The 72089-nt window shown below is 39.7% G+C and overlaps 2 protein-coding genes across 2 annotated transcripts; both read left to right on the top strand.

Annotated features, from left to right (window-relative positions):
- Nucleotides 1–1926: 1926 nt before the first annotated feature.
- On the top strand, nucleotides 1927–2859 carry LOC110544859 (olfactory receptor 10J1-like). Its single transcript, XM_021630663.2, has one exon. It carries the CDS (start codon nucleotides 1927–1929, stop codon nucleotides 2857–2859), a length of 933 nt encoding a protein of 310 aa, XP_021486338.2.
- Nucleotides 2860–23681: 20822 nt separating this feature from the next.
- LOC110539343 (olfactory receptor 10J1-like) lies at nucleotides 23682–24611 on the top strand. Its single transcript, XM_021626189.1, has one exon. The coding sequence runs from the start codon at nucleotides 23682–23684 to the stop codon at nucleotides 24609–24611; it is 930 nt and encodes a 309-aa protein (XP_021481864.1).
- Nucleotides 24612–72089: the final 47478 nt, after the last annotated feature.

The raw sequence follows: 72089 nt of genomic DNA, 5'->3' as shown, positions 1-72089 counted from the left end.
AGAGAGTATATACCATGCATGTCTTTCTGGTTCTGGGTTACCTCACTCAAGATGACCTTTACTAGTTCCATCCATTTGCCTGCAAATTTCATGATTTCCTTGTTTTTAATAGCTGAGTAGTATTCCATTGTGTCAATGTACCACAATTTCGGTATCCACTCTTGGGTTGAGGGACATCTAGTTTGTTTTCAGATTCTGGCTATTACAAATAAAGCTGCTACAAACATGGTTAAGCAAATGTCCTTATTGTGTACTTGAGCCTCTTTTGGATATATGCCTAGAAGTGGTATAGCTGGATCTTGAGGAAGCACTCTTCCTAATTGTCTGAGAAAGCACCGGATTTTATTTTTTTCTTTTCCATAATCAGATCTTGAACTCTTTTGTTGATTTCCTTCACCTGTTTGTATTATTCTGCCTTTCATTCAATTCCTTCACCTGTTTGTTTAAACATTTCTCTGTTTTTTTTTGTTTTTGTTTTTGTTTTTTTTTTTTTTTTGGTTTTTTTTTTTTTTTGGTAATTTAATTATTTCCTCTCTAAAGGCCACAATCTCTTTGACTGTATTTTTCTCTATTTCTTTATGGATTTTATTCATTTCCTCTGTTATCATCTTCATAAGCATAGATTTAAAGTAATTTTCTTGAATTTCGTTTGTGTTAGGGTATCCAGGGCTGCTTGCCTTTGGATCACTGCGTTCTGGAGATGCCATATTACTTTGACTTTTGTTGGTTGTGTTTTCACACTGGCTTTTACCCATTTGGCTGTCTCAGGTGTTGCCTGGTAGTTTCCGGTGTCTGTTGGCAGTGGTGGTACAGGAAATCCTCTGGGCAGAAAGCTGGTTGTTCCCACAGGAGCCCTCTTCAGATTATTAGGTATGATCTCTGCATGGTGGGTAGTTCTCAGGAAATTATTCTAGTTTTCTTCAGTTGTATGATTTTGTCAGCTAGCTGGGCTACTTGGGAGTCCAAGGACTCTCCTCTCACCAGGTAATCCTGGGTATAGCTACCCTGCCACTGGCTTTCTTATTCTGAGTTTAATGAGCTGCAACTGCTCAGATACTGTGTTTTCTGGGTGCAGCCCTCTAGAAGAACCAGAGAGCCCAGAGGTTTGGTCAGTCTCACTAGGGAAACAGGTTGAGCTTTGGGACTGGGGCTGATCCCAGGTATCTGTAGGTCTGAGGTTGGAGCTCTGTGCCTCAGTACCATTCAGGGGAGGTTAGCTAGATGACCTGAGGTCTGACCTGATTGTATCCCTCAGCAGGGGGTTTCATCTCATCTGAGGCATGCAGGAGCTGGTGTTTGGGGGCCCACAGTTCTGACTGTTGCTTGCTGTGCAATCATAGCTGCCTTACTGATCAGACACAGTGTGCTATCAGCACTGACATCTTGGGTCCTCTCTGTGCGTCTTCAAGTTTCTCCCTGAGTCACACACAACTCACACACTAGAGTTATTTTGGTTTTGCAAGACAGGGTTTCTCTGTGTAGCCTTGGCTATTCTAGACTCACTTTGTAGATCAGATTGGCCTTGAACTCACAGGGATCTGCCCGTCTCTGCCTCCTTGAGTGCTGATATTAGAGGCATTCATCACCATGCCCGGCTAATTCAGATTCTTTCATTGGCCTAGAATCATTCACATTAGGCTGACTGGCCAGTCAAAACCAAGAAACTGAGATTACAAGAAAAAGTTCACCAGGCATAGCTCTTGTTTATATATATTTAAATGTACATTTTAGTGATTAAATTTAGAGGCAATACTTGGAAGTCAAGAACTTTAGGAAAGAAATTCTTTATAGCTCCATCAATGGAGTTTTGAACTGAGTCTCTGATGTTTAAAATATTTTATCTGCAGTGTGCTCACGGTCAGGGTTATCATTGGCACTAAGGCATATTATTGACCTTGTTTTTATATTTCAGACCTGAGCTCCACAATGAAGAGAGCCAACTGCACAGAGGTAAGAGAGTTTGTTTTCCAAGGTTTCTCCAACTTCCAAGAGCACCAGCTTACACTCTTCATTGTCTTCTTTGCCCTGTACATCCTGACTCTGGCTGGCAATATCATCATAGTGACCATTATCCGTATTGACCACCGCCTTCACACCCCCATGTATTTCTTCTTAAGTGTTCTCTCCACTTCAGAGACTTTCTATTCTCTGGTCATCATCCCACGCATGCTTGGCAGCCTTGTGGGCCTGAGCCAATCCATCTCCTTGGAGTGCTGTGGGACACAGTTATTTTTTTTTCTTGGTTTTGGAATCACCAACTGTCTCCTGCTAGCAGGCATGGGCTATGATCGCTATGTGGCCATCTGCAACCCACTCCGCTATAGCATCATCATGAATTGGAGGGTGTGTGTCATCCTGGCATCTTCAGTCTGTGCCACAGGGTTCTTATTCTCACTAATTCAAGCCATGGCCATATTCAGGCTGCCCTTTTGCAAGTTACTGATTAAACATTTCTTTTGTGATGTTCGACCCATTTTGGATCTGGCCTGTGCAGTGCCAGTCATCAATGACATCCTGACATTAGTTCTTACCCTCTTGGTCATCACAGCCCCTGCCACTTTCCTATTTGTCTCCTACGTCCTCATTATTTCCACGATTTTCAAGATTGCCTCAGCTGATGGCTGGAAAAAAACCTTTGCCACCTGCAATTCCCACCTCACTGTGGTTGTGATTCATTATGGGTGCGCCTCCGTTGTCTACTTTAAGCCCAAGTCAGAGAACGCCAGAGACCAGGATCAGCTGATCTCAGTGACTTACACTGTCATAACACCTCTGCTAAACCCTGTTGTGTATAGTCTGAGAAACAAAGAAGTCCAGGATGCTCTGCGGAAAGTGCTGGGTAGGAAATCCCTATCATAGCTGCTAATTTCTCTCCAAATAATTTCATCTTTCTAATATAGAACCTGATACATAAAGGTATAAAGCCAGTTTTCATGCGATTAGAAGTCTTAGACATCACAGCCAGGCCCAGGGCCAGGGCAAAAGTGAAGCTGGAAGACAGCCTCTAATAATTGAATTTCATTTCCTCAACCTCTTTGTTAACATAATAAAAACACAGGTCACTTGTAAGACCTGTACACGGACAGCCATTGGCCCCACTCCAGAAGATAATTACAAGGTCAAAGTATGATCTTATGTTCATTTCAAGCTTAAATTTAAAGGGACCAATCTATTTCTTGCTGAATTATAAACCACACATTAAACATTACTCAGTGGAATATTCTCTTAATATAAATTAGATGCTTGAACAAGTGGTTAGTAGGAAGGGTATTACAGAAATCTGCCTTGTGTTTTAATAAGATAAGCAATGCAAAACTCAGGAGTTTTATTAAGGAATGAATTTGGAAAGAGCTAAAACTTTCCAGAAAAATTATCCATGCAGACACACATGGAGCTCCAAAGAAACCTCACACTCTATCTGTATAGATTTCATTATGTTTATCATATCTTAACCATTCTGTTAGCCTGTGTCTTTTTATTGGTGAGTTGAGTCCATTGATATTGATAGATAATAGTGACCAATGCATGTTAGTTCCTTTTGTAATGGAGTCGATGATCTAACCCTGTTTCATTGCTTGTTTTCTTTTCATTTTTGTTGGGACATTATCTGTATGCCCTGTTTTCTTGGGTGAATTTGTTTTCATTGGATTGGAGTTTTCCTTCTAGTATCTTCTGTAGGGATGGTTTGCTGTGTAGATATTGTATAAATTTAGTTTTGTCATGGAATATTTTGTTTTCTCCATCTATGTTGATTGAAAGCTTTGCAGGGTATAGTAGTCTGGGTTGACATTTGTGATCTCTTAGAGTCTCCATGATACTTGCCCAGGCCCTTCTGGCTTTCATAGTTTCTGATGAGAAGTCCGGCGTGATTCTGATAGTTCTACCTTCATATGTTACTTGGCCTTTTTCCCTTGCTGCTTTTAATATCTTTTCTTTGTTCTGTAGATTTAGTGTTTTGACTATGATGTGACGTGATGTGTTTCTTTTCTGGTCTAGTCTATTTGGAGTTCTGTAGGCCTCTTGTATATTTATGGACATCTCTTTCTTTAAGTTAGGAAAATTTTCTTCTATGATTTTCTTGAAAATATTTTCTGGACCTTGGAGTCTGGAGTCTTCTTTTTCGTGAATTCCTATTATTCTTAGATTTTGTCTTTTCATAGCATCCTTGATTTCTTGGATATTTTGTGATTGGAACTTTTCTGATTTTACTTTTTCTTTGAGAGAAGTATCCATTTCTGTAAGTGTGTCTTCAGCTCCAGAGATTCTCTCTTCCATCTCTTGTATTCTGTTGGTGATGCTTACTTTTGTGGTTCCTGATCTATCTGTAGACCTCAAAGTGAAAGGGATCTAAGTAAAGGGGATTGAAGAGTGAAGGTGTCATGGGCAATTTAAAAGTATGGTCTAATAATGTTTATTATTAGCCCTATAATTATTATGGCAGTATTATCTAACCTGTTACCATAATCAGTAAAGATACAGACACCTTATAGTTTTAGATAGCCTCATTTCACTTGGGACAGGCAGATACTAGCTCCTAAGATATCGTTACCTCCCAAATCCCCATCTCATGCCATCTGCTCCAAGAATTTCTATCCGGGCTACCGCCCATCCATAATTCTACAAATACTTGCTTATTCTCTCATCTGGGCTGCTTTCCTACATCAACCATGGATCAGGCCATGTGTTCCTCTCCTTGCTAACCCATCATAGCTCCCTGATTCCTTCCTCTTCTGGTACCTGTCTCCTTCTCTTCCTTATGTTTCTCCTCTCTTCAAAGCCCTCCAGCTTTGGCCACACCTACCCTATTCTGTCCTGTCTAGGTGTAGGTCTTTTAATTAGCCAATCAGGGATAACGGGGGGGGGGCATTCATTATGATTGCATAGGTCCAGGAGGTAGTTCAACATTCATAACAATGCCCACAGCAGGGTAGTAACCAGATCTCAAGGCACTGAAACCAGCATTTGAATACACAATTGGACCTTCCTCCAACATGAAGAGTACTTTGAATGGAAAAACTCCTTAATCAACATAGGCTAGCAATGAAAGATATCACCTAAATGCAATGGACATTGGTTGAAGTCTTTGCTTATGACTGATGATGAGGCAGATAGAAGAAGGCTAATAATAAAAGCATTCTTCATAAAAAGGTAATTTTTTTAAGTCTCAGAAAGAAAAATGGGTTGTTGAGGAAGAAGATTGGTGAGAATTCTGAGAAATCAATGAAGAAGGAAAGGTTAGAAAAAAAATCTTCATGAGAACTTTCTTATTGTTGATTTGAAGTGGAAGGTGGCATAGTGAAGCCGAAGATGAGAAAAGTATATTTAGAAAAAGTCCTCTGACTGAGCCTCCTTCACTTTGTAAACCAAGTTGCCAAGTCAAGGAAGGAGAATTTAGTGGAAGTGTAAACTGACACAATTCATTTTCTGAAATAAATTAGATGATTTCATTACCACTGAAAAACTGATCAATGTAAATAGCAAAGAATCCTGACATGAAAACTTTCATAAAGTTCAATTAATTGACTTAGCAATGAAATAATAACAGACTATTTACTCTTCCTTACCTCAGAAAATGAAAAAAGTGAAAAACAAGGGGTGGGGTAAATTTTAGATTTATTATGTGAGAAAAAGGTGACGAGTTAAACTTAGTAATTAGCGGATATAATCATTGAGCAAATTAGTTTTTTATTATACTTAGAAATTTACTTTAACAACCACAAAGAATGCATGAGTGCATATTTCTCTCTTTGTTAATGTTGTGAAAATACAGAAATATCATATAAAATATGCAAAGCAATTTTGCACTTAATATGCTATGTGTGCATGTAAATATATCTAAGAATGTTCTAACCTTTGTCATTCAAAGCTCCTAATACTCCTCATGGAGAAAAAATTACCTAGATACTTTCATGAAAACTCAGTCCATTAATGATGAATAATGAATAAAACCAATAAAATTTGAGGGTCTACTCTTTCCCTTCCTTCTGTCTTTCCCTGCAATGCCCTTTAATAAATCAACTTCTGGTCAAAGTGTCTTACTCTGGGATGGAACAGAATATGGCCCACACCCATTTCTACCTCCACTTGTTAGATTCCAGGCAGATACAGGAACCACAGTCAACTGAGTGTCATGCAGTGAAAGGATGCTGGTGCTGGTACTTTCACTGGTATTTTCCTGTTCTTTCATTCCTGTGATTCCTGCATCTTACATCTTGCTTGTGACCAACTAGATTCCTTTCTAGGTCAATTGTCCTTCCCTCAGCCTCCTATTGGTGGCCCTAGACTTTTAAGCTGTTTTTGTGGTCCTGTGATATAGTGAACCAGAGTCAATTTGGCATCAGCAAACCATCCATCCAATACCTCACTTACTTAACTCCTGCCCTGCCAAGACTCAAGTCTTTCTGAAAGGCTTCTCTGGAGAGGAAGGAACATTTGTACTTCCTCATTTCACCTACTTCTTTCTCTCCTCAACTTCATCAAGGTTTAGCAGGGCAGGGGCAAGAGTCTGCTTTCCCCAGTATCCCACTGACTGCACTGTTTTCTTCTCCACAGGCTGTGTATCTTTATTTTATTTAACCATAAAAACCCAAGTTCTTCTCAGCTTAATATTTTACATTACATCTTCCACACAGAATTTTTTAGTACTCAGACTTTTGAAACTCAAAATCATTTTGTCCAAACTACAAGAGGCTTTCCTACCTAGAAAAGTTTGCTAAACTTAAAAACTCAGTTTTCAACAAGCATGTTTCAATTATGAGTTCTTAAGTATATTTTGAAATGCAGTTGACTTTCCCCACCTCAACCTGGATTTTTGGATCTTTCCCTTTTTCCTGTTTCTGCACAGAGTTAGCTCTTCACGATGGCCAAAACATCCATGGGATTTAAACAGATTCATTCTCTTGCTCAAAGGGAAAAAGCAGTAAGCAAAAGACTGTTAAACTACAGGGCCTCTGTGGTTCACGAACCAACACAACGAAAGATACAATGTGAGGAAGGAAACTATAGGGATCAAGAAGATGATGGAGATGGAGGGAAAATGGAGAAAGTGAGGACTGTAGTGTAGAAAATGTACTTTTTACATATTTGAGATTGTTGAATAACACATTCAATAAAAGCTATGAGAAAAAGCATTCTCTGGCAAACAGGATAGACACCAGAAGTGGTGGAAGAGAGGAAACAGAATGGGAGCCTACTATACAGGGTCCTCTGAAAGGACTCACAAAACAGGAGATCAAAGCAGATGCTGAGACTCACAGCCAAACTTTGGGCAGAGCTCAGGGAGTCTTATGGAAGAAGAGAGGGGTGAGAATAGAGGAACATGGAGGGAAAAGGAGCCCCACAAGGAGACCAACAAAATTAAAAGATCTGAACCCAGTGAGTCCTGCAGAGATTGATGCACCAATGGAGGACCATGCATAGAGAGGACATAGACCCCCTGCTCAAATGTGGCTGATAGGCAGCTCAGTCTCCATGTGGATATCTGAGTGAGGGGTGCAGGGGCTGCCTCTATCATGAACTCAGTTGATTGCTCTTTGATCACTCTCCCCTGACAATATGACCTGGCAAGAGGAAGAGGATCCAGACAGTCCTGATGAGACTTAATAAGCTATGGGCAGATGGCAAAGGAGGAGAACTCCCCCTTACAGTGGACTAGGGGAAAGGGACAGGGGAAAAAAGAAGGTAGGGTGGGACTGGGGGAAGTTGAGGAAGGGGATTTCCATCTGAAAGACCCCCGAAGGTTGTCTTCCGTCAGGGAGACCCCGTACCCAAAGATCAACGAGTCCAGTTGTTCGGATGCAACCAGCAAGAGGCTTTATTGAGTACACGGGTACCCGGGGCGACAAACTCTCTTGGAAGACTTGCGCGCCTCTCGGTTGGGGTGATGGGTTTTTATAGGGCTCGGGAGCAGGAAGCGCGGTTACAGAAGCGAGAAGCATAGTTACAGGGGTCTGATTGGGTGGTTTGAACAAAGCCGTAGTTAAGTCACGTACCCAGAACAGGGAAGGCAGGAAGGCAGATTGTGAGCCGAGTCACATACCTGGAACCGGGAAGGCGGGAAAGAATGCAGCGAGGTAGCTCTCCCCTCAGGGTACTTACTGCTATACCGCGCCTACTCTACATAGTGTTAACAAATCACTGCTTATCTTTTGGTCTCTCAAATCAAGATATATAATGAATAAATTGTGAATAAAAAAATTGAAATTAAAAAAGCATTCTCTGACCATAGTCTCATTCCAGAAACAGTGTCATTACACTGATTTTTCCCAACCATTATACAAGTATGTGTTGAAACAAATGAGTTTTTTTGACATTTGAAAAGACAACTGTTGTTGAATATTAATGTTTAATATGGATTTATCTTTTAGTTAAGCAGCCCTTATTCCTAAACCAGCCATATACCCAAATCACCACACAGAGACTAGGATTTATTTAATTAACCTAGAGTAAAATGCTGGGCAATAATTACTCCATCCTAAACCTCTAAGCCTGCATACCTTCCTCCCATTCAGATTTCCCACATTATACTTGCTTTTAGTCATCTCTTAGGTCCAGGTCCGGTTCATCTCTCCTCATGGTTCCAAATCCTCTCCTGCAGATCTCTGCTCTCTGACTCCCCCCACTCACTTCTTTCTCCTCCCCTCTGGACCAGGAGGTCCCACCCTGTTCTTTCCATTGTTCAGCATCGTTCGGTTGTTTTATTGACAATACAAAGAACAAATGGTGGCATATTTACACAGACTTGAGACAGGTGATGCTTAGAATAAGCATCACAATGCAATGGGATTGAAACCAGATAGTGGGGTAGAGAAATCATCTTTTGAATGAATAAGGGTAAATTGTATACATTCTACAAGATCATTATACCATCAGATGACTGACTTTTCAGAATTGTTGGTTGGTCATGCACATTAGGAAAGTCTTCATTTTCTTGAAGAAGAGACTTGATCTTGAAATAGCTAATAGATAAACATAATGGTCACCTGCCCCTTGCATCATTGCTTTTCTCTGAATTGGCAAGATAAGCCCACAGTAGGCAGTTGCATTCCTACCTCCTACTATCCTCTTTTTATCCAGAAAAAATGTGAATAATTATCTAGCACTTCTTTATTTTTTTAAGTATGCCCTAATTATAGGTTCTCCTCCCTCTCCTGCTCCCATTTCCTCCCCATCTTCCCCATCTTTGAATCTTTCTGTTTCTCATTAGAAAAGCATAGGCTTCTAAGATATAGCAATCAAGCATAACAAAATAAAATATGATAAGATAAAACAGAAAAACTCACATCAAATTTGGAAAAAGAAAACCAACAGAAGAAAAAAGGCCAAGAGAGAAGTCACAAGAACCAGAGATCCACTCATTCACATGCTCAAGGTCACATAAAAACAGTAAATTGAAAGCTATACTGCAGATGCAGAGAACCTGGAACAGATGCACAGATTCCTGGTGCTTTCTGATTAATCCTCTATGAGTTCATATGAGCTTTGCTCAGTTGATTCAGAGCCCCTCTGTGAAGCTGTAGTTATTCTTGAATTAACTATGTATCCCAGGCTAGCCTTGCACTCATGATCTTTCTGCCTTGGTATCCCAAATGAAGAAATTACAGTTTTATTCCTCCAACATCTGGCTGATACTGTATTTAAAATTATATTTCATCATGCCTATTACTGATCTACAAAAATTTAATTGATTTGGGAGGTTTGATAGTATATGCTATAAATTTGTTTTATTTAGTTATTCCATGAATGTATTATATGTTATTTCTATAAATATGCTGAGGGTTTTAAAAATATACAAATAAACATATCTGAAAATAGAGGTGGTGTTTTTCTACTTTTCTCATCTATACTCTTTTTATGTCATTTCATTGCCTTATTCCAATGGCTAGAATTGTGACAATGATGTTAAATGGGTATGATGCTAGCTATGTTTATTTTAAATATGATCTTTATCAAGGTGAGGTAATTACCATATATTCTTAGCTTGCATAGAATTTTGCTTATAAACGGATGGTGGATTTTGTTAAATCATTTTTTATATCTGCTTATATAATCATAAAGTTTCCTGTTTAAAATGCTAATGTGATAAACACCAATGCTTGGTTTTTGAAAACTGATCTAGCTTTGCATTCCTGGAATAAATCCAGGATGTTCTATAATTCTTTTTATGCACTGTTAGATTTGTAATAATTTTTCCATTATTTTGCATTATTGTGTTGGAGATACTTTTTCTCTAAGCCACAAGGGATAATTTTCTGATGAATTAGTTTGTGTCTTTCAAGCTGCTTAAATTATGAGCATAAAGGTGCTCAAACTATTACTGTGTTATATTTTAATAGCTGAGTAATTGGTAGAGATATTTTTTTCTTATTTATGGTACTTTTGATGTGTATCTTTTCCCATTTAATTCTTGTCTGTTTATTATATAATTATCAGTTTAATTGATTATTTTCAAGAACTTTCTTAAATGCTTTTTCTATTAATTTATTTCTCTATTTTCCAAGGTTTGGGCTTTTTTGTTGTTGTTTGTTTGTTTGTTTGTTTCTATTTAATATAATTGTTACTTCCTATTTGAACCTGTCTTCTTCATTTCTAGCTTCTCAGTGTAGCAACTCATTTTATTTATTTGTTTCCTGCTAAAACACTAATAACAATATTATAAGTTTCTTTTTCTAGCATTTTCTTAGGTGTGTTTACATATTAGAATATATTAGGATTTAATTTTTTTCTTTTTGTATTTAAATTTTTCCCATGGAGCTTGTTTAAGAAGTGTTTTTCTTGACTTCCATGTTGTATAGAGGCTTCCCCTGTTTGCTTTCTGTTATTGATGGATAATTTGATTCTTGGATATTTTGTCTATCCTGTTAGGAAAAATTGATTACTATGTAAATGTTTTACTTTAGCAGACATTCTGCTGATTTTCTCTTCCTGCTTTTGAGAGCTGTGGGTCTTCTGATTCTTTAAGAACTGAGGCATTTCCTGTTATTTTGATGTGTTTGTCACCTCTGGCACTGTTGAAACTCCTAATGTACTCTCCCTGTTTACTCTCACTGTTTTTCAATGAACATTTTTGCATAACAGTTACCTCTTTTTAAATCTTCCTATTAATTTTTTATTCTCTTATATAGTATGTCCCAACTGCAGTTTTATCTCCCTCCCTTCCGCAATTTCTCCCCCCTATTCCCCAGATCTATCTGTTCTCCTTTACCCTTCGGGAAAGAACAGGCATCTCAGGGACCTCAACCAAACAGGCCATCACAAACTGTAATAAGACCAGGCACATGCCATCACAGCAAGACTGGACAATACAACCTAGCAGAAAGAAAAGGGTCCAACAAGTAGGAAAAGAATCAAGGATAGCCTCCACTCCCACTGTTAGGATTTCCATAAGAACACCAAGCTATTCAGCCATAACATACATACAGAGGACCTAGGTCAGACTCTAACAGGCTCCGGGATCTTTCTGAGTCAGTCAGTTGACTCTGTGGGCTATGTTCTCCTGGTGTGTCCCTGACTCCTCTGTCTCCTCCTAGTCTTCCTCTCCCTTCTCCACAGAACTCCCAGAGCGTTGCCTGATGTTGGGCTGTGCTACTCTGCATCTGCTCCGATCAGTTACTGAATGAAGTCTCTCTGATCTCATTGCTGACTATTCTGCGAGGCTCCAATCCCAGCCCACTCTTCATGCAGGACAAACTGTTGGGCGAAGGTTTTGTGGCTGGGTTGCTGTTCCATTCCCTCCGCTTGAGACCGTGACTGGTAACAGACGATGGCCCGTTCAGGCTCTGTGTCCACCTTAGTAAAAGTTTGCTAGGGTTACTCTTGTAGATTCCATGGAGTTTCTATTGTACTAGATTTCTGCCTCACCCCAGAAATACTCTCCAATTACAATTTTATTTCTTCCAGTATTTTCTCCCCGCCTCCTATCCCTAACTCCATCTACACTCAGTCCACCTGCAAAATCTATTCTATTTCTCTCCCAGGTATCTCGTGAAAAATGAAAATCATACCATACATCTGCCTCAGTCAAATGTGTCTAATGTAGTCCCATTTTGCATAAAATAAAGTCTGCCTTCCTTCTTATGGCGTTTGTGATAGATGGTCTCTTTGACTGATATTTTTAATTTATTACTTGGCAATATCATAAATGCATATACATTATCTTGATCATATTAATTCCTGTTACCCTGTGCCCCACTCCAAGCCCCTATTGAATACCTTCTTCCCAACAGGTTCCCTTTCTACTTTCATCTCTTTATCTTCAAGAGTTGTGCTGAGTTGAATTAGAGTTTCTTGACTAAACATTTACTAACTAAGGTTACTTACTGAAACTTGGGCAACTTCTCAGTAGCTACACCACTGTAGAAAATGACTTCCCTTCTCTCAGCAACCATTAAATGGCAATAGCTCTTCAGGGAAGTGTAGTACCTCCTGAGCCCTTCTTCCATCCCTGTGGGGCATTAACTGGCTCAGTTTTGTATAAATATTGTATAAGGTAGCCATGGCTGCTAGGAGTTCATGGTACAACAGCCTTGTCATGTTTAAAAGGCAACTTTTTGTAGCACTCCTCTTCATCCTCCAGCTTTTATACTATTTCTGCCCTCCTCTTCCACAATGTTTCCTGAGCTTTGGAAGACTGATACAGAGCTATTCAGTTTGAGGAGAAGCACTTATCATTTATTCCCAGCACACCGACAGGTTGTAAGTCAACATTGCCCACTGCAAAAAAGAAGTTTCTCTCAACAAGGCTTGGGAAGGAAATTATCTATTTCCCTTGGAGACTTGGCATAGGTTTGATTCTCAACAGTATCTATACTGAGCGCAGTGGTACATGACTGACATATCAGCAGTCAGGAGATGGAGGCAAAAGGGCCAAAAGTTTAAGATAACCATAAGGCACATAATGAGTTCAAAGAGAGCCTGGAATACAGGAAGTCATTTTAGGAGAAAAAAAAAATAAGTACTCTGTGGCTGAATGTGGGGAATTGCGATAAAAGAGATGGAGAAAAAGAAGAAAGAGAAACAAACACCAGGAGAAGCAAAGAGTAACAGGAAAACATCTGTCCTGAGCATGAGCAAAGCTTTCAAGAAGGAAAACTTGATCACCTGAGTCAAATGGCAAGATGGTGAATTAGAATTGACCACTGAGTTTGGAAATATAAGAGTAAGTTCAGTCACTTGGAAAAATATGGATTGACACAGTAAAAGCTATTCAAGAGTGAATAGGGGATTGAGATGTTTGCCCAAGATGGTTCAGGGAATAAGAGCTTTTCAGTGTAAACAGGAGGATATGAGCTGGATCTAAGCACTTACTCAAAATGTCAACCATGAGTACAGGCTCCTGTAATCTTGGTGTTTGTGGGGAGAACTAGAGACAGGAGGGTCAGTGGGACTTGCTAACTACCAATCCAACAGGAAGTTCAATAAGAGACCCTGTCTCAAAAAGTAGTAAGGAGGAAAGACAGAGCAGCACAACATCCCAAACACATTTGTTAATGTTTCACACGCACACACATCACGTATCATACATCATACATTACACACACATCACATTCATATAACATACATATCACACATATACACATCAAACACACATTACACACGCACATATGACACTCATATCACCCCACACATCTCATATCACACACACACACACACACACACACACGCACACACAGGCACTCATTCTCATCATACACACAGTACTTTTAAAAAAGAATGAATAAAAGGGGATAAGTTGAAAACACTACATTCCTTCAGACAGTTTTTCTGAAAGAAAGAACAAATCAATTGTCCTAAAACTCAAGAAAAAAAGTATATCAAAGAAGATCCATTTTGGTAACTTTTACTATAGAAATTAGAGCCAATGTATGGACACCTTTTATGTTGCTCTAGTTTGACTCCATTTTGCTGTGCCAAAACACTTGTTAAAAGTAAGTGGAGGGGGGTGTACTTCATCTTGCAGTCTGTGGTCTGTCATCAAGCAAAGCCACGGCAGAAACGTACAGCAGAAACCATGGAGAAATGTTGTTACTGGCTTGCGTCCCTTGGTTTGCTCAGCTATCTTTTGTGTGCTAACCCATCTCACCTACCCAGGGATGGTACCCTCTACACTGGGGAATTTTCTTTACTGCTAATTAACGTCACTGCAAATGAAGATGCATTTTTTTTTCCAACTTTCAGGCCTCTTCTAAGATTCCAATTATGCCATGTGGAGTCAAGCCTCAACATCTCTCCAGGACTCCAACAATCCTGGGGTTTCCACTACAGTGGAGGCTGCACCTTCACTAGTGGTCCCTTCTGTACTCTTTTCAAAGAAACTCTGACCCTGTCACAGAGAGGAAGCAAGCCAGTGAGCAGCATTCTTCCACAATTTCTGTTTTAAGTTCCTGCCTTGGTTTTGCTTGATTACAGATTACAGCCTGTGAGAGAAAGCCACATCTTTCCCTTCCCTAAGTTGCTTTTGGTCAGTGTTTTATCATAGCAGCAGGGAATCCAACTAGAGCAGAAATATGTACCCATGTGCCCACATGCTAACCTGATGGAAGGAATTCCTCCACTGAGATTCTCTCGTCCTAGGTACGTCAAATTGACCACCAAAACAAAACCTGGACATAGGGAATATGATCTAACACAAATGTGTTGATTCAAAAGTCACAGGGAAGAGGTGAATGAGGGGGTGTACTTAACAAACATGAGGGGTTGTGAGGGGTAACAAGGTAGTAGATGGCTTTACTATAAAAATACGGAGGGCTCGCAGAGGGTTAAGTACAGAAGGTTTAATATTGGAAACAAAAATTCATATATACGTGAGGAAGGTATGGTGATGAGAATATATAGATATCTTTTAATTGCTTTGAATTCTTAACAAAATATTTTTTTTTTCTACTGAAGAAGGCGAGACAATGAAAGGCAAGAAACACAGCAGTGTTGCCCAGCAACATCGATAACCCACTTAATGTCAAATGTCATAAAATTTAATTAGGAGCACTTACTACCTAAGTTCTTCAGTTACGTTTAGCTGCATGGGTGCATATGAGGATCAAAAAAAGTTATATGAAGAAAATTGGGTTTAAAGAAGGTTAGTAAACAGAAACCAAAGGTATATGCAAGACAACAATTATACAGTCTATTGGATTTTAACACGGTAGAAGAAAAAAAAGTCAGGGAATAAGAGATTCTGAAAGTGACATAAAGCAGACACAGATACAGAATGGAGGACATTGCAAGGTGAACTATTTCTTAGTTTAGGCTGCCATAGGGAATGAACTGGAAAGAAAAGACATGATATGATAGACGATTGTGTGGGATTAGCCAGGCATGGGGGACTGGTTCTCAAAAGTCTCAGTGCTCAAAAGGCAGAAGCACAAAGATTGCTACAAGTTCAAGGCCAGCATGGAATACAGAGCACATGAGACCTCATCTCATAAAAGCCAAACAAACCAAAATCAAACACCCATGAGAGCCAGAAATATGCATTTTCTACATAAAAATATTTTCAAAGTCTACTCAGACTCATAATAGAAGACAAGTACTATTAAATCTTGCTTTGCAAAAATGTTGAGATGATGGGTCTCCTTAAATTCCTGTGAATACAATGGAAAACTAATGAATAGAAATTCTAAAGAATGATGTGAGAAACAGCTGACATCCAGCAACATAAGGCAGTGAAAGTGTAAGAAATATTTACTCTTCCATATACAAGTTGAGAATATATATATGTATGTATGTATGTATATATATATATATATATAAAACCAATTTGGTTTTAAGAAGTTCATTTATTTAACTTTGTTGCTTGCTACCAATTACATTTTAGATGAATCAAATATTAAAGAATAAAAAGTAGAGAAGATGGCATGCATAGTCTAAAAACTAATCTCAGAGTTAGGGGGCCTCTGCTAAGCACTAATCAAAATGCAAAAGCAATAGAGTCTGATGTCAAGAGATAAATACATGAATACAATACTGACAAATTTTCAAATCTATAAACACAGTAAAGAAGACAAATGGAAGAAAAATATTTGCAACATGTATAATAAGGGACATATTTTCTTATCATAGAACTCTTATAAGAAAAGGACAAATAACACAGTATGAAAAATGAGCAGGATATGCAAATGGACATATGCAACAGAGATCAGCAGTGAATAAGCACATAAAATGATACTGAGTACATCCACAAAGAAAGGAAAATTCAAATAGGAAACATACTATCTTTGCTATCAGTTTTCCAGAAATTTAAGGCTGTACTGCTATATGAGATTAATGGAATAGTGTATAAGAAGCTTCCTCAGTTTTGCCAAATGTGTGAGGAGACACATCCTATTCTGGTTGGTCTGGCAGTATGATATTATTTTTAAAATATGAATCACTGACCATGCAATTTTAAGTTCAGGAATGTATAGTGCAAATGCATAATCCAAGATGTGGGCTGTTATATATAAGCAGCGATTCCTCACAATCTTTGTAATAGATACTAAAAATTACCAGCAACCTGCAAATTCCTCAATAGTTAGAGTAAGATATGTCAACTATGATATAGTCAGAACCTATGATGTCAAATTGCTCAAATTAATACAACAAATATTTATGTAGTGATTTTTAAAGACATCAAAAGCGTATTGCTTTATGAAAAGTGCAAGAAGCATAGCAGTCGATAAAATACAGTGCATTTGAATGATAAAGACGGGTCATACAGAGACAAATGTTCACACATGTTAATATAAACATAGAACATTTCCAAAGTTTGATTTTCATGTGACAGAGACTAGCAACTTAGAAATGAGTTGACAGTATGGAAAGGGAGAGTATTAGGATACACTCTGAGGCATTGGAAAAGCTAAATGAAAGATCACTATTCTAGAAGCTTCCTAAAATACATACATATAGGTTTAAATGAAGTCACTCTTACCCTATATAGGAAAATTACGCCTCTCTTAGATGCCATAGGCTATCAAACAAAAAGCCCATTATCACATGTAGTTTACCTCTTTTTCAAGTTGTTGACCAATAGGCAATAGGGTCTCATAGGCCAAACTATACATGACATCACATTTGCTCTTGGTTATTCTCCAGGACTTGATAGAAAGTCTCTTTGCTAAAGATAACACAAGCTTGAGTCATAGGACATGGAGAAATCAAGCTGGTAATTACTTAGAAGCTTCAGTCCTATTGGCTAGCTTTCATATTGCTGGAATGCACTAGGCACAATACTGCTGGGAAGAAGAGTAATCAACAGTCTTACCTAGATACAACCCTGCAAAGTACAGTGAGAACCAGCTCGGCAGGAGGTGTAGACTGCCATAATAGTGGTGTGATTATTATGAGAATAACCGATTGCTTTCTGATTGGATTTAAGGCTACTCCACAACTTCAAACTCATTCATGTCCCTGCTCACCAGGCCAAGAACTGGTAGCAAGGTAAGTCATAGACCATAAAAGATAATTACTCCCCCTCATTGACCCTCCCTTGTTTACCACTTTTAACTGGCAACATGAACCTGAGAGAATGGGGCCTAAAAACGAGGCAGACTAAAGTCTCTTCAATAGCCTACTTTATTCAGAGCATCAGAAAATGTATACTTAAAGGGTTTAGAAGAACCATATGCGTAAAGTGTCCAGTCAAAAAAAGAAAAAAAGCTCCATGTGACAAAAACATGTTTTTTTCATAGGGGCATATGAATAACAACAGCTGAAGCAAACTCATTCTTATCTGCTAGACCTTGGAGGGATATGAAAGCACATTTTAAGAACAAGCCATGTTATGGAAGAATAGAGATTACCAGACTCTTGTTTACTTGGAGTTGTTGTTGTTGTTGTTGTTCAAGAGGTCTCAAAAATCTCGTTACACAGCTGCTTTCATGGGCTGTGTTCCATCACCCCTTACTTTACACTACCCTCTCAACCTCTTCCCCACTTAACTCTTCCTAGCCTTTTTAGTTAGCCAGTTTGTAACATCTATGCTCAACTATTCCACCTCTTTTGGAGTCTCAACTTCAGGGCTCCTGGGTTAGCAGCATTTTGCAGGTGTTGTCATGCATGGCTTGGAGGAGTGAGCATGCCATGTAAAACCAAGTCACCTGGAAGCTCATCTTAACTTTCTCCTAGAGCCCCTGTACAGATGTAGTCCACGATCCCTGTGCCCAGGGATCTACTGCTCCCCTTGTGGAGCTCCTGTCCCCTCCAGGAGCTCCACAAGGGAGCTCTATCTCTCCCTTCTTTCATATAAAGAGGTGAAATTAACTAGTGTAACAATATAAAGTACTTAAACTTGCCAATGCTTACACAGATATTTGGAGATGTATTAGAGAAGTGGGGATGCAGAGCAATGGGAAGGGAAACATGCTTCAAGAAAAGGGAGTGGGCTAATTAATTGCCCATTTAAAATTAATTTGAACAACCATATTGTACCATATATAATATTATATATGGATACACATTTGTGAAAATATATATTACCATGCTTTGTAACAAAAATATTCTGATATTGACGTAGGTTATTTTTCTCATAGACAATGAAGAAAGTGTAAACTATAGCAACAGGAATATTTTTGAATACACTAAATTAGCATTTGCTCAATAAAACACACCATAAAAAGTGAAAAGACACAAAATGGGAGCAAATACTTGAGATGAATAATAAGAACAAGAATCAAAATACTCAAAATATTGTAATTTCTGGAAACAATCCTAGTGTTGGCTTTTTAAAAAAGGCATTTAAATTTATGCACTACAGTCCCATTCTGAAAATTAAAATATGACATTGAATTTTAAAAATGCTCGAGTCTCAGTGAACCATATGCAATGTATTTTGACTAGTTCGCCAAAACTATATATGCTGAACAATGTCCTATTATTGAAGCACATATACATGTGTAACAATGGCATAAAATGAATACAATAAAAATAAACATAATGCAGACAGTGGTGACCACTGGAGCAGTGAGATCTTCGGAAACAAGAAGATAGGGAGACAGGAAAAGACAGCGTGTAAGAGCAGCTTTCAAGTTGAGCTGAGTGACAGGTCCCCAAATGGGTATTTTCTGCAATGCTCTGCATTTTACATATCTGAAATGCAGTGCTCTGTAAGCATCATTGTTACATTAATATTATAAACAGTGTTTCTAAATTGAGCAAACAAACAAAAGAGAAATACCAAGGACAGATGCCAAATCTACCACCAGTGTGCCTACAGGCAAATCACTACTGGTAGCTTCTTGCCCACTGAACCAAAGCTTTGCTCATTTTGAAAATTATTTAGGAACTTTTGTAAGCCTTTTAACTGTATACTAGCTTCATTTTGTTCTCTGTATCTGTCCGTCTCTCTGTGTGTCTCCATTTCTCTCTCTGTCTCCATCTCTCTCTCTTTCTCTTGTGTGCATGTGTGTGTGTGTGTGTGTGTGTGTGTGTGTGTGTATACACGTGTGCACATGCTACATGAGTGCATACTCTCTCAGTAAAGTGTGCACAGGACACAGAAACCAGCAACATTGGATCACCCTGCAGCTAGAGTTACAAATAGTGGTGATCCTCCTGGCGTGGGTGATGGGAACTGAACTCAGGTCCTCTGGAAGAGAGGGAGTGCACACTTAATAACAGAGCCATCTGTCCAGCTCCCAGTATTTCATTTTCAGTTATCTCTGAGTGTATTGCAATAAGAGCAAATGCCAGTGGAAGTTTTTGTATTTGTTATGCACTTTCAATTTTATAATTCCTTACTTTTAAAGGTTACCATACATTCAGTGGATAAAGAAGACCATGAGAGACAAAAGGGAAAAATTGAGTGCAGGGGCATTTTCAAGTTTATTATTAATGAAGACATTTATTTATTTGTTTTGTAAAATATAGAAAGGTTAACTCAGAGAAGAGGCAAAATAATTCCATAGGGAGACATATGCTAGAGAAATCTCAGGGTAAAATTTTCTCTAGGGAATAAAGGATTTGGACTTGGGGCAGGGAAGTCAGGGTGATGGGGACCCCAAACTGTGCTCATGAAGCCCATTGTCTTTAGAAAGGTGTCTGATAATCTTCAGGGTCATGTTCTGCTCAGGTTGTTTAGATACTCTGCTCATCTAGCCTTCCATAAAAAATTGTGTTATCATTTTATCTCCACTTTTGACTCCCACAGGAAGATGATAGATAGATAGATAGATAGATAGATAGATAGATAGATAGATAGATAGATAGATAGATAGATAGATGGATAGATGGAACTTAGCCAGGATTAACTATTTTCATTTAGATAAACAAAAATATAAAGAAAACATGTTCCAGCATGGAGCAGCGTTCTTGTCTATGTGAGAATTGCAGTTTCACGGACTCTAAGATTCTCATCTAGAGCTCACTGGGGTTTTGTAACCATGGTTTTCCAGGGCTCCACTGTGTAAAAATAGAACACTTACTTGAATAAAATAAAATAAAACCTGACAAATAAACCACATTGTTGTCTACTTGCAGTGAAACATACCTCAAAGTTTGCAAAGCACAATACTATGGGGTCTGGTGAACATGCCTTTCACATAACGAGGTCCCTTGGCACAGGGTGTTTGACACTTCTCTGTCCCAAGGTGACTCTCCGGGTGCTGAGGGAATAGCACCCAGAATCACCGAAAGTTGCTCCTTGGAGAATCTTTGTTGGGCATCAAAATTTCCTCTTCCAGATAGAAGGAGCATTTCCTACCCGGAGCTCCACCCCACCCTCACGCCTTTCATCAGCCTTCATCATGGGGCTAACCCTGAGGCATGTGGCCCAAGCACCCTTAGATGACTTCTTTCATGACTCAGATTTGTGAATGTCTGTGAACCATGGACTACATCTCCAACCTCTGCCTTTATTATTCTTTTCAGACACAGCTTCACAGGGAGAGAAGTAAGTGAAATCTGAGGAGAGACACCAGTGGTTAAGACACTGTCATTGGAAAAATAAAATACATGCATCGGTTTCCTTGTAAAAAGTTCAAATTGTACAAAGCAGAGTAAAATAGTGCTATCTGTAGATACTTGTTTGCCTTCTTTACTTTTTATGTATTCCTTAAAAGATCTCCTGTTCTGTTAACTTCGATAAATCATGACTTCCTCTGGTTAAAGATTAATATTAGTTAATAAACAATATGACTCTGCTGCTTTACCAGCTATGATCCTTATTCTATACTCTCATCTTTCAACAATTCATATTTCAGAAAGACACAGTTTATAAAGCTGCATAAAGCATGTTTACAGTGACCTGCCACGTTATACACATCAGGGTCAAACAACTTTCCCTATCAAGAAATGGCCTGTGGCATTTAACATAAAATTTATTTTGTTTGCAACCTCAGGTGATTTTTCTTTGTTTTGGTGTTTGGAGGAGCCGAAGCCCAACTATGCATTGATTTCTTATTTTATTTAATAACATCTTTTTACAGTTTTCCTCTATGAAAAGTGGCTTATTCATGAAAATCTGATAAATTAAATGTTTAAAGCACTAAAGGAGGGTGCCTTTGAAATTTACCCAATAGCAAATCATTTTGTAGTGTAGCTCATTTGCATTAATTTCAGCAAAATGTACTTTTGGAAGAAACTCTATCCTTCTGTTGCTGAAATAATTTTTTGAACTAACAGGTTATAATCATGTTGATTAGTAACAGAGACATTGAAGGCTATTAGAAAGGGTGCTCTATCAATATATTTTCCAGTTACACGTTGATAATGAGGTGTTTCTGGCCAGTGTGCTAATGCCATAACGTCAATGTTAAAATGTAACCCAATTATTTATTTGTTTGTTGCTGCTGTGACATAGGCATGAGGAAAAAATGAGCCAGAGGTTGAAATACTAAGCCTTCTGTTCCTTGAAGAAAATGTCACTATAGTGCTCTCACTTTCTGTTTCTTAGTGGACCATTTCTGTGGTGGATTTGTAATGAATGTTCAAAATGATGTTCATATCTTGCATTATACTGGCCTTACGGTGGTTACAAAGAGAGGGAATGCATGGTTCCTGTCCAGTTGTGATGGGGACAGTTGCATGATGCAGTTTTGTGTGTTGGAAGGAGCAATCAAAAATAATCAGAAGTTATGACTATGAATCTTAGTTTAATTCTTTGACATCTTGGGTCCACAGGCAGTGCCCTAACAGAAAAGATGATCATCTCAAATTCCTCATGTCAAAAGAATCAGTAGTCTTGTCCTTATACTTTATAGGATGGCAATTAAATGGAATGAATATATGTGAATATCTTTTGTGATTTCAAAGGCAAAATAATATTTTAGTAATACACAAATAAAATAGTAAAATATTCTTTGCTTCCCACTTATTCAAGGAACTATAGATAGGGGTGGGAGGAAAATGATTTTACAAAGAACATGGTTAGCTTAGTTTTGAAAAATGGGAGGCATCTAGGGAAATATAGAGCAGCTTCTACAGGAGCATCATCAGAGGCAAAGGAGTTGGATTAAAAAGAAACAGTCTGTAAGTGATAATAACCACAGCTCCACCCAACCTTAGATGCTCAGGAATGAGCAGGCAGTTACAATATCAGGGAATGTACATGATACTGTATCCAATGTTTTAAATTTTCAACTTCTATAAGCATAACAGAGTAACATCAACAGTGTCAGGATGTTACTCTCCCACGGGATGAGTGTCAAGTAGGGCCAGTCTTTGGTTGTCGATTCCTTCAGCCTTTGCCCCATCTCTGTCCCTGTGAATCTTGTAGGCAGGACAAATGTTGGATCAAAGGTTTTCTGGGTGGGCTGGTCTCCTTATCTCTCCACTGGAAGCTCTGCCAGGCTACAGAGGGTAGCCACTTCAGGCTCATAGACAGGAGCCTACCATAACTCCTCTGCGGGGCTTAACACAGCATCTGATAAAAATAGATGCAGAGACCAAGAGCCAAACATTAGACAGAGCTTGGAGAGTCACATGGAAAAGTTAGGGGAATGATTGAGGGAGAAGAAGGGGTTAAAAACTCTACAAAACCTACAGAGTCTGGACCTGATCTGGACCCATGGTGCCTCACAGAGACTGAACTAAAAAGCATGCATGGTCTGGTCCTAGGTTCCCAGCACATATGGAGCAGAAGTGTAGCTTGATCTTTATATGGATCCCCAATGACTGGCGTGGGGGACCTCTCTGACTCTGATGCCTTCCTTTGGATACCATTTCCCCTAACTGGGCTGCAGTGAGTGAATGTGCCAGATTTGGTTGGTACCCACTGGTGGACTGCCTCCTTCTCTCAGAAGAAGAAGAAGAGGGGAGAATTGGGGGAGGGGTGCCCAATGGGGAGACTAGGAGGAGAGGAGGGTGCTGTAATCAGGATGTAAAGTGAATAAGTAAATTTCCAAAAAGATTTTCAACCTCTGTTATAGTTAACAGTATAACTTTTTGCATGTCCACAGCGCTATGATGTTAACATCACTACATCCCTATAAGAGATGTGCAGACTTGTTTTAAGAATGTTCAGTCTTTGTTCAAGATAAGACAACACATGACAGAAGAAGGAAATGACTTACAGCATTCAACTCCGAAGGCCATGCAGTGTTCTCATACTGGGAACACTGGACCACACCCCCAGGCTTTAGTCCTCAAAGAAATAGATGGGGATGAGAGTAAACTTGCAGTGGACCAGCCACAAAAATTCCCAGCCTAACAATATCACCCTTTTGGTATCATTAATGTTATTTTCTTTCTTAAATACCGTTCATGATATAATGAAGAAACAGAATCACACTTTGGTGAATGAGTTCACCTTCCAGGGTTTTTCTAACTTCCACGAGCACCAGCTCACTCTCTTCATTGTGTTCCTAGCACTGTACATATTAACCCTGGCAGGTAATGTCATCATTGTGACCATCATCAGTCTTGATCGTCACCTTCACACTCCCATGTACTTCTTCCTCAGCATGCTGTCAGCTTCTGAGACTGTGTACACCCTTGTCATTATACCGAGAATGCTCTTCAACCTCGTTGGCCTGGGTCAGCCCATTTCCTTGGCAGGTTGTGCCACTCAGATGTTTTTCTTCATCACTTTGGCTATCAACAATTGCTTCTTGCTCACAGCCATGGGGTATGACCGTTATGTGGCTATTTGCAACCCGTTGAGGTACTCGGTCATCATGAGCAAACGGTTGTGCCTCCAGTTGGGGTGGGGAGCCTGTAGCATTGGTCTAATTGTAGCAATGATACAAGTGTCAGCTGTGTTCAGGCTGCCCTTCTGTACCAGCAAGGTAGCTCACTTCTTCTGCGATATCCGGCCTGTGATGAAGCTCTCCTGCATTGATACCACTGTCAATGAAATCCTCACTTTGGTCATCAGTGTGTTGGTGATCCTGATCCCCATGAGCTTGGTGTTTATCTCCTACATCCTCATCATCTCGACCATCCTCAAGATTGCCTCTGCTGAGGGCAGGAAGAAAGCCTTTGCCACATGTGCCTCTCATATCACAGTGGTTGTTATCCATTATGGTTGTGCCTCCATTGCCTACCTCAAACCCAAGTCAAAGAATACCAGAGATGAAGACCAGCTGATCTCTGTGACCTACACTGTTATCACACCCCTCCTGAACCCTGTGGTATACACCTTAAGGAACAAAGAAGTCAAGGATGCTCTGTGCAGGGCCATGGGCAAGAAACTTCCCTGATAGTTTGTGCCCATTTCAAATAGAGTCATTTAAGATTCTCTAGGAATTATCAAGGAATACATGGAAGCATTTCCACAGAATTGAGCAATGATTGGGTGACAGGAGGTGAGAACAAAGGATCTACAACTTCAACCACTCAAGGAAAGGACACACAACCAAGCGCATGTCTCACCTAAGAACAGTAATAAAACACTGGCTGATATTGGGAAGTACATCATCCATCTGGAAAGCCTCATTACAGAATAAGCAGGATGGCATACAGGATTAATGCGGGCTACTAAAAGGCAGAGATAAAGGTTTTAAAATATATTCTACGATACTCTTGGGGGAGACATGGGTTTTCCTGTTCCTATCTAGAACATATAAGGGTAGCACATAACTGTCCCCCATAGACAATTTATAGCCTTTTGCTTCTAAGACACCACAATATAATGATTATCAGAGATTAGCATCTCTAAAAGTGAGCAGCCCTTGAAGGATGGATCTCTTTCATGGAAGGTTTGGGTTAGTGAATTTGGAAGTTGTTGTTTTCAGGGTCATGGAAGAGTCATTAGAAACCACTGGTGATCTAGTTAAAGAGTACTCATATAAACCCTTGTCTTATGAAAATATACATATTCTCACATGTGAAGGTGGCATATATGACCTGAAATAAACACATTGGAATTGCTTTTGGAACACATTGCAGGATGGATGAAAAACTGATAACATGAGTAAAGGAAGAAATCTGGGGCATAAATTAGCGAAGAGCAGCAACTGGGGGTATTCCGAAGGAGAATGTGGCTATTCTGTAAAACAATGGCCCAGTAAAAGAAGACTGCTTCTCAAATCATCAGTCCAGTCATTTAAGGTCCCCCGGGGATCTTAACTGATATGTCATCTTTCACTGTCATCTCCACAACAGACTGTGGATAACCAATGTCCAGTGACTGGGTTTTGAGGCTATATCCTCATGGCCTTCTATGACTTTTAAGCAATTAATGGAAATCCCGACTCTCATTATAGTGCCTACTCAGTAAAGGCATGCTTCTACTCATTTTGAAACACCAGACTGAAGCGATTCTTGTTTTAAGAACTGTTTAATAATGTCCCTACAGATATCACTCCCTTGACTCAGACTGTCCTCATGACCATAGAACCAGTGTGAACATTTTGTATGCTGTCTGTACGGACTGTGATGTAAAATGGCCAGCAAAATTATTTTTTCACCTACACATAGTCATAGCAGGAGGGATGCTGCAAACAGTGGTTAACGTTTCATTTGTACCAAGTGGTGTGTTTTCAAGACTACATATGAACAGCTAGAGCTCTACTCAAATATTTTGATTACTCAAACAACCCCCTGAGGTTCATTCCTAGAGCTATGCTTTTGGGTGATTCATGGTAAAATCCAACAGACCCAAACTTATTTTATTCTGTATCTGCTAATTGATGACTTTTTATTTACTCAGCAAATAAAAATTAATTAAAATAACATCCTGCTTTGTCTCATCAACATTATCAGTCGCAGATAATATATATCTGTAAACTACATCAATCATTTAAGACGCTAGGCAGCAGTTTTTAGAAAACAGTACAATCAAGTTGAGAGAACATGAACATATATGTGACTTTATATGTGTATAGTCATATAAAACAAGTGCAAATAAATTATTAATTTCCCTGATCCTCATCTGTAAAATTAAAACTTTTTGTCTAACACATGAAAGGACAAAGATAAAAATTATTCAGAAGTGACAAAACTGGTGTAGGTTATTTTCTTTTTCTTTCTTTCCTTTTTTTTTTAAATTTTTTTGTTTTGCTTTTTTACTTCCTTGAACTTATTTAAATTAAATTTTATTTTTTTAATATTAGTTACAGTTTATTAACTTTGTATCCCAGCTGTATCCTGCTCCCTCATTCCCTCCCAGTCCCACCCTCCTTCGCTCATCTCCTCTCTGCCCCTTTCCAAGTCCACTGATAGGGATGACCTCCTCCCCTTTCCTCTGACCCTAGCTTATCAGGTATCTTCAGGACTGGCTGCAAAGTCCTCCTCTGTGGCCTGGCAGGGCTGCTCCTCCCTCAGGTGGAGGGAGCAGGTCAAAGAGCCAGCCATTGAGTTCATGTCAGAAATAGTCTCTGTTCCACTTACTAGGGTACCCACTTGGACACTGAGCTACCATGGGTTACATCTGAGCAGGGGTTCTAGGTTATATCTGTACATGGTACTTGGTTGGGGATACAGTCTCATAAAAGACCCCTGTGCCCAGATATATTTGGTCCTTGTGGAGCTCCTGTCCTCTCCGTGTCATACTAACTCCCCCTTCTTTCATATGATTCCCTACACTCTGCCGAAGGTTTGGTTATGAGTCTCAGGATCTGCTTTGATACACTGCTGGGTATTTTCTATAACTGTTAGACTGAGAAAATAGCTGTAGTATCCATAAACTGCATCTTTGTTTATTCGAAGAATGGATTACTAATCCATGCTCTGTCTTCCTACTGAGTGTAGTACCAATCAACCACTAAAGTAAATGGTAGGAATTGCTGTTAAAACCACAGTAAGCGGTAAGAAATGCCATGTACCATTAACATTATTGTACCATTATTGTTCTTACCACCCATTCTCACCTGTTCAAATGTTCCTAGTTCACTGTTGATTACCAGCTTCCTTCCGTACACTCTTAGGCCCTGATTATTCATATTCAAACTTTAAGTCTGTAGATCACATACCTTGCTCCTTTAGGGAAGAATATTTCCCAAACCTTTCTTTTCTCTCTTTTAATGGCAATTTCAGTAGTTCAGGCCTGTATTCTTCTACATATCAGTCACTGTTCTGAAACACAGTTCAGTGATTTCGAAACTGTTTATAATGACCCTAACACAAACTGCAGGCTATGTTCTGACCTGCTCATCTGTGTACAATGTCTATGCATATGTACATCTACACACATTAACAAGTAGAGACACAGTCACAAAAATGTACTTAGCCTTCTCTCATGGAGATCAGCCTTGTGTTTCCCCTGCAAGTCTATTCTTTTCTCTTCTGTTGTATCTTATTAAAATAACACTAATGAGTGAAGCTATATCTACTACATGTTCTGACTAAGTATTCAGAATGGATAGTTAGTCTCTTTTCAGCTGAAGTCAGTGCCAAAGTCCAACACTGGAAGATTATATTTCCAGAATACTGAAATAAAACTAAAATCTCATTTCTGAAAGTATAAATTTTACTTTTAAACATTTAATTATCATAACTAAACACAATTTTATTTTGGATAAGAGACCTTTAATCACCAGTGTCAGCTTGTAAGTTGCTCTAAAGGTCATTAAAACACATGTTTATGATATAAGGGAGATGCAAATATTTTTACTATGAAATTGAGATTGCTGAAGCAACAAAATATCTCAGGAGAAATTCCTCATTCTCAGCATCCTATATATATATATATATATATATATATATATATATATATATATTACTTAATAGCTGTTTATTGAAATATTTCACAGTGGATATTATCCTATATTATTTAGAAGTTGAACTAAAATCATATCACAAATACATCCATAAAAGTTGTGAAGACTCATGACTTAATTGGAATTAAGAAACTAAAACTTAACTAAGCCAGAATTTTAAAAATTGTTTAAATTTACCAAAAATTGTGTTTGGATGTATGTGTGTGTGTATAATATATATATATATATTAGCTGTAGTATAATATATTATATATAATATATATAATAATATATATTATATAACCCAAATATATATATATAATATATATTATGTACACATTATGTATTATATTATGTACACATACATGTAACCCTAATATGTATATAATATATTAGGGTTACATGTACGTGCATCCAAGCCAGAAAACAACCATGGGTGCTGATCCTTACACACCATCTTTGTTTTTAATTGGGGTCTCTCTTTGGCTCAATTAGAAACCCTGTACCAAGAAATAAGGTGGAGAACAATTGAGGAAGATATCCAACATCAACCTTTGCTCTCTGTATGTACTCTCACACACATCAACACACTCATATATATATATGCACAAAATAAAGATCTGGGGAATACAAGGGCATACATGAAAGGGAAAGAAACTGCAGGAAAGAAAAGTTGAGCTAAGAAGTATTAATATGTAAGTTTCATTAAAATTACTTACTATAAAATAATTAAAGTCTCATTCATAAAAGTTTTACATCTTTGTTAATAGAAGTCAATATTTTAAAACAAGTACAAGCTTTAGGATTTTTGTGGCAGTTAAAGGTAGATAGAATTCAGATTAAATATTGATGATTCATTCTCATTATTTGCTTTTTTTTCCAAAAACCTGATTAATTTTCAGATAAGAATAAAAACAGTCATTCAATAAAATGTGCATAGAAAATAACATCAGATGAAAATTCATAAAAATTAATGATTTAAAAGTATATCAGCCAATCATTATCGAATCCGATGTAACTTCACACCAAAGAGAATGTTGACCTATGCTTAAGACAGATCAAAACTCAAATGACAACACATGCCAGAGAGGATGTGGAGAAATGGGAATGGTCCTCCATTGCTGGCTGAAATGTAAACTTGTACCACCATTTTGGAAATCAAATTGGCTCTTTCTCAGACAATTAGGAATAGTGCTTCCTCAAGATCCAGCCATACCACTACTCGGCATATATCCAAAATGTGTTCAAGTATACAACAAGGACATTTGCTCTGCCATGCTCATAGCAGCTTTATTCATAATAGCCAGAATCTGGAAATAACCCAGATGTTCTTCAATGGAGGAATGGATGCAGAAATTGTGGTACATTTACATAATGGAATACTTACTCAGCAATTAAAACCAAGGAAATCATGAAATTTGTGGGCAAATAGGATCTAGAAAAGATCATCCTGAGTGAGGTATCCCAGAAAAAGAAAGACACACATGATATATACTCACTTATAAGTGATGTTAGACATATAATATAGGATAAGCATACTAAAATCTGTACACCTAAAGAGGCTAAGCAATAAGGAGGATCCTGGGTAATATGATCAATCCTCACTCAGAAAAGCAAATGGGATGGACATCGGAAGAGGGAAAAAAAAAAACAGGGAACAGGATAGGAGCCTACCAGAAAGGGCCTCTGAAAGACTCTACCTGCAGGGTATCAAAGCAGATGCTGAGACTTATAGTCAAACTTTGGGCAGAGTTCAGGGAATCTTATGAAAGAAATAGGAGACGAAAGACCTAGAGGGGACAGAAGATCCACAAGTAGAGCAGCAGAACCAAAAAATCTGGGCCCAGGGGTCTTTTCTGAGACTGATACTCCAACCAAGGATGCATGCATGGAGATAACCTAGAACTCCTGCACACATGTAGCCCATGGCAGCTCAGTGTCCAAGTGGGTTCTCTTGTAAGGGGAACAGGGGCTATCTCTGACATGAACTCAGTGACTGGTTCTTTGATAACCTACCCCTAGGGAGAGGGGAGAGCAGGCTTACCAGGCCACAGAGAATGACAATGCACCCAGTCCTGATGAGACCTGATAGGCTAGGGTCAGAAGGAAGGGGAGAAGGAGCTCCCCTGTCAGTGGACTGGGGGAGGGGCACGGGAGGAGAAGAGGAAAGAAGGGTGAAATTGTAAGGGGATGAGGGAGGGGGCTACAGCTGAGATAAAAAATGAATAAATTTAGTTAATTAAAAATTAGTTAATTAATTAATTAATTAAAAATAAAGCTAAAAAACAGACAAAGAACACAGCAAAATGCCAATTTAACACCCTGAGTACAACACACATTCAGGAAAGGGGAAGGGTATCTCAGAACAGTAGAGTGTGCAATTATTCAGACAAAGTAGAGTTGCTTGGAAACTTTTACTACATGCTATATAATCAGAACCTCAACCCTACTTCAGAGAATGCTGCCAGGTTGTTGTTTGCAGAGATATGCAAAGACGGAGAGGGGCAAAAGGTTTGTGATGATATATATGAAGAAGAGGTGGCAGGACACCAGTTTTCCCTTCAATAGCCTACAGCTCTGAATCAAGACATGGAAGGATTTTCCACTGTGAACTTCAACATTTTGGTACAAATCTAGTTTACACTCCTACACTAGCTCTATTACATTAGTAGGCAAAGCAAGTAATAGTTATATCTGTAGATGAAGACATCTTTCAGATCTCGTCAGATAAGCTTTTATTTGCAGCACATGTTTATTAACACAGAGACTGACAATTGGCCAAGGTACAGAGAATAACAGACTGCAGATTGCTCAACTCTAAAGAGAACAAGTATACCATACAACAACTACCCAAGGCTCACTTATCCTTTTGGACACCAGAGCAGAAAGAGTATAAGAGGTGATAGATGACAAGGAAAAATCTGCTGGGCACAGCACAGTAGAGTTGCTGCACATCTGAACTCACACCACTTGTGACAGCAGGCACAAAACCTTTGCAAGTGCAAGCCAGACCAAATCCTTACATGGGGAGGGGAGTGGAGAACACAATTCTATCGCTAGCTGTAGAGCCATTCGTACTGGTGGCTACTAGGAAAGCCAACTTCCTCCCATGGTGTAGTCTCTAGTGAGTTGACTACACTCTAGCAGAAAAGAAAACATCCAAGGCTACGTTAGATAGCACAAACTGTTCTCAGAGGTTTAAGAAAGAAGAAGAAATAAAGTTGTATGGGACGGGAAATGGGGTGGATATGGGAAAAGTTGGGGAGAGGGAACAGGAAAATCATGACGGATCTAGAAAAGTAAGCCAGACACACCTCACTTACAGGAGTAAGGGGAATAGAAGCTGTTTTCCAAAGCAGTTTGTGCTCTCCTCACTGAGTGATACTGGAAGCTGCACCTTCAAGAGTAGGCTGCTCAATAAGAAGCTCTCTCTCTTGAATGTGAATAAACACACACACACACAAGATATAACTAACCAACATATGTACAAGCCAACCCAGAAAAGTAAGAGATGTGAAAATCAAGAAAACATGACTCTTGTATTTCTGAACTAATAGATACTGGGATGAGCGGCAATGGCAGATAAAGATCTCAAAAGTTTTTGGATAACAATGATAAATCTGAAAGAACATGCAAACAGAGTTGACAATTCTATACAGACATGGAGAGGAAAGTCAGAAAAATAAAGGAAAAAAGTCAGCAAGGGACAAAAACATCGCAGAAATTGAGATTTTGAAAAAAAAAAATTGTAAAACTGGAAATAAAAAAACTCAAGGACCACTCATCCGGCATCAACCTCCTACTACCCTACCAGAGGCCAGGCCAGCAGGCTGAATCCAAGACCACTTTAGCCAGAAGACAAGGGAGAAACCAAAAATTAAAACACCCATCCAAAAAAAAAAAAAAAAAAAAAAAAGAAGATGAAGACAAGCTAAGAAATCAGCACCTAGACTTAATCACTCCAAATCCAGATGCCTAAATGTCAGTATAAGAAAACAACAACAGCCAGGGCACCACTTGAAAGCCAGCCCTCCCACTACAGCAATCCCTGAATATCCCAACACAAGTGAGCACAAGAAAACGACCTTAAAACCAACATTATAAAAATGATAGTTTTCTTTAAAAAGGAAATGATCAAATTCCTTAAAGAATTCAAGGAGAAGACATAAAATATTGGAGGAAATCAATAAATCCCTTAAAGAATTTCAAAAAAGCCAAGAAAAAAACAAACACTTGAAGGAAAAGAATATAACTGTACAAGACCTGAAAATTAAAATACAAGCAATAAAGAAATCACAAACTTAGAAAATTATGAAAAAAAAAATCTTGGTCCTTCTATCCCTCCATTCTTCATAAGCCTCCCTGCTCACTGCCCAAAGTTTGACTGTGAAAACCAGGAGGGGACAGGATTTCCACAAGGAGACCAACAAAGCCAATAAAACTGGGCCCAGGAAACTTGCAGAGACTGATGCACCAACCAAGGACCATGCATGGAGAGGACCTAGAACTCCTCCTCTGATGTAGTCCAAAGGCAGCTCAGTGCCATGTGAAGTCCTTAGTAAGGGGAGCAGGGGTTATCTCTGACATGGACTTGGTTTTCAACTCTTCAATCATTTCCTCCTGGCAGGGTGCTCTTGCCAGGCTACAAAGGAAGAGGATCCAGGCTGTCCTAATGAGATTTGATTGGCTTGGGTCTGAGAGTAGGGGAGGAGGACTCCTCCTTTTTGTGGTCTAGGGAAGGGGGATGGGAAAGAGAAGGGGAAGGTGGGACCAGGAAGAGATGAGAGATGGGGTTCAATTGGGATAAAAAGTGAATAAATTAGAATTAACCAAGCAGTCAATCTATCTTGGTAAGCAAACAGGAACTACAGACACAAGTATCTCCAACAAAATACAAGAGATGGATAAGAAAATCTTAGGCATTGAAAATGGGATAGGAGATCGACATATTAGTGAAAGACAATGTTAAGTCTAGAAAACTCCTGGCACAAAATATCCAGGAAATACAGGACACTATGAAAAGACCAAACCTAATTATATAATAGGAAGGGAAGAAAGAGATTTCCAGATCAAAGACCCAGAAGATATTTTTTTAACTTTTTATTGATTTTTTGTGAATTTCACATGCACAATCCCACTAATCTCTCCATTATTTCATATCACCCTCCCACCCTTGCACCCTTTCCTTGAAGAAAAATCAAACACACAAACAAACAATAAGACAAAACAACAAAAGATGGTGGTGGAAGCTGTACTGTGTCCAAGTGTGACCCACAGTATACCTTTTTTGTCCTCACATCTTTACTTGCAAATGTTCATTCTAACGAGTCATTAGTCTGATTCAAGGGAACTGCTTCTACCTCACTATCAGTTCTGCATTCTTACCTGAACTCCTTTTGGACATCCTGTAGTTGCACTGTGTGGAGATTCTGCAGCTTTGGATCTGCAGAAATAGCCCCTTCAAGTGGTCCAGCAGTTAATATATAGAATAGATATCTATTGGTCAACTTAAAGCCCTGGATCTGAGCCTGGGTGGTAGTTAAGCTGGTCAACCCACCAGCTCTCCTGAACCCACACCACCAGAGTGAGCTCTCCAGAATTGTCCCAGCTAATTCACCAAATGCTACAACCAGCAAGGGATAGGGCCAGCTTTCTCATACAGGTACCATTGAAGCTGACTCACCTACACCTTCGCCATTAGGGTCAGCTCTACTGTGGTGCCCAAACCTGGTGTGTGGCGGTGATCTCCAGAGTGATGCAGCCAATGAGAGGCAGGATCAGCTCTCCAGATCTCATGACCCCAGGGACAGCACTTCTGCCCACCACAGGTTTCAAGGAACAAGGCTTGGGGGTGTCATCTCTCCCTCACCCATGCCACTCACCTCATGGCAGATGAGGGGCAGGGCTGACACACACATGAGCCTAATACCAGGGCCAGCTATGCTGTGCTTTCCAGATATGGTTCAGGGTCCACTCTCCTGAGTCCTGCAGTCAGTGAGGGGCTGAGCCAGCTCTACATGGTCCTTGGATATCAACATGGTCTCAGGTGGCAGCCCAGATCAGGGTGGTCCTTTTGATCCCTGATTGTAACATGAGCCATGGACATCTTCACAGACCCCCCTTGCTGCTGCATGGCCACAGACCCAGATACGGCTGTCAGTGGCAATATGATCTGGGACTTCACCATGGCCTCAGATGGCATGACAGGTACCCACATCAGGCTATTCTTCTCCACCTTTACATATCCAGTTCTGTCTCTGTAGAGGTCAAACCATTGTGCTTTTTTTTCTCTCCCATCTCTCCACCACTTATTTGCATATCCTAGGCACTCTAGCTGCAGATAGGCCACAAGGCATGTGGGCTTGTAGGGAAAAGAGAAAATGAAGGTGGGTACATTTCTGTGACAAGCTGCAGACCTAAGTCAGGGTACACTCCTAGGAGGCTATGAGGGGGGTTCAAGCAGAGACTCCTAGGAGCAGACACCATAGAGAATGAAGAGGACATTCTCTAACCATACTTAGTCTTGTAGTAAAGGGTGGGGAACTCCAACCCACCCACAAAATCTTTGACCCAAAATTTACCCTTCCTATGAGATGTACAGGGATAAAGATAGAGCAGAGACTGAGGGAATGCCCAACCAATGTCTGCCCCAACAAAAAAACCCACCCTATTGGAGAGTGCCAGCCCCTGACACTATGAATGATATTCTGCTAAGCCTGCAGACAGAGGCCTGTCAGAGTTGTCCTCTGAGAGGTTCTACCCAGCAGTGCCTCAAAACAGATCCTGAGACTCATAGTCTAAGATTGGTCGATTTGTTGGGAGTCTTGTGGAATAGTAAGAAGGAGAAAAGGACCTGGAGGTGACAGGAACTCCACAAGAAAAACAACAGAGCCAACTAACCAGGGCTCAGAGTGTTTTGCTGAGACTGAAGCATCAACCCAGGACCATTCATGAACTGGACCTAGACCCCCTACACAGATGTAGCTAGCAGATGGGAGGCTCAGGCTTCAAGTGGGTATTCTAGTAAGGGAAGTGGTGACTGAATCAGACACAGGCTCACTTGCTAACTTTTAGATCACTTTCCCCTGGCAAGACTGCCTTGACAGGCCACAGGGAAAGAGGACACATTCAGACCTGATGCAACTTGATGAGCTGGGTGGATGGGAGAGGGAGCACCCCTTTTCTAAGGAAAAGGGGAAGGAGGAATGGAGAGGAAAAGGGTGGGACTGAGAAATGGACGATTATTTCGATAGATAGGTTTCACTTACCAAAGCTAAATCAAGATCAGGTAAATAGCTTAAACAGTCCCATATCCTCTAAGGAAATAGATGCAGTCATCAAAAGTCTCCAAATTAAAAAAAAAAATCCCACAGCCAGATGGTTTTAACACAATATTCTACCAGACTTTCAAAGAAGAGCTAATACCAATACTCCTCAAACTATTCCACAAAAGAGAAACAGAAGGAACATTGCCAAATTTATTCTATGAAGCCACAGTCACCCTGATACACAAAGACACACACAGAAAAAGAGAATTTCAGGTCAATTTCCCTCATGAACATTGATGCAAAAATACTCAATAACCAAATCCAGAACACATCAAATACGTCATCCACCATGATCAAGCAGGCTTTATACCAGGGATGCAGGGATAATTAAATATACAAAAATCTGTAAAAGTAATCCACTATATAGACAAACTGAAAGAATAAAATGACAAGATATCTCATTATATGCAGGGGAAAAAAGCCTTGGACAAATTCCAACACCCCTTCATGATAAAAGTCTTGGAGAGATAGGAATACAAAGCACATACCTAAGCATAATAAAGGCTACTTATAACAACCCAATAGCCAACATCAACTTAAATGGAAGGAAACTTAAATCAATTCCACTAAATTTAGGGACTAGACAAGGCTACTCACTGTCACCATATCTCCTCAATATAGTACCTGAAGTTCTAGCTAGAGAAGTAAAACAACTAAGGAGATCAAAAGGATACATACACATCAGAAAGGAAAAAGTCAAAGTATTCTTACCTGAAGATGAGAATTATCATCTCAAAGTGACCCACACCCAAATTCTATCAGAGAACACATATAGCTGATAAACACCTTCAGCAAAGTGGCTGGATACAAAATTAACTCAAAAAAAAAAATCAGTAGCCCTGTTGTATGCAAACGATGAATGGTCTGAGAAAGAAATTAGAGAAACAAAACACTTCACAATATAAAAATCCATAAAATATCATGGTGTAACTCTAACGTAGCAAGTGAAAGACTTGTATATAAAAAATCTTCAAGTCTCTGAAGAAAGTAATTAAAGAGGATTTCAGAAAATGGAAAGATGTCCTATACTCCTGAGTTAGTAAGATTAACATGGTAAAATGGTAAACATAGTAACATAGTAACTCCTGAGTTAGTAAGATTAACATAGTAAAATGGTAACATAGTAAAAATGGTCATCTTACCAAAAGCAATCTACAGTTTCAATGTAATTACCATCAACATACCAACACACTTCTTTACAGACTTAGTAAGAACAATTCTCAACTTCATTTAGAAAACAAACAAACAAACAAACAAAAACCAGAATAACGAAAATAATCCTATACAACAAAAGAACTTCTGGAGGTATTTCCATCCCTGACTTCAAGCTGTACTACAGAGCAATAGTAGTACAGTAGTAACAGTATTGGCATAGAAACAGACTGGTTGATCAAATGAACACACACACACACACACACACACACACACACACACCTGTTGACACCTGATTTTTTGCGAAGAAGCCAAAACCATACAATGGAAAAAAGATAGCTTCTTTAATAAATGGTGCTGCTTAACTGGATGTCCACATGTAGAAAAATGCAAATAGACCCGTATTTATCATCTGTCAGGCCACTGTGGAAGAGGAGATGCTTAGTCCTGAGGTGACTTGAAATGCTAGGGTGGGTTAGTAAGGACCACACTACCCTGAGGGGCAGGGAAGGGGAGAGGAAGGAAGAGAGGGGAAAAGGGGGACTAGGAGGCAAGGAAGATGGAGATTACATTTGGGATGTAAATTGAATAACTAAATAAATAAAATTTATTAAAAAGAAAGAAGAAAGAAAGAAAGAAGGAAGGAAGGAAGGAAAGAAGGAAGGAAGGAAGGAAGGAAGGAAGGAAGGAAGGAAGGAAGGAAGGAAAGAAAGAAAATGAGGTACAAATATAAACCGAAAATCTGAGAATTCTCAACAGAGTAATTTCAAGTGGCTGAGAAACAAAGAAATGCTCAACAGGCTAGGGTCAGATAGAAGAGAGGAGGTCCTCCCCTATTAGTGGACTAAGGGAGGAGCATAGGAGGAGAAGAAGGAGGGAGGTTGGGACTGGGGGGAGATGAGCAAAGGGGTGACAGTTGGAATACAAAGTGAAAAAATTGTAAAACAAAACAAAACAAAAAAAATTAATACATATATTAAAAAAAGAAATTTTCAACATCCTTAGCCATCAGGGCAGAGAATGACAAATTGAAATGACTCTGAAATTCTATCTTACAACTATCAAAATGGTTAAAATCAAAGACACACGTGACAGCTCATGTTGGCTGGGATGTGGAGGAAGGATAACTATCCTAAACTGCTGGTGGACGCAGAAACTTGTACAGCCACTTTGGAAATCAATATGGCAGTTTTCAGAAAACTGATAATTGATCTATCTCAACACCTAGTTATTTTACTCCTGGGCACATACCCAAAGATTGCTCCAGCATACCACAAGGACACTTGCTCAGCTATGTTCATAGCAGCTTTATTTGTAATAGCCAGAATCTGCAAACAGCCTATATGTCCCTCAACCAATGAATGCATTTTAAAATGTGGTACATCTACATATTGGAGTATTACTTAACTAATAAAAACAGGAGCATCATGAAATTTGCTGGCAAATGGATGGAACTAGAAAAGATTATCCTGAATGAGGTAACCCAGACCCAGAAAGACACACGTGGTGTGTACTCACTTGTAAGTGGATGTTAGCTGTAAAGTACAGGATAATCATGCACAATCTATAGACCCAGAGAGGCTAAGTAAAAAGGGGGCTTAATAGGGACTCAATGATCATCCTGGAAAGGGGAAATAGAACAAATTTTGTTATTGGAGATGGAAACAGGAGGGATCACGTGGTAGGAATGAAAGAGAATGCTGGTAGAGACAACTGGAATTGGAGGACATTTCAGGAGCAAGGTAGAAACCTAGGGCAAAGGCAACTCTATGAACTCTACAAGTGAAGACCAGTAGATGACAGGGAGCCTGAACAGGCCATCCTCTACAACCAGGAAATGCCACAAGTAAAGGGACTGGGACACCAATCCAGCCTCACAACCTCTGACCTGCAGTTTGTCATGCCTGCAGGATGTACTGGGCAGAGCATAGCCGTCATCAGAAACCAAAGAGACTTCATCCAGTAACTGATGGGGTCAGACACAGACAAATAGTAGGCAGGGTTCTGCAAGCCCTGTGTAAGAGGGAAAGGAGGGTTGGAGGAGCTGGGGGGTCGTCTCAGGAGTGATCTCAGAAATGCTATGCTCTGTCTGTGCAGTGTGGCACCAGGCAGACTATGTCTGCCCATCTGGGTCTATATGGCAAGGGCTCCACCTGAGCCATGCAGTCCGGGCAAGGTTGTCTCATACATAAAATTTCTAATACAGAAGTTGTTAATGTAGAAAAGACTCAGTGATCATTAAACTTGATTTTACAATAAGAATCAAGAGGCTTGGAAATGATATTTTAAAATTATGACCCTAGTATGCATGAACTGTGAATAGGAAGATATGGGGACCAAGCAGGGTTAGAAACCACAACATCCATGACAGTGCATGCAAATAAGTGTGTGCCTGTCATTTTAAAGATTCTAAGATGAGCTGCATTCATGGGAAACAGCAAGGCTGCTTTCATCTCAGATTCCTGATGTTGAATCCTACCTTGTAATAAACATCAGAACTCCTGGACTCTCTCAACTAACCAGGACTGAGATAGAGATACTGGAAATATTCCGGTAAATTAGAACATCAGAATTTCAAGTAATTCAGAAAGGATAGACTCTGGGACAAGACTTAGGTACCTGTTTATTTTGGGGACACATTCTTTCTTCACACAAATGATCAATGTAGCAGTAAGATTTTGTACACATGTCTGAACAATATCCAAGAAATCATCATTACCATCTCAGGCACAGAAATTAATGATCATTTTCAGTAAAGAGTAACAAAATTATCACAGAAAATTCTGGCATAAGTTCCCAGCAGAGGGATGCTTGCTTTCGAAAATACACAATAGCAGCCTGTGAGCCCTTGACAGCTCAACCTTCACTGTTTAAGAAGGGACCTTGGTTTGCCCAAGAAGATTCTGCTCCTTGCACGCCCAACCCTAGGCTAGAGCATTTTCAAATATCTTTGTAGAATGCCCTCTAAGATAAATTTCAGGGCCACTCGACTTAAAAATTAATATCTATACAAAAATTGCAAAAATATTAACTATTGAAAAATTAGCTCAAGTTCACTTGATGTTGAGAATGCTTTGAGTTTTTAAATGACATTTTGTGTAAAAGGACAGATGACAGTCAGTAATGTGGTTAAGTTTCCTAGGCATAATGTAAGTGTTAATATAGTTGGGTTTGAAGAAGTCAGTATGTTAAACTGTGTTAGGGAGAAAATTCCTGCTACAAATATTGTGCTTAAGTGGAGGAGAGCTGAGGAAGGTAAAACACAGTTGCAGAACTGCATACCGTCCTGACATCTTGTTGTATGGGCATGAGCAAAGGACTTCTGCCTAAATGTGCCTTAATTTACATTTATGCAAACAGAAATGATAACTGCTGTTGTTGTTTTCCAACAGGACTCACTGAGCATCAAATAGAATTCTGCATGTAAACACTCCTTAGGAACTGTAAGGTGGTTTACAAATGTAAAGACATATAAAATGTAGTTTCTCAACAAAGTATTTGCCTTGCAAGCGCTAAGACCCAGGTTCAATCCTCAGATCCCATGCAGAAAAAGCTAGACCTAGGGGCACTTGTCATCCCCACCTGGGAAGATAGAGGTGGCTAGATTACTGTGTCTAGGCTGCCTGGTCGACGAGCTAGTTCACTTGATGAGTTCCCAGCCAGCAAGAGACATTGTCTCAAAAGAGAGAGAGAGAGGGAGAATGAGAGAGAGAAAGGTAGATGATGCCTAAAACCTAAGGCTGCGGAATGACATCCAAAGCTTTACTCTGGCCTTTACATATGCATGCACACAAACCTTCATGCATATTCTCTTTCTCTCTGTCTCTCTGTCTCTCTGTTCCTCTGTCTCTCTCTATATATATATATATATGTCTCTCTTTCACACACACACTCAGTAGGATGAGACTTGATTAGAAGTACTGTGATACTAATTTATACTTCAACAGCATATAGTGTCAAGGCTTACCATGAACCCAAACCAGAGAGGGAAAAACAATAAATTTGTATCAGATTTCTCAATGAATGAAAGCACAAGAGGCAAATGTGTTGAAAGACTCTACAAAGCATGGAATCAAAGCAGATGCTGAGACATAGCCGAACTTTGGGCAGAGTGTAGGGAATCTAAGAAAGAAGGGGAAAACAGTAAGACCTGGAGGATCCACAAGGAGAGCAACAGAACCAAAAAATCTGGACAAAGGGGTCTTTTCTCCAACCAAGGACCATGCAGGGAGATAACCTAGAACCCTTGCACAGATGTAGCCCATGGCAGCTCAGTGTCCAAGTGGGTTCCCTAGGAATGGGAACAGGGGCTATCTCTGACATGAACTCAGTGGCTGGCTCTTTGATCACCCCCTGCCCTGAGGGGTGAGCAGTCTTGCCAGGCCACAGAGGAAGACAATGCAGCCAGTCCTGATGAGACCTGATAGACTAAGGTCAGATGGAAGGGAAGGAGGACCTCCCCTATCAGTGGGCTGGGGGAGGGGCCTGAGAAGAGATGAGGAGGGAGGGTGAGAATGAGAGGGGATAAGGGAGGGGGATACAGCTGAGATACGAAATGAATAAACTGTAATTAATAAAAAAAATAAATAAATTAAAAAACTATTTAAAAACAAATAAACTGACAAATCTTATTTCTCTTTATGAAGGTTTGATGGTATCAAAGCAGAATAGAGTTTTAGAAACTTTTTTACAACTCTTAACACAAATCTTTCCTGTTGGCACTATTTGGAAGCAACTACCTAAATAGCTTAGCCTTTTAACCTTGTTTCACAAGAATATGATCATCCATCTTATATAAAGCATCTCCTGCAATGATATTCATGGAGCAGCTCAAAGGATGTTGTGGAGAATTACAAGAATGGCTTCGGGAGATCTAACACATGAAGATAAACCATTACGATCACAATGCCTGCAAGTTAAACACTGCTTTCCAGTGCTCTATTAAAATCATCTTGACCTCCTTGTTCCTTGAGCTGTACATCACAGAATCCCTCAAAGAAACGAGGAAAGTGTAGGTCAGAGATGAGTCTGTCCTACTCCTAGGAACTCTAGGCTTTAAGCTTGAGGTAGATGAGAAAGTTGAATTCATGGTAGAGAAAGATAACCACATGATGGAAAGCATGGGTGGCAAAGGCCCTTTTGTACTCTTCAGCTGAAGCAATCCAAGGGATGGTGGAGGTGATGAGCACGTAGGAAAGGACTATCATACTATCATGCCTGTGATTAGACCATGAACAGACAAAAACAACAAAGCTGTTTCTGTTGACAGCTGTGTCTGTGAAAGCCAGCTTGAGCAGAAGCCTCACATCACCGCAGTAGACTGTGATGAAGCTATCAGAGGAGTATGGACAAAATGCAGATGTTACCTATAATGGCCACACTCAGGCTAACTCCCAGTGACAGATGTCAGTTAAGACAGACACTCTACACTACAAAAATAGAATACTGAAGAGAGTGGCTAAACCTGATTGCCAGGTCTCTCCCTGATTCCTGCCTGATGTGATTACCCATTCCTGCATGTACTCTCGACATTATCATATTTGAGAAGTAATGCAGGGGTAGAGCTTTCAATAGAACTGAGCTTATTCAGTACCTTTGCTTTGAACCTCCAAGCTGTGAGTTAAATTATTTTCCAGCTACCTCAGATACTTTGCTATAATAATGGAAAGCTGATTGATGTAATTAACTATTGCTGTGCCTCAAAGAGAAAACAAAATTTAAAGAGAAGCAGAGGACACAGTGATCAAAAGGATGGATTTTGCAACCACATACTCAGGACTAAATGCTCTATTTACTCCAGATCCTGTCCTTGTAACAATATGGATTCAGTTCCTAGAACACGAGTACAAAACAGTTGTTCCATAAACATCTATTGAAAGAAAAATTAATTAGAAAATTGCTGTTGATTCCTCATTAAGTAATTAAGAGGGAAGATTATGTAGAAATTCAGTGCAGAGAAAGGAGTTTTCTGATGGGGGTTAGTACAGGAAACTATGAAAGAATAAAGGTTCCTAGATCAAGCTTAGGGCTAGAGAACACTGTTGAAGAGGCATGGTCTAAGACAGTAAAAGCAAAGGGAATTATGTGTGCACAGTGAGTACATAAAGCTAGAGGGAGCAGAACTTACAGGAAACCAAAGGATCAAGAGAATCATTACAATGCATAGGTTCAGTATGGAACACCCAGACTGAGAGTGCATGTGACTTTTATTTCACTTCAGACAAAGTCTGACCTCTCTAGAATAAACTTTACTCATCTATAAAACCGATAATGTCAGTCCTTATATCACAAAGATGTTTGAGATGTCAAGTAGTTGGCAATAGTAACATCTCAAAAATGTCAGCTATGATCATTATTATCTTTATTAATGAGTATTGTGTCCTGTTGGGGAATAAAGCAAGTTTCTAAATAAGTCTAGAACTGTGTGATCCATAAGTAGTCTTAAGAGACTGAATCCATGGGATCTGTTACAAAGAAGAGAAACCCGGTTGCAGAAAGAGCCTTGTGTGTGGCTCTCCAAACTCAAACATGAAATTTGACTGAACTGTATGTTATGGTATACCTCCCAGATTTGTGAGTTATGATTTGAATGAGCCTATATTAATTAGTCTTGTTCAAACCACGCACAGTTATATCGACATGAATCACACCCTCTCTCTTCTGTCACCACAAGACATCAGAGACTTTGCTTAGCTGGCTCTTCACAATGAGAAGCAGTCAACATTGCACCTGTGTGTTTCCTCAGCTGCCTCTAAACATCCCTCAGTGGTAGCGAGGACCATCACTTGCACCTCCTGCAGGTGGGATGGGATTTCCATGAAGTTTGTGCTTCTGATTTTGCTACTTACTTATGAAATTTATGGCCTTCATCTCTTGTCCAATATAATACATACTTAGAAATAGATCATCATAACTTCGAATCTTTGTTTTTCTTTAATAGCTCAGAGAACTTTATGCTTTAAGTAATGTTTGTGCCCTCTTTTTCTGTTGTATTGTTTTGCATTTTGTATGGAAAATTATCTGCTGCTTCATGCCACCTGCAAAGAGACTCTGATCACATTTCTATTAATTTTCCATTTCACAAGCCTTGAAGAATGTATACATTTCTATGAACACGAGCAACCATTTATCTTTACATTTAGCATCTATCTCTAATTTGTCTAAGAACAAAAGTTCCTCTTTTTAAATGGCTCAAATATTGGAGACAAATTTTTAATATTTTTGGAAGTACAAATACACTGTATTTTATTTTTCCATTTTTAAAAATTATTTTTTATTGATTACAACTTATCCACTCTGTATCCCAGCTGTAGGCCCTTCCCTTATTCCCTCTCAATCCTACCCTCCCTCTCCCTTCTCCTCCCATACCCCTCCCCAAATCCGCTGATAGTGGAGGTCCTCCTCTCCTATCTGACCCTAGCCTTTCAGGTCTTATCAGGACTGGCTGCATTGTCTTCCTCTCTGGCCTGGTAAGGCTGCCCCGCCCAACCCCCCTCAGGCGGAGGTAATCAAAGATACAGCCACTGAGTTTGTCAGAGATAGTCCCTGTTCCCGTTACTAGGGACCTATTTGAACGCTGTTATGAACTACATCTGTGCAGGAGTTCTAGGTTATCTCCGTGAATGGTCATTGGTTGGAGTATCAGTCTCATAAAAGACCCCTGTACCTAGATTTTTTGGTTCTGTTGCTCTCCTTGTGGTGCTCCAGTCCTCTCCAGGTCTTTCTATCTCCCCCTTCTTTCATAAGATTCTCTGCACTCTGCCCAAAGTTTGGCCATGAGTCTCAGCATCTGCTTTGATACCCTGCTGCCTAGAATTTTCCAGAGGCCCTCTGTGGTAGGCTCCTGTCCTGTTCCCTGTTTTTCTCCCCCTTCCAATGTCTATCTTGTTTGCCTTTCTGAATGAAGATTGAGCTTCTTACCCAGGGTCCTCCTTCTTGCTTAGTTTATTTAGGTGTACAGATTTTAGTATGATTATCCTATATTATATGTCTAATATCCACTTAAAAGTGAGTATATACCATATATTTTCCTATATACAACAAGAGGTTAGATGGCTTTTCACTGAATATATATCTTTGTAAACACTACACATCTTTTCTTCTATAGGTGATACTAAATCCTTTTATAAATAAAATTTTACTTTTTTATATTAATTAGAGTTTATTCACTTTGTATTCCAGCTGTAGCCCCCTCCTTCATTCCCTCCCATTCCCTCCCTCCCTCATCTCTTCCCATTCCCCTCTCCAAGTCCACTGATAAAGAAAGTCCTCCTCCCCTTCTGTCTGACCCTAGCTTATCCAGTCTCAGCATGGCTGGGTGCATTGTCTTCCTCTATGGCCTGGCAAGGTTGCTCCCTCCCCCTCGGGGTAGTGGTGGTGCAAAGAGCCAGCCACTGAGTTCATGTCAGAGACAGTTCCTGTTCCCCTTACTAGGAAACCCACTTGGATACTGAGATACCATGGGCTACATCTGAGCAGGGGTTGAAGGCTGAACGCTTTTTTATACTGTATTAGGGAGTCTGGTATTTAACCCCACCATCAGCGACATATAATGGACACTACTCCCCATTTTGGTTTTGTTATACATATTAGAACTTACTTTGATAGTTCTACTCAAATCTCCTGCATTTCTGCACATCTTGCAAAGAGAGCATTAACTGCCTCTGCTCTAAATTATTGTTTCAAAAATGTTTATGCTACAAATAGCCTTGGAAAGGAGAGACGCTTATCCCTCTGGAGTACATGGCAAGCAGGCTCCTGGCACATTAGAGCTCACTCCAGTTCCAAAAACACTAACTTCCACATCTTTAATACAATTTACTGCAATGTGAATACACTGCCTACATTTAAATAAAATAGTGGAGCTTTACACTTCCTTCAGAGATTTACAAGCAGGAGAAGTGCTATGTAGAAAATAAAGGAGTTAAGAAAAAAAATTTCAGGTTCCTCACTTGTTTCCTGTTTTCTTCTTCTGATGTCCATCCTCTTTGCCTTTCGGGATGGGGATTGAGCATTTTAGTCAGAGGCCTCCCTCTTGATTAGTTCTTTAGATGTACATGTTTTAGTAGGTTTATCCTATATTATATGTTTATCTGAGTGAGTATATATCGTGTGTGTCTTTCTGCTCCGTCTATATGAGTGAGTATATACCGTGTGTGTCTTTCTGCTCCATCTACATAAGTGAGTATATACCATGTGTGTCTTTCTGCTCCTGGGATAGCTCACTCAGGATGATCTTTTCCAGTTCCCATCATTTACTTGCAAATTTCATGATTTCCTTATTTTTTATTGCTGATTAATATTCTCTTGTGTAGATGTACCACAATTTCTGTATCCATTCTTCAGTTGAGGGGCATCGGGGTTTTTTCCAGCTTCTGGTTATTACAAATAAAGATGCTACAAACATGGTTGAGCAAATGTCTTTATTGTGTACTTGAACCTCTTTTGAATATATGCCTAGAAGTGGTATGGCTGGATCTTGAGGAAGCACTATTCCTAGGTGTCTGAGAAAGCACCAGATTGATTTCCAGAGTGGTTGTACAAGCTTACATTCCCACCAGCGGTGGAGGAAGGTTCCCCTTTCTCCACAACCTCTCCAGCATGTGTTGTCACTTGAGTTTTTGATCTTGGCCATTCTGATGGGTATAAGGTGAAATCTCAGGGTCGTTTTGATTTGCATTTCCCTGATGGCTAATGAGGTTGACCATTTCTTTTTTTTTTTTTTTCTGGTTCTTTCTTTTTATTTATTTGTTTTTTATTAATTACACTTTATTCATTTTATATCCCCCCATAAGCCCCTCCCTCCTCCCTTCCCAATCCCACCCTCCCTCCCCTTTCTGCATGCATGCCACTCCCCAAGTCCACTGATAGGGGAGGTTCTCCTCTCCTTTCTGATCTTAGTCTATCAGTTCACATCAAAAGTGGCTGCATTGTCCTCTACTGTGGCGTGGTAAGGCTGCTCCCACCACAGGGGGAGGTGATCAAAGAGCAGGCCAATCAGATTATGTCAGAGGCAGTCCCTCTTCCCATTACTATGTAACCCACTTGGACACTGAACTGCCATAGGCTACATCTGTGCACGGGTTCTAGATTATCTCCATGAATGGTCCTTGGTTGGAGTATGAGTCTCTGGGAAGTTCCCTGTGTTCAAATTTCCTTGTTCTGTTGCTCTCCTTGTGGTTGATCATTTCTTTCAGTGTTTCTCAGCCATTCGATATTCCTTTATCGAGAATTCTCTGTTTAGCTCTGTTCCCCATTTTTTAATTGGATTACTTGGTTTGTTGCTTTTCAGCTTCTTTAGTTCTTTATATATACTGGATACTAGCCCTCTGTCAGATAAAGGGTTGGTGAAGATTCTTTCCCAATATGTAGGCATTCATTTTGTTTTGACAACGGCTCTGCCCGGCGGACTATCAAAGCAGATGCCGAGACTTATGGCCAACTGTTGGGCAGAGTTCATGGAATCTTATGAAAGAAGTAGGAAATCGTAAGATCTAGAGAGGACAGGAACTCCACAAGGAGATCAACAGAACCAGAAAATTTGAACACAGGGGTCTTTCCAGAGACTCATACTCCAAACAAGTAACATTCATGGAGATAACCTAGAACCCCTGCACAGATGTAGCCCATGGCAGTTCAGTGTCCAAGTGGAATCCATAGTAACGGGAACAGGGACGGTCTCTGACATGAACTGATTGGTCTGCTCTTTGATCACCACCACCCTGAGGGGAAAGCAGTCTTACCAGGCCACAGAAGATGACAATACAGCCACTCCTGATGAGATCTGATAGACTAAGATCAGAAGGAAGGAGAGGGGTCCTCCCTTATTAGTGGACTTGGGGAGGGGCATGCATGAAGAAGGGGGAGGAAAGGTGGGATTAGGAGAGGAGGAGGGAGTGACTTATGGGGGGATACAAAGTGAATAAAGTGTAATTAATAAAAGTTAAAAAAAGAAAAGATTTATTTTTCTTTCCTAACAGATAGTTATAGGTGGTGGGAAGAGACTGGAATGGGAGGATCAAATGGGGAAAGGAGGAAAGAGGAGGTAAGGGATGGGAATGCAGGGAAGAATAGCTAAGGGCCATTTAAAGATCATATGGAAACTGGATGAAGTAGAAGCTTTTTAAAATACATACATATTTTTCATATATATATATGAAAAAATATTAATGAATCCACCAAATAGGAGGAAAGATAAAGTTTCAAGTAGACATTTCCAGACACTAAAGGAAACCGCCAGTGCTGGGAATGATTAATCTAGTCAAACTGTTGACAAAAGGGTCTCCATGGAAACTCCCACACATCCAAAGGTGTTTTCAAGGCTATTGGGTCATCTCCACAAACTGTCTTCAGCCCTATTGCTATTATTCATTAGACACAGAAGTCAAGCTAGTGTCTACGTAGAGGCTTTACCTCTACTGACTAGTGTTCATGATACTGGAAGGTACTACCAGAGGAGAAAGTTAAATGCCAACCCAGTTACAAACCCTTTGGTCAACAGTTACAGCCTGCCTGTAAGATGCGCTGGTACAATGGTGGCAGAGGACTACATAGGCCATGTATCTAGGTGAAAACCACTGTTCTGTAAAGGACTGTAGCTTTAAAATGACTCCTAATAGCATTCTGCTATATTCAGATCAGTGTCTTGCTCAGCCACCAACAGATGTTTCCTCCTTCTGTAGATAGGAACAAATACAGAAAACCACAGTTAGATGATGTGTTGGGAGTGAGAGAACTTAGAACACCGAGTTCTAAATGAGATGTCTCCATTAAATTGTTCCTGTCAGGTCTCAGGGAACTCTGTACAAAAGGAGACAGAAAGATTGTAAGAGACTGTGGGGATGGGAGACACCAAGGAAACAAGGCCTAGATGCAAGACTGACACACGTAAGAACTTATAGAGACTGTGGCAGCATGCACAAGGCCTGCAGAGATCTAAGCCAGATGAGGGTTCCAGTGCTGAGAGAGGAAGTGCACACGAGCACCAATGCCTAATCTAGAAGCTATCTTCAGTTGATAGCCAAACTTGCAAAGGAAAATTAGTTTTTTTCCTAATGTCGTCTCACGTAAGTATAGAAATCATACTTAAGAACAGATCTTGTATCCATTATGGCTAATGCAAAACAAACTCATTGGTGGTTTTGGAGGTTTTCTTGTCTCATAATGCTTTGGGTATTTTTCTTACCTTAAATGTATTTTGCTTCTATATTATAGTTCCCAACTTTTTTATGTGTGTTCTGTATGTGCAAATGTATATGTCTATACATCTGTATTATTTCTTGTTTTTTTTTTTCCCCTTTGGCTTGTTTTTCATGAAAGTTTATTCTGTTTTGTCCTATTCTGGTTTGTTTCCTTGTTCATTTGTATTTTACCTTATTTAGACATCAGTTTTTTTATTAGAGAGAGATAAACAAATAGTCTATAGATGTGGGGACATGGGGAAGTGGAGAAGATCTAGGAGGAGTTGGGGGAGAATGAACCGCAATCAGAATACAATGTATGAAAAAATCTATTTTCAATAAAAAGTAAAAGTTACATACAAAGAAGACAAAAGACTCCCCAAACCCATCTGCTGCCACCAATTGTCTTCTTCATTGAGAATTCTGGTAGCAGAATCTCCCAGAATCCTAGCAGCGAAATCTGAAGCCACCAGAAAACTTTAAAGAAATTCCAAGTGAAGAAATGATGAATCCCAGAGAAAACCTGCCCTCACCTTGCTGTACTGTGTACACAGGCACATTCCCAGAACTTTTAGTAGGCTTCTTCCTTAGAAACTAGGGGGACAGCTAGGGTGATTTCTATGCAGGTAGGCCATGCTGAGACAAAAACACTGAAACACAAAAGAAAAATGAAATTAAGAAGACAATGCATTAAAGAGGAGTGTGGGGGGGGTGTGGGGGTGTGTTTGTATGTGTGTTTGATTCCAATACCCAAAATTAGGTGAGAAATAAGAATATGCCAGGAAATAAAATTAATCTTTTATGAAATAAAAAATTTGGAAATTAAATCCATTTGTTCCATTAATAAAGTCACAAGCTGGAAGATAGTAAGTTTTTCAGAAAGTGTAGTTAAAACAAAGATAGATAAAAAATGGGGGGTGGGGAGTAGCTAATGTGAGGATTGGCAGAAGGGGTATTATGCTCAACAACTACATATCCCAGAAACAGAATAGGAAACAGAAAAAACTGTGTCAATGAAATGAAAGTTTCAAAATTCTGAAGTCTGTCAATTTCTGGATTGAGTAATTAGCATACATGGGGAAAATAAGAAAAGAACACACATCCAAAGGCATTATCATGTGACACTTAAATAGAGCTCTTGAGGTAAAGGAAGATGAAAAGGAGAAATTTATCTTGGCTAAAGATTTCAAATGAAATCGGATTTTAAGCAATTAGTCTAGAAGGCAGAAGGACAATGAGTCAAGTCCTTCATAACCATGAGAAGAAATCATGTCTAAGCTAAATATATACATCCACAGCCTAAATGGCTAGGGTAAACACATTTTCAGTGGAGGTAATAGCCCACATTGTACTTTCTCAGGAAGCTATTAAAGGGTAACTTGTTAAAACAAGGGACCCAGAAAAGACAGAAACTAACAGGAAGCAGAATATTGATGAAGAAAAAAAAAAAATCTAGGGTTACAGAGTTGCAACACCGGCAGATAGGAAAACAATTCAGCGGGAAAAAGAGGCATGGAAGGATTCCAGAATGGTGACCTTAAGACAGAAAGAAACTACATAAATTGAAGTGTAAATAAATAAATTACATAGGCCAATTACCCGACATGTTCAACTATATCTATCTATATGAAAATTTCCACAGCTCTGGTAGGAAGTTTGAGTGTTAGTTAAACAAATAAACTAAGGTTTCAGTAAAGAAAATGCAGCAGAAGGTTGGATCCTGTTTCCACACCCAATCTGTTAGTCTGTGTCTCTTTTTTTTTTTTTTTTTTTTTTAAATGCAGTTTATTCAGGAACATTGAACAATCATCTGACCCCGGGGAAAGCCAGCCCACAGCTTAAATAGCCTCTGGGTAGCCAACCCAGGCGTGCCACGGGGGCAATGCAGATAGGTCCACATACATGGAAGCAAGCCAGATCCTCAGCCTTAGCCAAATGTGGAGTTGTTCGTGACAGAGAGCACTCACCATCGGGAAGGTGGAAGGCGGAAACCAGCTCCATCTTTCAGGTGCGGCATTACGCAGCTCTCTACAGTTCCCCCTTTTTGTTTTAGACGCATCAGGCAAGAGTAGAGGTCTGATCTCTGATATTAGAAATAAATTGGGACTTTGTACAGATGTTCATTTAGGTGTCATCCACCCAAAGAGCATCAGACCCGTCCAATACCTTTTTCTCAGAGGCGGGACCTGGGGCATCAACCCGCATGCAATCAGACATGCTCTTCTCTGTGTCTCTTTATTGGAGAGTTGAGTCCATTGATGTTGATAGATAACAGTGACCAATGAACATTAGTTCCTTTTATTGTGGAGTTGTTGTACCAAAGCAGATACAGAGACTCATAACCAAACCTTCGGCAGAGTACAGGGAATCATTTAAAAGAAGGGGAGTTAGTATGACCTGGAGAGGACAGGAGCTCCACAAGGACCAAATATATCTGGGCACAGGGGTCTTTTCTGAGAAGACTGTTTTTCCAACCAAGGACCATGTATGATATAACCTAGAACCCTTGCTCTGATGTAACCCATGGTAGCTCAGTATCCAAGTGGCTACCCTAATAAAAGGAACAGAGACTATTTCTGACATGAACTCAACGGTTGGCTCCTTGACACCTCCCCCGGAGGGAGGAGCAGCCCTGGGAGGCCACAGAGGAGGACTTTGCAGCCAGTCCTGAAGATACCTGATAAACCAAGGTCAGAGGAAAGGGGAGGAGGTCCTCCTCTATCAGTGGACTTGGAAAGGGGCAGGGAGGAGATGAGGGAGGGAGGGTGGGATTGGTAGGGAAAGAGGGAGGGGGATACAGCTGGGATACAAAGTAAATAAGCTGTAACTAATATTAAAAAATAAATAAATAAATAAATAAATAAATAAATAAATAAATAAAAATCTTCCTAACAAAAAAAAAAAAGAAATACAGAAAAAAAATGCACAAGAAGAGATGTGCGCTTGTAGTAAGCTGCGTGGCTCGGTTGTGAATAATATTTGCATATCATAATAATGCATGATCTGAAAATAGACTTAATTTTTATGGAGAGGATGGCAGAATGGGAAGTATGTGTGCTTAGGATCATCTGCAGGCAGATGAGATTACAAATGAGCTAGGAAATCAAGAGACAAAGCCCTAACATTCAGAAATCAAAAAACATCAATATGTGTGTCTTACCTGCACTTTGGCAGTTTTGTGGAGGTGCACAAATTGAAAAGCAGGTAAAAGAGTCAAAAGTGGTTGCCTCTGAGAAACAAAACCCAAAAGAGGATAGAAGACTATTTTTTTTAAAGAATGTAGCACCATTTCACATTTTCTATTTTTATTTGGATTATTTATCAAAATATAATTAAATTGTAACAACTAAATGTGACTGGAGGAGAAATAGAAACAGTGGGTGTATGATTTTCTAGACAGAAAGTGGACACTAATAAGAAATTAATCAATCAAAAAAGGCTTTTCTAGAAAACAAATAGATATTAGAAAACCTTAGTAAATGGAAATAGAAAATGTGATGGCAGGATATGTCAACAATTTATCGAATTTAGTAATAATTAATGAATTAAGGTAGCCCACTGAAGTAAAGAAGCTCACAGAGTGAATTTTGATAATCTAACATCCCACTATTTCAAATATATATTTAAAATGTGCCATGAAAAATTTAAAAATAAAAAATTGAAATAGTATTCAAGCAAATGCAGAAAAAAACGTGGAAGATAATGTCATATGGTCAATAATAAGCAAGATATTATTTAGAGTGGAAAATGACTAAGAGACTTATAATATTGATAAACAAAATAATTCACTGGAAGATATTCCACTCATGATTATATAATGTCCTTATAGTGTTGCTTTAAAATATATTACACAAGAAAAGGAGACTGCTACGTGAGAAACTGACAACCAGCCAATCACACGAGAAGACAATACATTACTTTCAGAAACTGAATGACCAAATTGTCAGTGACTTCACAGAGCTCTAGGGGGCTGCGACGACAATTAACAAGCCTTGTTTAAAATTCCTACAGCCCCAATACTGACATTATATATGCCCAAACCACAATGCAATAAAATGGAAAATTAGACAAAGGAGAAGCACAGCCAAAACCATCCTACCCCATAACATTTCCTCTTGTATAGATTTCATCGAACGAACACTTCTGTTGCTTTTACCGGATAGGATTGGTCCCTCTCAGAACTCCCAAGTACACACTCATTCCATCATTATTGCAACAGCTTGAAGTATGTACTGTTTCCATTCATATTTTATAAACAAGGAGATTAAGACACATAGAAATTGGATAATTTCTCCAAAGTCATATGGCTGGTGGCTGACCCAGGAGTCCTAAGGGCAGGCTCTGAGCATTTGATCTCTTCTCCCTTACACTTATTTAGAGGTGGAGGGTGAGAGCGGAAGTCAGAAGACAACCTGTGAGAATCGGTTGTCTCCTTCCACATTGTCTCTGGGTCCCAGAGACCAGACTGGGATCATCAGGCTTGGTAGCTAAAGATTCGCCCACTGAGTCACGTGTCTGACTGTGAATCCTTGATGTTAGTGAAAGAAGAAATGGCAACTAAAAATGGATAGCAATGTGTAAAGCATACAGTACCAGGTACAAAACTAATGAGCCACATCAAAAGTTTGTAAAAATGTATGGATTTGTTGAAAAATAAAAAGAAATCTGTAAAAGAATAATAAAAGAAAATTAGAAGCCGACTCGAGGAAAGGAAAATTAGCTTTAAAAGTAATCTAAAATAACGTCGGGTTTTTTGTTTTTTGCTTTTTGTTTTTGTTTTTTGTTTGTTTGTCTGTTTTAAAGTTTGGATTTAAAAAACAAATGAGTTTTAAAATGAAAACTTAAACACTGTTGACTAAGAAAAATCAGAATGATAAAACAAAGAAGATAGAAGAAATAAGCACAGAGATTGAAACAGATAAACAATGTACTTACAAAATTAGGTCTTAAACAACTTGGTATCGATCATATTGGAAAAAGTATATGGAATGACATTCAAAATATGTGTATTATATAAACAGTATTTTATTTATGAGTACATATGCATAATTAGATATTAGAAGATATATTTATATCCTTATTTTAGTGTCTCTATACACATATGCTAATACATTTACATATATGTAGATACATATCTATGTACAGAGCTGCAATTAGATAAAAAAAATACACAGAAAATGTACTGTAATTACTCCTCCAGTGGGAATGGTAATAGAGAAAAAGATATCAAGTTCAAAGCATAGAAAGTTGTGAAATTTTCCCAACACTTAAAAAAGCTGCTAATTGCAAACCTTGGATACCAAAAATAGATCAAGCAGGAAGATATAATTATCAGCCATTAATGAATGGAGAAAAAGTAGCAAACTGAGTTCAACTTTGTATAAAAGAACAACCAGGGTCAATCTTAAAAATATGAAGGTGCCCACATTAGAAAAGTTAGTATAATTCATTGCTAACCAGTTTTAAAAGAAGATGCATATCACATCAATGGATACTGAAAAGGAATTAGCTGAAATTTTAAAATCTCATTCATTATTAACTCAGAAACAAGTCAGGCATAAGAGAGATCCCTTTTCACTGCTACAGGGTCTCTGCCTAACAGCTGTAAGAAACATCATATTTAATGGTGACTAAACTATGAAACACATTGAAACAAAAATCTAGGAAGAGATCAAAATTTCTCTCTGACTCCTGGAAGTCAGTTTTATATTACACCCAAAGCAATGTGTCATCAAAATAAGCACAAGATATAAAAGTCAGAATGGAAAACCAAATTGAAAAGCCAAATGAAAAGATAACTTAATTATGAATATATTTTCTTTCTTTTCAGAAAAGTTTCTTTTACCCATGAGTTTTTTCATTTTTCATCTTATTTGAAATGGATGTTTAGTAGGAATCACAATTTTAAATATTCAGTCATTTTCCATTTCATTATTTTAATATCAAGGTTTTCTTCCCTTTCTCTTTAGTTTCACTCCATTCTTTCTCAAACCTCAAAAAGATACATATTGAAATAGAGGGTCCACAATAACTTTGAAACGGAGTGTTAACAGTAAGACCCCAAATTAGCTGATTGCTTCAAGGTCTGGCTAAGATTCACTGTCCAGTTCACAGTTGTCTATGGTTGCTCCAGGAAGGACTTCAAAAGGTCTTGCTGAGACTACTCATGGCTTGTTCTCAGTCATAATAAATACACTGTGTATTTATCGCCCAGCTATGGTGTGCTGGCTCATAATGGCTTATGAGCCTGAGTACTTCCAATTTCTCTTGGGTAAATGTTTGAGGACCTTGAAAGAGATTATGCAGAATGAACTGAATGCCTGGCTGCAGCTCCATGCTTGTCATTCTCTCTCAGTTTAATTGGCTTGTCAAAGATACCACAATAAACTATCTTACTTTCAAATATTCATTTCTTAGTATAATGGAATATAGAATAGAAAGCCTTTCTTGCTTTTTGAACAACTGAGAGAATCTAGCAATTCTAGAGGAGCCAAATTTAGGAATGACTCAGGTAAAATCCTCCTGATCTTCCTCACCAAGGAGCTTCTCAGCTTGTCGTAGGAAGGACGCAGTGATGCTCATGCATTTCAAAGTCAGCAGAACAGAAATTTGCCAAGGTGTGATATGTCCAGTAGATACAATGTTCCATGACTCTCGAATATGAGAGATGATCAACAAGTGCTCTCTGAAGGGATAAAATGACTGAGTTTTAGTTCTTACAAGACTGAGATTGAAGGGCTCTCAAAGACAATGTTTAGGACTGGCAAACCCCAAGACACAAGTGCCTTGTGTAACAAACTACATCCTTAAAAATCTTTGGGATATGAAGTTCTGTCTATAATACTGATCCAGAGACAAGTGGTTCTCTTCACCACCTCTACAAGACAGGATTACATCCTCATTCAAACTCTCTGTGCAAAATCCCTGATTGTGCAAAAACCCTGATTGGGTTGAGAACCTCATTGTAATGGGCTCCTTAGTCATAATGATGTTGACTATTGCTGTTGTTGCCTTGGGGATGGTCACTATGGATTTGGAAAGAAGGGCCCAGAATCTTAGGACACAGAAGAATGGTCCTTATAGTTTACAACCCACAATTTAAGAAACAGTGCTGTATGTAGCTAAAAAGAACTTGCTGCTCTTGAAGAAGAGACAGGATCAGTTCCCAGCACACACAAAGCAGTCAACAATCATTCATAACTCTAGTTCCAGAGGAGCCAATGGTCTCTTCTGGCCTCTACAGGCACTGTGCATGTATATAGAGCACTTACATAGATGCAGGCAAAACACTCACCTATATAAAATAAAAATAAATAAATCTTAGAGTACAAAGAGGTGGTCCTGTGGAAAGGCACATAAGTGCCTAATGATGCTTCTTGTTTATTTTGCTGTTTCCAGATCTGACCAACCAGGATTAGTCCTCCCCTGCAGTGTATCCCTTGTGCAGTGTGCCTGCTGCAGAACAACTGGAGGGCTAGGAACAAAGGTCCAAACCTTTGTCTCCTGGAGTTAGGAAGGAGCTCAGCCCTGGCTAGTAAGACACAAGTCATATTCTATAACGTTTTCAAGCAAGGACTTTTCTTCTATGACTGGATGTGACCTTATGGATCTTGGCTCGTGGGATACTAGTTTATTTTTTTCTTTCCTGGAAATATTGACAAATATGGGTGGGAATGGGAGTGAGAATGATCGGGTTGGGTGGAATGGAGCATGAGGAGAGACAGCTGGAGGGGGGGCGGGGAGCTTGGGGCGGTGTGAAAACACAGTGCAGTGGAACTTGTTGGAATCTATAAAGGTGACCCTAGAGAAGACTCCTAGTAATGAGTGATACAGAGATTGAACTGACAATCTTTTTTTTTTTTTTTCAATGCAGTTTATTCAGGAACCTTGAACAATCATCTGACCCCGGGGAAAGCCAGCCCACAGCTTAAATAGCCTCTGGGTAGCCAACCCAGGCGTGCCACGTGGGCAATGCAGATAGGTCCACATACATGGAAGCAAACCAGATCCTCAGCCTTAGCCAAGTGTGGAATTGTTCATGACAGAGAGCACTCACCATCGGGAAGGTGGAAGGCGGAAACCAGCTCCATCTTTAAGGCACAGCATTCCGCAGCTCTCTACAGTTCCCCCTTTTTGTTTTAGACGCATCAGGCAAGAGTAGAGGTCTGATCTCTGATATTAGAAATAAATTGGGACTTTGTACAGATGTTCATTTAGGTGTCATCCACCCAAAGAGCATCAGACCCGACCGATACCTTTTTCTCTGAGGCGGGACCTGGGACCCAAGTAAGGCTTCCAGTGGTGGAACTGGACTGTTGTTGGCTGAGGGGGTTTCATGAGGATTCCTAAATAATCCACACTGGTGCTAGGACAGAAGATGGCTCTCTGAAAACTGACAGCTGCTCTAAAAATGAAGAGAAGGGAGCAAGTAGACATTGAAGGTATTTTTCTCTTGTTATGTACTAAGATGTGAACTTGCAATTCATATACACAAGTTAATATAATCTCCATAGCAACACTAGGAGTAAATATTATTCTTCTATTTTATAGGCAGGCAAATGGAAACAAATGAAACAAGCAAAAAAAAAAAAAAATCAGGTGCCTCTCCATTTGCACTGGGGTTAAAGCCAGATATTTCTATAAACTTAAATATTTTGATGCTAACACTGTTATCTTTTTTTCTCTTAATTTTATTTCTCTTATTAGCTACATTTTGTTAACTCTGTATCCCAGCTGTATCCTGCTCCCTCATTCCCTCCCCAATCTCACCCTCCCTCCCCCATCTCCTCCCTGCCCCCTTCCAAGTCCACTGATAGGGGAGGACCTCCTCCCCTTTCATCTGACCCTGTTTGATCAGGTATCTTCAGGAATGGCTGCAATGTCTTATAGTTACTAATATTTCAAAGTGTCACAACTTTACTGTACTTAACCAGGGATTAGAAAGTAGAAGCTGGAATACAGTCCTCACAGGCAGAAAACTGAGATATAAAACAAGTGACTTCTGTGTGCCAAGCAGGCAAGTGAAAGTGAACAGGAAGTTGGTTCTGAACCATGGACTGTTTTGGATTCACACTGTTTACTCCTCAACCTGAATATACAACATCTCTTTTCACTGGTATATTCCAGACCTTATAGATTTTTATTTGACCAATAAGAGGCAGCGTTTTGTGCCTTGATTTACCAAGTACAAATTTCTTTGGGACAAAGATGGAGTTGGCCTCTTGACTCCCAGAAGTGTACCTCATATATTTTCTGTCCCTGACCTGAATCGTTTCCTCTAGATATGTTTCTTTGTCATGGTGTGCCCCTGTCACATGACCAATCATTGCAAATTCAAACCATTAGTATTGGTGGGGTTGTACACTTTCAGTGCCTTTTCTGATGTGAGTACATATGGCTTCCAGCACCCCTTTCCATCCTACTCTCTTATCCTTTGCAATATCAATACCCAGTAAACCTTGAGAAGTCTTAGAGTACTTGGCCAACAACTGACAACCAACACTGCATCATTCCTGAGTCTCTGTACATAGCTGATGATATTGGACCAGCCTGTTGCTTCCAACATACTTACTTCATTTTGCATTGCCAAGTGCCAATTTCAGAGCTATGACACAGTTTACTTTAGAAGATTTTGGTAGAAACACATATTTATCTTTTTAGGGTTCTTTTGGTCTTGTACCTACTGACTCCTGCCAGCAACGCTTGTCTGAAAGTTATCAAACTCAGCCCTGAACTTCACACATACATATGCTTCTTCCTGGTTGTACTTTCCATTTAGAAAACTATTGCACTGTCTCCATCATCTCTCAATGTTCTTTAGTCTTTTTTTTTAATCAGTTACATTTTATTAACTCTGTATCCCAGCCATGTCCCGATCCCTCATTCCCTCCCAGTCCCTCCCTCCCTCCCTCATCTCCACCGTGCCCCTTTCCAAGTCCACTGATAGGGGGGACCTCCTCCCCATTCATCTGATCCTGTTTTATCAGGTATCTTCAGGACTGGCTGCAAAGCCCTCCTCTGTGGCCTAACAGGACTGCTCCTCCCTTCGGGGGTGGGGAGACCAAAGAGCCAGTCATTGAGTTCCTGTTAGAAATAGTCCTTGTTCCCCTCACTTTGGGAAACCAATTGGTTACTGAGATACCACAGGCTACATCTGAGTGGAGGTTCTAGGTTATATACATACATGGTCCTTGGTTGAATGTCAGTCTCAGAAAAGATCCTGTGCCCAGATATATTTGGTCCTTGTGGAGCTCCTATCCTTTCCCCATCAGACTAACTCCCCTTCTTTCTTACGATTCCCTGTACTCTGCCAAAGGTTTGGTCATGAGTCTTTGCTTTGAAAACACTACTAGTTAGAGTCTTTCAGATGCGCTCAGTAGACTCCTGTCATACATTCAATGCACATCCCATCTGTCTTTCTAAACGAGGATTGATCATCTTACCCCATGTCCGCTCAATTGATTATCTTTTTTAGGTATATAGATTTCATTATGTTTATCATATCTTATAAGTCTATATCAGTGAGTATATCCCATGTTTGTCTTTCTCCTTCTGGGATATTTCACTCAGAATGATCTTTTCTAGGTCCCACCATTTGCCTGCAAATTCCATGATTTCCTCCTTTTTGATTGCTGAGTAGTATTCCATTGTATAAAAATACCACAATTTCTGTACCCATTCCACCGTTGATGGACATCTGGGTTGTTTCCAGGTTCTGGCTATTACAAATAGAGCTGCTATAAACATGGTTGAGCAAGTGTCCTTTTTGTGTACTTGAACAAACTTTGGGTATATACCTAGCAGTGGTATAGCTGGGTCTGGAGGAAGCACTATTCCTATTTGTCTTAGAAAGCGCCAGATAGATTTCCAGAGTGGTTGTACCAGTTTACATTCCCACCAGCAGTGGAGGAGGGTTCCCCTTTCTCCACAACCTCTCCAGCATGTGTTATCGCTTGAGTTTTTCATCTTGGCCATTCTGATGGGTGTAAGGTGATATCTCAGGGTCGTTTTGATTTGCATTTCCCTGATGGCTAATGAGGATGAGCATTTCTTTAAGTGTTTTTCTGCCACTCGATATTCCTCTGTCGAGAATTCTCTGTTTAGCTCTGTTCCCCATTTTTTAATTGGATTACTTGGATTGCTGCTTTTCAGCTTCTTTAGTTCTTTGTATATACTGGATATTAGTCCTCTGTCAGATAAAGGGTTAGTGAAGATTCTTTCCCAATCTGTAGGCAGTCGTTTTGTTTTGATGATGGTATCCTTTGCTTTACAGAAACTTTTCAGTTTCATGAGGTCCCATTTATTGATTGTTGCTCTTAGAGCCTGTGCTGTTGGTGTTCTGTTCAGGAAGTTGTCTCCTGTGCCAATGAGTTCTAGGCTGTTCCCCACTTTTTTTTCCAATTGATTTAGGGTATCTTGTTTTATGTTGAGGTCCTTGATCCACTTTGACTTTAGTTTTGTGCAGGGTGATAAATATGGATCTATTTTCATTTTTCTGCATGTAGACATCCAGTTGGTCCAGCACCATTTGTTGAAGATGCTGTCTTTTTTCCATTGAATGGATTTGGCTTCTTTGTCAAATATCGAGTATTCATAGGTGTGTGGATTTATTTCTGGGTCTTCTATGCGGTTCCATTGATCCTCCTTTCTGTTTCTATGCCAATACCATGCAGTTTTTATTACTGTTGCCCTATAGTACAGCTTGAGATCAGTAATGGAGATACCTCCAGATGATCTGTTGTTGTACAGGATAGTTTTGGAGATTCTGGGTTTTTTGTTTCTCCATATGAAGCTGAGAATCTTTCTTTCAAGGTCTGTAAAGAATTGAGTTGGTATTTTGATGGGAATTGCATTGAATCTGTAGATTGCTTTTGGCAGTATGGCCATTTTCACAATGTTAATCCTACCAATCCATGAGCACGGGAGATCTTTCCATCTTCTGATATCTTCTTCGATTTCTTTCTTCAGAGACTTGAAGTTTTTCTCAAACAGGTCTTTCACTTGCTTGGTTAGAGTCACACCAAGGTACTTTATGTATTAGTGGCTATTGTGAAGGGTGTTGTTTCCCTAATTTCTTTCTCAGCCTTTTTGTCTTTGGTATATAGGAGGGCTTCTGATTTTTTTGAGTTGATTTTGTATCCTGCCGCTTTGCTGAAGGTGTTTATCAGCTAAAGGAGTTCTCTGGTTGAATTTTTGGGGTCGCTCATGTATACGATCATATCATCTGCAAATAGTGACACTTTGACCTCTTCCTTTCCGATTTGTATCCCCTTGATTTCCTTTAGTTGTCTTATTGCTCTGGCTAGGACTTCAAGTACTATGTTGAAGAGATACGGGGACAATGGACAGCCTTTCTTGTCCCTGATTTCAGTGGGATTGATTTAAGTTTCTCTCCATTGAGTTTGATGTTAGCTATAGGCTTGCTATATATTGCCTTTACTATGTTTAGGTATGTGCCTTGTATCCCTGATCTCTCCAAGACTTTAAACATGAATGGGTGTTGGACTTTGTCAAATGCTTTTTCGGCATCTAAGGAGATGATCATGTGGTTTTTCTCCTTCAGTTTGTTTATGTAGTGGATTACATTGATGGATTTCCGTATGTTGAACCACCCTTGCATGCCTGGGATGAAGCCTACTTGGTCATGGTGGATGATATCTTTGATGTGTTCTTGGATTCGGTTTGCAAGTATTTTATTGAGTATTTTTGCGTCAATGTTCATAAGAGAGATAGGCCTGAAGTTCTCTTTTTTTGTTGGGTCTTTGTGTGGTTTAGGTATTAAGGTGACTGTGGCTTCATAGAATGAGTTTGGTAGTGTTCCTTCTGTTTCTATTTTGTGGAATAGCTTGAGGAGAATTGGAGTTAGCACTTCTTTGAAGGTCTTGTAGAATTCTGCACTGAAGCCATCTGGTCCAGGGCTTTTTTGGAGGGGAGACTGTTAATGACTGCTTCGATTTCCTTGGGAGATATAGGGCTATTCAGTCTTTCTACCTGATCTTGACTTAGTTTTGGTAGATGGAATCTTTCAAGAAAATTATCCATTTCATTTAGATTCTCAAATTTTGTGGCATATAGGCTTTTGTAGTATGACCTAATAATTGTTTGGATTTCCTCAATGTCTGTGGTTATGTCCCCATTTTCATTTCTGATTTTGCTGATCTGGATGGTTTCTCTCTTCTTTTTAGTTAGTTTGGCTAAGGGTTTGTCTATGTTGTTGATTTTCTCAAAGAACCAGCTTTTTGTTTCATTGATTCTTTGGATAGTTTTATTTGTTTCTAGTTGATTGATTTCAGCCCTTAGTTTGATTATTTCCAGCCTTCTGCTCCTTTTGGGTGTATCTGCTTCTTTTTTTTTTTCTAGGGTTTTTAGTTGGGCCATTAAGTTGTTTGTATGTGATGTTACGAATTTCTTCTTGCAGGCACTTAGTGCTATAAATTTTCCTCTGAGCACTGCTTTCAATGTGTCCCATAAATTTGGGTATGTTGTGCCTTCCTTTTCATTGAATTCTAGGAAGTCTTTAATTTCTTTCTTTATTTCTTCCTTAATCCAGCTGTCATTGAGTAGTAAGTTGTTCAGTTTCCATGTGCGTGTCGGCTTTTTGTTGTTTCTGTTGTTGTTGATGTCTAGCTTTAGTCCATGGGGGTCAGATAGTATACAAGGGATTATTTCAATCCTTTTGTATCTGTTGAGGCTTGCTTTGTGGCCCGCTATATGGTCTATTTTGGAAAAGGTTCCATGCGGTGCTGAAAAGAAGGTGTACTCTTTTGAGTTTGGGTGAAATGATCTGTAGACGTCTATTAGGTCCATTTGATTTAGGGATTCTGTGAGTGCTTTTATTTCCCTATTTGGTGTCTGTCTAGTTGAGCTGTCCCTTGGTGAGAGTGGAGTGTTGAAGTCTTCCACTATTAAGGTATTAGGATCAATGTATGATTTAAGCTTTAATAATGTTTCATTTACGAATGTCGGTGCTCTTGTATTTGGGGCATAGATATTCAAGATTGTGATGTCCTCTTGGTGGATTTTTCCTTTGAGGAGAATATAGTGGACCTCCTTATCTTTTTTGATTAACTTGGGTTGAAAGTCTATTTTATTAGATATTAGGATGGCTACTCCAGCTTGTTTTCTGGAACCATTTGCTTGAAAAACAGTTTTCCAGCCCTTTACTCTGAGGTATTGTTTGTCTTTGTTGCATAGGTGTGTTTCTTGGATGCAACAGAATGTTGGATCCTGTTTCCTTAACCATTCTGTTAGCCTGTGTCTTTTTATTGGTGAGTTGAGTCCATTGATATTGATAGATAATAGTGACCAATGCATGTTAGTTCCTTTTGTAATGGAGTCGATGATCTAACCCTGTTTCATTGCTTGTTTTCTTTTCATTTTTATTGGGACATTATCTGTATGCCCTGTTTTCTTGGGTGAATTTGTTTTCATTGGATTGGAGTTTTCCTTCTAGTATCTTCTGTAGGGATGGTTTGCTGTGTAGATATTGTGTACATTTAGTTTTGTCATGGAATATTTTGTTTTCTCCATCTATGTTGATTGAAAGCTTTGCAGGGTATAGTAGTCTGGGTTGACATTTGTGATCTCTTAGAGTCTCCATGATACTTGCCCAGGCCCTTCTGGCTTTCATAGTTTCTGATGAGAAGTCCAGCGTGATTCTGATAGGTCTACCTTCATATGTTACTTGGCCTTTTTCCCTTGCTGCTTTTAATATCTTTTCTTTGTTCTGTAGATTTAGTGTTTTGACTATGATGTGACGTGATGTGTTTCTTTTCTGGTCTAGTCTATTTGGAGTTCTGTAGGCCTCTTGTATATTTATGGACATCTCTTTCTTTAAGTTGGGAAAATTTTCTTCTATGATTTTCTTGAAAATATTTTCTGGACCTTGGAGTCTGGAGTCTTCTTTTTCGTGAATTCCTATTATTCTTAGATTTTGTCTTTTCATAGCATCCTTGATTTCTTGGATATTTTGTGATTGGAACTTTTCTGATTTTACTTTTTCTTTGAGAGAAGTATCCATTTCTGCAAGTGTGTCTTCAGCTCCAGAGATTCTCTCTTCCATCTCTTGTATTCTGTTGGTGATGCTTACTTTTGTGGTTCCTGATATTTTCTCCAAGTTCTCCAGCTCAAGGGTTTTCTCATTTTGTGTTTTCTTTATTGATTCTAATTCTGTTTTCATGCCTTGTACCATTTCTTTCATGTGTTTGAATTTGGATTCCTGTCTCTCTACGATGGCCTCTATTTCTTTTTTCATTTCCTTCTTATATGCCACTAATTTTTCCTCTACTTGTGTATCTATTTGTTTGGCTATGTTTGCCTGTGTTTCTTTAAGGATATTGTCTATTTATTCTTTCTTTGCCTCCAATTGACTGGCCATCTCTTTGAAAGACTTGTTCATTTCCTCCTTATGAGCCTCAAATAATTGGGCAAGCATGGCTTTAAAATCATTTTCCTGTGCTTCTGCTGAATTGGAGTATCCATCGATTTTGGGGTTTGCTGGTGAAGTCATGATGTCCTGATTTATGTTGGAAGTGTTCTTTCGCCTACCCCTGGCCATTGGCTTATCTGAAACCTTCCCTGTTTGTTTTTGGATTCTGCAGATCAGACTGGTGCTGTCTCTGTCTGGTATCTGGAGAGTTCTTCAGGAAGCTGAGCACTCTCAGCGTGTGCTGAGGACTAGCTGTACCTGTGGGAGGAAAGTACGCAGGCGCAAACGGGGCAAATGCAAGCGTGTGTGTGTGTGTGTGTGTGTGTCTGTGTGTCTGTGTGTCTGTGTGTGTAAGTGTGCGTGGATGAGTTTCTCGAGGGACAGAGTGATGGCTAATGTTGAACCCTTGAGTGTGTGGGAGGGGCTCTGCACTGTATATGTCGCAGGCGCTAATGATGATCGCAGCGCAATTTCTGGCATTAACTGTCTTAACTCCTCAATCAGGCCCACAGGGCAGGAACTTCAATGTCCCTAGTGCCCCTCTGTTTCCCAAAGTGGGTATGTGGGTGGGAGGGGGGTTCGATGCCTGGATTCTGATTTAGAAGGACCCAGGATCTGGGGAACTGCAGATTCTCAAGGGTGCACTCACAGGCAGGTCTCTTGGCAGAGATTGTGGTATCCGGGGCTGTCTGCTCTCTGGTTTGGCCCTGCTTCTTTGATGTGTTCCGCCAGTTCTGTGCTGCTGTCACTGCCAGGTTCTGAGGTCTTGCTGCAGCTGGAGATTTCAGGGTGGTCACTTCAGCAGGGATGGGGTAATCAGGCTCTCTGTTCTCTGGTTTGGCCCTGGTTAGTCTTAAACTGGAGGGCTGTGGTGCCCCGCCAGTTCAGTGCTGCTCCACCGCCACGTCCCGCTGTAACTGGAGACTGGGTTGCTAGTCCCAATGCTTTCTGGGAAGTCCTGGGATCTCTTCCCTGTGCTCTCCAAGCTTGGGAGGCCCAGCGCCTGGTGTGTCCAGGTTGTATGACGTTTCTGCCTGGTTTAGGTGAGTATATAGCGTATTCTCTGTCACTGTGGGATTGGGCGGGTCGTACCGTCAGTGATGGTGATCCTGCGGAGCTAGTATGGTGTCTAGCAGATTCGCGCCCTGGGAGGATGGTGCAGCCACTGCGCGAATCTGGGACTCCGGGACACGTACTGCTGGCTTTTGTCTGCCGCTAAAGTGCTTGGGGCTCCGTCTCAGTGGCTGTATACCCCAGGCAGTTAGGTCTGCGCTGAGAAAGATGAGTCCGCTGTGCCGCTGTGCCGAGGAGGAAGGAGGTCTGGGGGAAGGGAGTGCCACAAGAACAAAGGATCATTTCTCTCCTTCCCCAAGCAAGTCTCCTGGTGACCAGAGGCCAAAGTTTTCACCTCCTGCGATGTTTCCTGTTGTTCAGAAAGCCTCGCTGTGGTTTTCCTGGGTTGGGGGTCCTTCCATTCTCCAACTCAGAAGATCAGGTATCCCACCGCTCAGAAACTGTGTGTGCTAGTCGCCATCTTCTGTTCTTTAGTCTTAACTACCAACAAGAAGTAATATCTACCTCAGGCTGTGCCACCCAAGTTTTCTATTTCAATTTTCGTATCTATAACTTCTTCCTGCTCATAGCCATGACTCCTAAGTGGCTATCCGAAACCACCTTTCATATCCACTCATCCTGAACAAAAAGGCTTGAATGCAGTTCATGATGGATCATGATGTACTGAGTGAATATTACATAACTGTATTGGTGAGTTAGAACCTGACCACAGCATTGAAATCAAAGCACTGAAAGGACACAGTCTTCACTGTTTATACACGACACTTAAAAAGATGTGCTGTTACTGAAGACATCACATACTTCGGACACAGGTTTTGGATGGGACCTGATATGAAAGTTTTCTGCCAGGGAAGTAACTTAGACAGTACCAGAAGATGCTATTCAAATTGCCGAAAGAGGAAATTAAAAAAAAAATATGCTGCCTATAAACCATTATAATAATCAGCATGGCAAGGTGTTTCTAAAGGTGCAATAGTGGTGTTCATATTGTGGCAGAAGCCAACAGCTCTGTAGTGTACTTAAGGCCCACAGTATAAGGGAAATCATGCCGGTACTAGAAGCCTATACAACTACCCAAAGCTAGCGAGGTCATGGATATTAGAGGAGATCCTACAACAGTTACTTTACTAGGCCAACGTCATTCCTAACTGCATTCTAAATATTTATCTTTATACCCACAGAAAACTGCAGCTCTTCCCCCTTGTCACAGAAGTTTCTCTTTCTTTGTCTCAAGATATAATTCTCCATTGGACTACCATCTATTTAAACTCCAGCTGAGGCCACACCTTTGCTGAGCTCTTTCTGTCACATCCTGCTCTGTCACTTCTTTCTTTGATTCTACTCTCTGAACCAATCATATGCATCTGGATCCCTGTTTCAGGATCTACTCCATAGAAAAACTAATCTAAGAAAGGAGGTATGTATTTATACATGATAATAATTACGCTTCAGTCTGATTATTCTCTTTGCATCCAATGCACATAAACAGTCCCTGGGACATAGCAGAAACTTCATCGTTATTTATAGAAAACAAGAAGAATGATAGGCAGCTGTAGTCATTAAAAAATGCAATCAGCAACAGCAAGAAGTCTCCTTCGCTTTCATTTCTATTATTTTAATATTTGATATCATTCATGAAACTCCATTTTGGTTCACTATTGAAGATATTCTAGATATTAAGTATGTTCAAGCATTTTATTCATTTAATCCTCACTATAAACCTAAAAAAGTAGATGTTTTATTATTCTTACTTTGGAGGTGAAAAAAATGAGACCTGAAATGATTAAGTAGATTTCCCAAGGCAATACGGCTAGTTTGTGGCACTGAATTTAAATACAAGCAATCTAGTCCCACAGTGTGTAGTTGCATTACAAGTTCCTGGTGATTATTTTAACCACTTTCTACTTTACAATAATTCAACTGTACTATTCCATTTGTCTAGAAAAAAAACCCTCCCAAGTATGGATTTATGCATATCTGAAATGCTTAGGGATGTGCTTAGATGCTAGAAACAGGTCTAGATGTTCAGAAACTGCATTGCAGTACACTTTAATTCCACAGATATTTTACTGCATCTTCTCTCCAGCCACGTTACAAAGAGAAAATCTTAAAAGGAAATCTGAGGAGGGTATATGAAGACTTGCCATTGGTTGAAAGAAAGCTGAGCTGATACATAACTAAAACACAGAGAAATGGCAGCCTTCGGTTTCTGCCAGACTACCAAACCACTGTATTCTCTTTCTGACAGTACCTGTCCACCATGACTTATTTCTAAAAACCAATGATGTTTAATAAGAGCAACTTGAGCAAGGCAACACTGTATGTACAGTACAGACTCTAGGACCAGAGTAATGTGTATCTCAAATATTAGTCCACCATTATACTTATGAATAAGAGGAAAGGTCACTTAATCTCCCTGATCTTCGTTTTCTCTCCTTATGGTGGAGCTGGTAATATCATGTCAACCTTATCCTCCCAGAGTTACTGACCAGATGCATTAACTCAATGGAACAACATTTCCTGGCACTCAGGAAACAATGGTAGCTGTTAGCACCTCCTCACAATTATGCCCTGACCACATTGTTCCCGAGTCACTTAGAGGTCAACATTAATCAGCTTGTATGGCCTTAATGAAGACCCTCAGTTTTAACAATAACATGATTGAGTTCTTTTCCCCAACAGGTCTTGACATGGCAAATGAGAGTCTCATGTGGTTCCTGATAGTGTTCCAGTAAAACGTAACTATTTTCCCAGGGTATTCCAATAATTACTCACTGAATACAACTGACCCATGTTAAGAAATCGCTCAGTGACCTGTCTGGATTTCTTCTGCAGATTACCTTTTCCTAAAGCATGCTAATTACTGGCCTATCAAATATATCTCATGGCATCCATTCCCTTGTCATGCAGAGTCAATATGAATAATCTCAGAATTCCTTTGTACATCAATTCTCACATGCAGCCTAAAGAAACCCTTACAAAGGCCGGGGCAACTATTTTTAATATAATATTCATTTGAATGTACTATTCATTAAATTTATAGTTTTTCAGATGTAAGTTTCATATCATTAGATATAAATAGTACAATTATTATTATCCAACTGTTATCCAGTCAAAGGTTCATGAAATATTTTTAAAATGGGCTATATATTCATGAAATATTTTTTTTATTTTTTATTTTTTTATCAGTTACATTTTATTAACTCTGTATCCCAGCCATGTCCCGATCCTTCATTCCCTCCCAGTCCCTCCCTCCCTCCCTCATCTCCACCGTGCCCCTTTCCAAGTCCACTGATAGGGGGGGACCTCCTCCCCATTCATCTGATCCTGTTTTATCAGGTATCTTCAGGACTGGCTGCAAAGCCCTCCTCTGTGGCCTAACAGGACTGCTCCTCCCTTCGGGGGTGGGGAGACCAAAGAGCCAGTCATTGAGTTCCTGTTAGAAATAGTCCTTGTTCCTCTCACTTTGGGAAACCAATTGGTTACTGAGCTACCACAGGCTACATCTGAGTGGAGGTTCTAGGTTATATCCATACATGGTCCTTGGTTGAATGTCAGTCTCAGAAAAGACCCTGTGCCCAGATATAAATGGAATACTACTCAGCAATCAAAAAGGAGGAAATCATGAAATTTGCAGGCAAATGGTGGGATCTAGAAAAGATCATTCTGAGTGAAATATCCCAGAAGGAGAAAGACAAACATGGGATATACTCACTTATATAGACTTATAAGATATGATAAACATAATGAAATCTATACACCTAAAAAAGATAATCAATTGAGCGGACATGGGGTAAGATGATCAATCCTCATTTAGAAAGACAGATGGGATGTGCATTGAACGTATGACAGGAGTCTACTGAGAGCATCTGAAAGACTCTAACTAGCAGTGTTTTCAAAGCAAAGACTCATGACCAAACCTTTGGCAGAGTACAGGGAATCATAAGAAAGAAGGGGAGTTAGTCTGATGGGGAAAGGATAGGAGCTCATGAAATATTTTTAAATTGAGCCAGCAAGATAGTTCAGTGGATAAAAGCGCTTGCTACAATCTGGTCTACCTAAGTTCAGCCCCTGAGGCACATATGTGGAGAACTATACTTAGGTTTTCTGACTTCCACATTCAAGCTATGGTGCATATACTCCCCTCTCTCTTTCTCTTTCTCCCCTCCTCTCTGTGTCTTTTTTCCTCTCTCTCTCACACACACACATATACACACACACTAAATATGTGTACCTACATACATACACATCCATACATGCATAATAACAGGTATTTTTAAGAATTTACGTCATATGAAAGGGGAGGAGGTCCTCCCCTACTAGTGGACTTGGAAAGGGGCAGGGAGGAGATGAGGGAGGGAGGGTGGGATTGGGGAGGGAATGAGGGATACAGCTGGGATACAGAATTACAAAATGTAACTAATAAGAAAAATAAAATTATGGAAAAGAAAAAAAAAGAATTTACGAATATTTTGAAACAGGTTACATCTAATAGAGTTGTTGGCTAAGGAACCCCATGGAAGCCTCTGAACAGCTCAAGCTATTTCCAAGAATATTGGTTGCTCCCCACAAACTGACAAGTCCCTATTGCTGAAGACAAACACCTACACAACCCACTAAGCACAAAAGTTGAGCTGGTATGTACCAAGAATCTTCACCCTGTGGACTAGTATTCATGGTACTGGAAAACATTCTGAATGATACCAGAGGAAAAGAGTATACACCAACCCAGTTACAAATCCTTCGATCCACAATGATGACCCACCTGCAAGAATTTCTGGTGCAACAGTGGCAGGAGAGTTGCAGGCGTTACTAACCACTATCTGATTGAAATTAAGGCCCACTCCATGAGATGGAGCCTATACCCAGCACTGCTTGGGTGGCAAAAAATCTGAGACTAAATAGGCCATGGGCCTAGAGGGAAAACAAATGCTACTGTTCTGCTAGCATTTAAATTACTCTTAATGGCATTCTTGTAGATTAGTGTCTGGCTCAGCCATTAACAGAGAAGCTTCCTCCTACCAGAGATGGGAACAAATACAGAGACCCACCGCTGGACAGTGTGCAGAGAGTAAGAAACATTGGGATATTGGATCCTAACTGTTATCTCTCCACCAAATCCCTCCCTTCGGAGCTCATGGAACTCTGCAGAAGAGGAGGCAGAAAGATTATAAGAGCCAGTGGAGATGGAGGACACCAAGGAAACAATGTGTCCTCTACACAACAGGACCGACACACATATGAACTCATAGAGGCTGTGGCAGCAAACATGGGTCTGCACAGCCCTAAGCCAGATCCTGGAGCTGAGAGGGGAAGTGTGCACAAGCCCCCATCCCAGAAACTATCTGAAATAGATACACCCTTTCTAAAGAAGAACTTATTTTCTTCTTCAACAGAGCCTCACTGGGGATACAAATGATACTTATGGGCAATCTCAAGGCCCAGCAGTTGAATGGCCAACACAAACTCAATATTTTTAGACGCTTTTTTTTTTTTTTTTTTGTCTCACAATGCTTTGTCTGTGCAGTTTTTCCTTACAGTTTTTTTTGCTGATTTATTATGGTTCAGGATATTATTTTTATGTTTCTGTGTATGCATATGTATGTGTTTCCTGTGTGTGTTTTTTTTTGTTGTTGTTGTTGTTGTTGTTGTTTTTTTACTTTTAAAAAAATCTGCTTGCTTTTTTGTTTGATCCTGTTCTGGTTCATTTTTATTTTTATTTTTATCTCTTTTTTATTAATTTATTTTTTATTAATTGCAATTTATTCACTTTGTATCCCAGCTGTAACCCCCTTCCTCATCCCCTCCCAATCATACTCTTCTTTCCTTGTGTCCTCCCGTGCCTCTCCCCAAGTCCACTGTTAGGGGAGGTCCTCCTCTCTTTCCCTCTGACCCTACACTATCAGGTATCATCAGGAGTGGCTGCATTGTCTTCCTCTGTGGCCTGGTTAAGATGTTCCCCCCTCAAAGGGAGGTGATCAAAGAGTCAGCCACTGAGTTCATGTCAGAGACAGCCCCTGTTTAATGCTTATTTTTTTTTCCTAAAGAGACTCAGAGAGAATGGGTGTAGATTTGAGTGAGTGGGAAAGTAGGGAGTATCTGGAAAGAGTTGGGGAAGGAGAAATTATTACCAGAATATATTGCATGAAAAAGAATTTATTTTCAATTAAATAAATTGAGCTAGGCTCGGTAGGTAATATGCTCGCCACATAATCATGAGGACTTTAGTTCATATCCCCAGCACCCACCTAAAAGCCAGGTGCCATAATCTCAGTGCTGGGTGGCAGAAACAGATGGGTCCCTGGAGCTTATTGCTTAGCCAGTATAGAATAATCAGGGAACCCCACATTCTGTGATGGACCCTGCCCCCAACAACAAGAGTGGTTAAGACACACACCCAATATGTCAACCCCTGGCCTCCACAAGCAAATGTGCACAGGCACCCACAGGCACAAAGATGCATGTACCTGTATGAACATGTATGGGGTGGGGCTTGTCTACTCCTGCCCACAGAGACAGGAATATGGTAGGAGAAAATGCAGGAGGAGACACCCTACAGGAACCTCAAATGAGTTTTTTTGTGTCCTGCTCCCGACCATGAAAGCCTCCCATTGTCCCACTGAACCCTGCAAAGCATAAAGGGGAGCTCCAGACTTGAAATCCTAAAGAAAATTAAAAGTCGTGAATGACCTCTAAGAGCTACGGGAACCTGGTTCGAAAATAAAATAACTTACAGATCTAGAGTTGTTCACAACAAGCTCACGTCCTTTCTTTGCAAGCTTTGTTTCTACGGCAATGCTGTACATACTTTCTTTTTCTCTCACCCAAAATCCCAACATGTTTGCTCTTGGGAGCAGACTGGGCTTCTCATACAGCTTTC

Source organism: Meriones unguiculatus, chromosome 11 (genome assembly GCF_030254825.1).
Source record: "Meriones unguiculatus strain TT.TT164.6M chromosome 11, Bangor_MerUng_6.1, whole genome shotgun sequence".
NCBI lineage: Eukaryota > Metazoa > Chordata > Mammalia > Rodentia > Muridae > Meriones > Meriones unguiculatus.
Note: the sequence above shows the minus strand (reverse complement) of the source record. Positions and strands in the feature narration are given on the sequence as shown.

Coding starts and splice junctions, on each gene's coding strand:
- LOC110544859 (XM_021630663.2), top strand. CDS start 1,927: ATGAAGAGAGCCAACTGCACAGAGGTAAGAGAGTTTGTTTTCCAAGGT.
- LOC110539343 (XM_021626189.1), top strand. CDS start 23,682: ATGAAGAAACAGAATCACACTTTGGTGAATGAGTTCACCTTCCAGGGT.